Here is a 72089-nt window from a genome sequence, read left to right as displayed (position 1 = left end):
TTATCTAGGGAATTCACTGCCAAGATAGGTGGCTACCTATCTTTTGATTGGTCTCACATGTTGTTTAGGATAAGATATGGTGCCAAATAAACCATTAGGGTTGAACCTATTACCAATGATCATATAAATCCATATACCCCAAGTCCTATCAACATGAATTGTACCCTCTATGAGGTAAAAGAAGAAATTTAAGTAAGAAAGCTTGTAACTTAGTTGGATGAGATTCCCGACTGCCTACTTGATGAGTGAGAAAATACATTTCAGTTTTACCCCATTGATGAGGTCAATGATACCAGCCTAGGTACATATTATATACATGAAGAAGACACCCCCATTCCAAATATTTCAAAGGAAGACAATGATATGCAGGGGATATGGGACATTTTATTTGATGGTTCAAGGAACAAAAATGGTGTTGGGGTCAGTGTCTTGCTAATCTCTCCCAAGGGGGATAAATATTTCTTTTCTTTCAGGCTTCAATTTAGTTGCACTAACAATGTAGTTGAGTACGAAGCTTTGATATTGGGTCTCCAAATAGAACAAAGGAAAGGGATCAAATCTTTGAAGGTACATGGAGACAGTGATTTGGTTGTAAATCAAGCCAGAGCTCAAAAGACCACCAAGAACAACCTTCTCAAGTCCTACGAACATAGAGCATGGGACCTAATTGAGGGATTTGAGGCCTTCAATATTTCTAGTGTCCCTAGAAATCATAATAAACATGTTGATAGACTAGCAGTAGTAGGTTCCCAATATGACATTCCATCTCATATTGCAACAAAGAAAGAACAATAGATCGGGCTTGTGGTGAGACCTGAAGTGCCTGATAACCAAGTGAATTGGCAGGTCTTTGATTGTGATCAATAGATTGTGAACTTCCTATAAGATGAGGCATATTTCTCCCATAAGAAGCAGGGCATGCTACAGGACCTGTATGGATATCAAATCATGTAGCTCGGTTCTAACAAGTTTCCCAAGGGGTTGATCACCTTGGAGGGTATCTTCAACCATGATGATCAAATGAAAGGGAGAGAAATGAACTTGGTCGCCAAGAAAGGAGACAACAAATCAATAGCCATGGCAAAGATCTCAATTTGGGGAAGGTATGTTACCAATCAAATCAAAATATTTTTGTTAATCTATGTCAAGAGTATAATGATATTTTTACTTTTAACTATGAGGATCTAAAAGGGTTTGACCCTAGTTTAGCTCAACATACCATAGAGTTAGATCCTAATGCTAAACTAGTTAGAAAAAAGGAAATGCCTATAAATCCCAAATTGAGCCTTTGATGAGGAGAGAACTATCCAAGCTTAGAGAATCTAGCATTATTTTTCCAATTAAACATTCTCCTTGGGTAGCCAATCTTGTTCCAATTAGGAAGAAAAACGAGGAAATCAGAGTGTGTGTAGACTTTAGGGACCTCAACAGAGCCTCCCTTAAAGACCATTATCCCCTTCCTTTCATGGAACAAATTTTATCCAAGGTTAGTGGCTTTGAAATATTTTCATTCTTGGATGGATACTCAGGGTATAATCAAATTTTTGTCCAAGAATTTGACCAATACAAGAATGCATTCACTACCAAATGGGGCACTTATGCCTATTGTAAGATGCTTTTTGGACTAACAAATGTAGGTGCAACTTTTCAAAGAGCCATGGATATGGATTTTAAGGGAGTATTAGCATAATTTGTACTAGTATATCTTGATGATATTAATGTATACTCCAAGCATGCGACATACCACTTTGCTCATCTTGAGCAAGTTTTCAAAAAGTGTAGGGAATATGGCGTGTCCTTGAACCCCCATAAGTGTGTATTTTCCACTAATCAGGGAAAACTACTTGGAGACATTGTATCCAAAGATGGTCTAGCCATAGACCCAGAGAGAGTGGAATCCATTGTGTCTCTTCCACTTCCACATCATAAGAAGGGACTTCAGAGCTTTCTGGGTAGAATCAACTTTGTTAGAAGGTTTATCCCAAACCTTGCAACTTTGGTTAAGCCCCTCATAGCCATGCTAAAGAAAGATTTTCCCTTAAAATGGTCTAAGGAGGGGAAGGAGGGCTTTGATCAGATTAAGCAGGCCATTGCTTAGGCTCCTGCCCTAGTAAATCCAAACTATGAGAAGGATTTCATCCTTTACACCTTGAGAGGAGAATCAAGTATATCTGCTATCCTAACACAGTTAAATCGAGATGATTTGGAGAAGCCCATAGCTTTTCTTAGTGAAGGCCTAAAGGACTATGAACTCAGGCATAGCTATGTGGAAATGCAAGTCATCATAGTTATGAGAGCACTAAAAAAGTTCACACATGCTCTCAAACAACAAGATTCAACTCCTAGTCCCACATGCTAGTATTAAGGATTTCGTTCTCAACAAGGATATAGGTGAGAAGAGAGATGAATGGATGACTAAGGTCATAGAGTATGACCTTGACATCAAAATTACTAGGTTAGTGTGGGGAAGAGGATTCTGTGAGCAGTTCAATTCATCTTTTGGGAAAGAGTCAAAGATCTCCCTCTTGCCGCAGGAAGAAGAATGGTTTGATAACCAGGGAGATACACAAGTCAATTGGTTGTAAGTTATGTCTTCTTTCTTAAAGGATGGTAGCTAGCCTTCTCACTTTGATAGAACCAAGAAAAGGCATCTCAGATTGTAGTCCATGCCCTATGCCTTGGTGGATGGCATATTATTCAAAAGAATCTTGGATGGTGTCTTGCTCAGGTGCATCCATGGAGATCAGACCAACAGGCTATTAGAATAATTCCATAATGGGCCCTATGGTGGCCATTTCTTATCAAGAACTACACCTATGAAGATCATGAGAGTAGGCTATTACTAGCCTACTCTATTCAATGATTCTCACATATGGGTTAAACAGTGCAAAAAATGTTCACTTTTTGCAGGTAAGCAAGGGTTAGTTGCCCTTACTCTTCATCCCATTTCAATTGATCAACCCTTTGCACAATGGGGGATTGATTTCATTGGCCCTATCAATCCAATGTCAAGTGCAGGTCACAAGTAGATTTTGGCTGCCACAGACTATTTTACAAGGTGGACAGAGGTTGCTGCTTTTAAGGATGCAACCAAGAATTCAATGGTTCAATTCCTTGAGGGGATTGCAACCAAATTTGGAGCCCCTTCCACCATCATATAAGACAATGCCAAGGCCTTTGCAGGCTCTCAAATCAGCTTATGGGCAGTCCAACATAATGTGCTTCTAAAAACATCATCAAATTATTATCCTCAAGGCAATGGTTTGGTTGAGTCTTCCAACAAGAATCTAATCAGGATCATCAAAAGGACTCTTGAGGACAATCAAAGAGCATGGCACTTAAAGTTGGGAACAACCCTATGGGCTGATAGGATTACTCCCAAGAGAGTATTGGGTAATTCTCCTTTCATGCTAGTATATTGGAGGGAAGCTAGGCTCCCCCTATCCCTTGATTTGTCATCCCTGGACCTAGCACATCATTTGGAGCTCTTGGAAAATGATGTCTTGCTACCAAGGTATGTTGAACTTATAGAGCTTGAAGAGATCAGAGAGAGAGCCAAGCTAGCTTTAAATGTCTATCAAGGACAAGTAAAGAGATACTTTGACAAGAGGCCCAAGTTGAGGACCTTCCAGGTTGGATATTTTATCCTAAAATGGGATGCTGATAGAGCAAAATCTGGGAGGCACTCAAAATTTGACGCAATATGGAGTGGTCCCTATGTGATTACAAGCTGCACAGAGGATAATGCTTTCAAGTTAGCCAGGTTGAATGGGGAAGATCTCCCCATTGTGGTGAATGGGATTCACCTTAAGGTATGCACTTAAAGGGTTGTTGTTGCAGCTTCTGTTGTAAATATTGTAAGTTATGTTCGTAAGCTTTCCAACAAGTGTGTGTGCACAAGCTATTCTCCAGAATGGAAAAGTTTTGACTTTTGTAGGGGCAGAGATTTATCTTTTTGTTTCACGCCTTGACTTTGTGCCCAATGGAATTCAAGGCTACTATCAATGTGCCAAGAAGGCATGTTACCCCCCTTTGAGTTGACAGAAATGTTGGCAATTTTTGTGCCAACCTTAGCAAGTTTTGTCCACACAGGATAAGGAATTTAAAGAAAGGGTTTTTCTCTTATCCCGCGAAGTGAAACAGATGCGACAAAGGTCATGCGGGATAAGAAATAACGATAAGCTTTTTGCTTATCTCGCGAGGTTACAAGGACATCAATAGTAGCCCACGGGATAAGAGGTTAACTAAGGCAAGTGTTTTCTCTTATCCCGTAGGGTTAAAGGAGCAACAATGTGATGTCATGGGATAAGAAGCGAAGGAGAAAAAGTGACAAAAGCTTATCCCACATGGTAAAATGAAGATAATAAAATGCCCGTGGGATAAGAAAGCAAGGGTAAATTAAGAAAATACTTATCCCACGAGGTGAAGCCAGGTAAACAAAGATGTCGCGAGATAAGAAAATAAAGATGAATCAAAGGATCGCTTATCCCACGAGGTTGAAAATATAGTGAAGAAGTGTTGTAAGATAAGCGAAGCAACAAAGAACAAAGAGGTGGCTTATCTTGCAGGGTAAAAATTGACCCACTGTGAGCTCACGGGATAAGAACTCAATGTAGTCGATGGTCAAACACAACCAACAAAACATCGACCTAGGATACCAGGTCATCCATCTGTGGTCGTTGGATCTTCATAAGGGCCCGATCCGACGACCATGTTTTAATCTTATGTTGGGCCTGTTGGATGCTTGCATGGAGAGATCTTGCGCATCCATCTTCGCGTGAATCTCTCAGATCAACGATGAACATTTGAATTAATGATGGTTGTTGGGTTTTGAATGCTCTGTAGGAGGGTGGATGTCAACTCGGTGATCAAGGACGTATCAAGGTCTCAGTTACTGCCTCATTTCAGACCTGATCTCACTCCAACCACTAGATTTCAGCACCATAACTCTAGAGGTGACCCTTATAGCCCGATTTCAGATGTTGCCATGCCTTTTCAATGCAATACAAAAACTTTTGTCCCTACAAGTGTTCTTGGCCATGCTTGTCATCAGGGATTAATTCACCAAGGGGTGGTTATGCTCTTTTCTAGAGGCAGAGGACGTCTTCCAGAGGGTGTTCCAACACGTTATCAGATATGTTGATCCGATCTTCTCCCCCCTTAGACATTTTGTAACCTAACCCTGGTTAGGGTTAGGGTTTTCATCAGTTGTAACCATCTCAGTTATGCCTGAACTATAAAGGCAATTTTGTAACTTGTTTACAGGATCTTCCCCTCTTTTTCTTGTACAACAATCTATGACTTTTGCGATTGTAAAAATCACCTTGTCTTTGCATTAATAGAATTAGCTCTCCTTACCTAGTTTCAGTTTATGCAAACTTGTGTATCTCTTTTACCTATTTGTGTTAATGCATCCTTTCTTTCTTTCTCAGCATCTGTGATAGTGTTGACCCCTCTTAGGGTGGCATCTAAGAACATTGTTCATTCCTTTGCCATCGTTAAGAATTCCAACCTTGACTCAGTCTTAGAAAGTTAGACTTAGAAATCTGTGTAGATTTTGGACAATTTTATTGATGTCTAGTGCAATTATAGGTGGGGGTAGCTCAACTTTCAATCTAGGTGCAAACCTTATTTCCCTTCTATCATGCAACCCTTCTCTCTCCCTTTACCCTGTTGAGAACATAGGTTAGTTTTATCAGTATTGGGTTTGTCCAACACCTGCATCAGATTGGAAAGGAAGTTGGCCTTCTCTGGATACTCAACCTCATTTCTGCAAGTCCCACACTTGAGAGGTTGTTTCCATGTTTCACAAGGTTGGTGATCAAGCCTGATCACCAAGGATGCAAACTTTTGTGACAACAAGAACCTATGGACTCGATCAACTTGGTGGACCCGGAGGAGGTCATGAAGATGGTGGACTTGGAGGACATGGGAGCCCAGGTGGTTAGTGCCCCTGATGAGGATGCGACGAAGATGATGGACATTACGAAGGAGGACAAAGTGGATTTGGCTACGAAGACTGTGCATAACCATGAGCAAAACATGGAGGGTATTTCTGTCGAGATTGAAATCCCCAAGGGGATCCCCACCTTGGATCAGATCCAAAGTATCAACATAGAGGTCATGATGATCCTGAAGCGGATTGAAATCCTGGGGCCGCTCCTGGATGCGAAGGCTATCATTGATGAGGTCAAAGAGATGAAACATCGGATGGAGGTCTGTGATACTCAAATTTTCAGTATTAACAAATTTTTTCTATAAGTCTGATGCAAAGGAATGGAGGGAAGTGTGATGGTTATGGGCCTTTATGGGGTATAAGGGAAATACAAGGTATTAAGATCTCAAACCCTACTAGGTCTACTAGCACCTAAATGGCCTAGATAGGTCAAATGCAAACCTAAGCTTCTCCAAATGATTCCAAAGGTATGGAAGGTGTCCTTAATTCCAAAATGAAATGATTAACCAATTTTTTCCCTTTTGTGTGGTTGTTTACTAGCCAAACCCCAAATTCTGCCTTGTAGCCTATTTGCCCCTATTAGCCCTATAGTAATGGAATTTAATTGTTTCCACTCAACTTTTCCAAAGAACTAAACAAATAAATCATATATTATGGCACCCTTTTGGCTCTACTTTGACATCAAAAACTTACAGGCGGTTATTTTGGAAAGTATATGTTGTCTCGCAACTGTGCACTGTTTTGAGACCCCAAAATGACAAATTTACAAAAGGACGTATGTGATGTCTTGACTCTTTGACTCCTAGACTTTCAACAATCATCAAATATGGTGCAAAACCAAGGAATATGCAATTTGTTTCAAGGTTTGACCCCCCTAGATGCAAGATCCCTAATTTAGTCTTCCTCAAATCCTTAAAAGTAGGGTTTCACACATACCCCTCTTCCAAACACTATTCCACCCAACTGATGATGGATTCACATTTTCTTGGATATATCTTAACACTTCAAACCATAAAATATACCCCTCATTAAGTCATATTTGCTACTGCTACTCCTTAGCAAGCAATTTCTTCACTTTTCCACTCACTGTTTTTGGTGATCACCAGATCCTCCACCCAATATGCACATTAACCTATTAGAAATTTATTGTACATGTTAGAGGTATGATAACCCATGAATATTAGGCCTTTAACATTCATGTAATGACCATACTCATTGCAAACCAATCAAATCTTATGACAAACTACACAAATCTGTTAAAACAGTCAATACAACCGGTCTAAGGTCTGAGATAAATGAATTATCAGTGCATCCATGATATAAATAAGATGTTAAAAGTATCTTCAATGCACTATGAATTCAAATGTACACTTAAGACAAAGTTACCATGAGCAATGACACCAAAAAGTTGTAAAAACCAATGATTTGTTGTTATTGTTTGTCTCAGTCCGTACAAACCAGATTACATCCACTTCTCTCCCTCTAAAATGTTGCTTTGAACATATATATAACCTTCCCAAACTCCTTCAATCAATTGAGATTAGTTTCATAGAGTGGTTAAGGTATGAAACTACCAAAAACCAATTCCCACCAAAACCTACCTAGTCGTTAAACTTCAAATTTTCAAATTTGTCAAGTATGCAAACTTGACATTATTTGGTAAAATTCCTAAACTACTGACACTTAAGGTCATGAAATGACTTATTTAAATTTCCTAAACCCTTCTAGACTCTCTAAACCACAAACTCCTCTTACATCTTTATGTTGGTCCTAAGGTCCTTACCAGGACCTTTATGACAAATTACAAACTTATTACATTTTTCATCATTAAAGGCCATAATGGGCCTCAATACATCATAGTTGATTTTTTTTCACTCACATGACCTTCAAAGGTCTTTAATGGTTTCATTGAGTTCTTTGATCTTCTAGGTGCTCCTGTACCATGCTCCCCACCAATGAAGAAACTATTGTCCCAAGAGTTTGGCTTGAGTTTGCCTCCATCAACCGGCCAATGCCTCCTCATTTGTTGGTCTCTAACATAAGAAAAATAGTCTCCCAATGTGATATTTTTCCTTCCATAACCTGCACTCACTTTTCCAAGAATATTAGAATGAAAACAAAATTGATTAGGCCCTGTTTTAGGATTAGATTGCTGCCTTGCTATCCCATCTGACGTTGCTACTCTATTTTGGTTTGTTGTTTGTTGCAACACCTGAACCTGTTCTCCCTTCATCCAACCTTCTATTGGACACTTGATAGTGCCTATTTGAACATGTTTCAAGTCCCAATTGACTACTCTTTTAGGACTAATCTGCTGCTCTGTCATAACCAAATTTCTGTCACCTTGGGTTAACTGCTCCCAACTAGTATCATGCTCATCTCTACCCTGCACATTCAATGTAATGTTGCTTCCAAAACACATCACCATCTTGTCATTACTCTTGTAATCCAAAGGTTGTAACTTATATCTTTGTCCACCCTTATGCACAATGTAGGCATTTGAGTAACCATCATGAAGAGTTCTTCTTGCCCATTGCCATGGTCTACCCAAAATTATATGTCCACAACTCATAGGTATGATATCACACATTACCTGATCATGATAGGGACCAATTGAAAAATTAACAAGAGCTCTCTAACTAACCTCCACATTCAACAGTTGATCAACCCAAGTGGCCTTGTAAGGGTTAGGATGATCTACTATTGTCAATCCCAACTTAGTCACCAAATCAACTGAAACCAAATTGTTATGTGAACCAAAATCTATAATCAATTGACATAATCTACCCTTGCTCAAACAATATGTTCTGAAAATGTTTACCTTTGGTTCTTGTACTTGCTCACCTTGTCTTACCATGAGGAATTCTCCCTCTATCTCTGGATATGCTAGTACTGGTCCAATGTCTTCCTTCTTCTCTTCTTCTTGTGTCAAACCCACTCTTCTCTCTTTTCCTTTATCTGATTCAATCCACTTAGGAGAACTAAAGGATTTATGACCTACCTCATTACAATTAAAACACTTGCCTTGAAAGGTTCCACTTCCTCTTCCTCCTCCAAATCTTCCACCTCTATGGTTGTATCCTCCTCTTGGTTCTGAAGTAGTCCCCTTGTCTTTATCCTTTTCTTCCCAAGTCTTATTTGTTCTTCCTCCTCTTCCTCTCATGGATCCACCTCCTCTATTGTTTCCTTGTATTTCATTCTTCCTTTTCAACTTCTCTTCTGCTCTTACTGCTAACTGAAAACATTCTCCAAGGGTTCTTGGCATATTCAACCCTATCTCAACCTGAATATTGTACTTGAGGCCATTGCTGTATCTGGCCACCTTTTCATCTTCATCTTCTGCTCCCCCCCTAATGCTCAGGGTGTGAAATTGTTCAGTATAGGACATTACATCTAAGTCCCTTTGTCTCAAGTTGTTCCTCCTCATCTTTATCTGGATTGCCAAGTCTGACGGCAAAAATTGACTCCTCACCATAGTATTCATCCTCTCCCAATCTGAGATTTTATTCAATCCCCTGTCCTCTCTCTCATTTTTAATACTTGTCCACCATGTAAGGGTTGTTCCCCTTAGTCTTTCTTTTGCTATTTTCACCTTCTTGTCTCCATCTACATCTTCTAGATCAAAATAGTTCTCAAGTGCCTCTATCCAACTAAGCATCTCTTCACTTTCCATCTTGCCTTGGTAGATTGGTAAATCAACTTGTTTCTTTGCACCAGTACCTTGTACTACCTTAATCAACCTTATGAATCTCCTCTCCTCAGGATCTTCTTCATCCCTATGTCTCCCATGTGCTTGCCCTTCTCCTTCATTGTTTTCTTCATGATTTTCTTCTCCTCAAGGGTCTCTCCTCTCTTTATCTAAGGCTTCTATCCTCTCTAGCAATTGAAGGTTCTCCCTCCTCCATTGTCTTTCTTCCCTTTCCTTGGTTGCCTCTAACTCTCTATTCTCTCTTTCCTTCTGTTCTAGGGTTGCTTTCAACTCTTCAATCTCCCTTGCCATTTGGTTTTTAGGTGCCCTGTTCTAGTTTGTTTGTTTTCCTCCTTAAAGATCTACTAACTGAAGCTCTAATACCACCTGATGTAGAGGAATGCAAGGAAGTGTGATGGTTATGGGCCTTTATGAGGTATAAGGGAAATACAAGGTATTAAGATCTAAAACCCTACTAGGTCTACTAGCACCCAAATGGCCTAGATAGGTCAAATGCAAACCTAAGATTCTCCAAATGATTCCAAAGGTATGGAAGGTTTCCTTAAGTCCAAAATGAAAGGATTAACCAAGTTTTTCCCTTCTGTGTGGTTTTTTACTAGCCAAACCCAAAATTCTACCTTGTAGCCTATTCGCCCCTATTAGCCCTACAACGATGGAATTTAATTGTTTCCACTCAACTTTTCCAAATAACTAAAAAAGTTAATCATATATTTTGGCACCCTTTTGGCTCTAATTTAACATATCAAAAAATTATAGGTGGTTATTTTGGAAAGTATATGTTGTCCCGCAACTGTGCACTGTTTTGAGACCCCAAAATGACAAATTTACAAAAGGAGGTATGTGATGTATTAACTCCCTGACTCCTAGACTTTTAATAGTCATCAAATATGGTGCAAAACCAAGGAATATGTGATTGGTTTCAAGGTTTGACCCCCCTAGATGCAAGATCCCTAATTTAGTCTTCCTCAAACCCTTAAAAGTAGGGTTTCACACATACCCCTCTTCCAAACACTATTCCACCTAACTGATGATGATTTCACATTTTCTTGGACATATCTTAACACTTCAAACCATAAAATATACCCCTCATTAAGTCAGATTTGCTACTGCTACTCCTTAGCAAGCAATTTCTTCACTTTTCCACTCACTGTTTTTGGCGATCACCAGATCCTCCACCCAATCTGCAGATTAACCTGTTAGAACTTTATTGTACATGTTAGAGGTGTTCAATCCCATTAATATTAGTCCTTTTACATTCATGGAATGACCATACTCATTGCAAACCAATCAAATCTTATGACAAACTACGCAAATTTGTTAAAATAGTCAATACAGTTGGTCTAAGGTCTGAGACAAATGAATTATCAGTGCATCCACGATATAAATAAGATGTTAAAAGTATCTTCAATGCATTAGGAATTCAAATTTACTCTTAAGACAAAGTTACCATGAGCAATGACACCAACAAGTTGCAAAAACCAATGATTTGCTGTTATTGTTTGTCTGAGTCCGTGCAAACCAGATTACATCCACTTCTCTCCCTCCAAAATGTTGCTTTGAACATATATATAACCTTCCCAAACTCTTTCAATCAATTAAGATCAGTTTCATAGAGTGGTTAAGGTATGAAACTACCATAAACCAATTCCCACCAAAACCTACCTAGTCGTTAAACTTCAAATTTTCAAATTTGTCAAGTATGCAAACATGACATTATTTGGTAAAATTACTAAACTACTGACACTTAAGGTCATGAAATGACTTATTAAAATTTCCTAAACCCTTCTAGACTCTCTAAACCACAAACTCCTCTTATATCTTTATGTTGGTCCTAAGGTCCTTACCAAGACCTTTAGGACAAATTACAAACTTATTACATTTTTCATCATTAAAGGCCATAATGGGCCTCAATACATCATAGTTGATTGTTTTTTCACTCACATGACCTTCAAAGGTGTTTAATGGCTTCATTGAGTTCTTTGGTCTTCTAGGTGCTCTTGCACCAAAGTCCTTCACAGCTCACCTTTGACTCTCTCCCTCCTGAGAGAGTGCACTACGAACAATGATTCTTATAAGGAGAAGGCCAGAGAACTGTATAAGTTCCTCTTTAATGAATGTAACATGGTCATAGAAATGACAGGGGTTCGCAAGTCGACCCCTTAGGTCTTGTTTTGTTGGTCTTTGGTTGGGCTGGTGTCCCTCGTGTTTTGCTAGTTCGAACCTTAGCTGGTTTTTTGGTTTTCAAAGACTTTTAGCTTTTAACTATTTTGTGTTGTTTTAGTGTTGTAATGGTGTTGTTAATAGTTCATGCTATGTAAAGGGCCAGTGTCCTATTTCTCACTGCTTTCATAATAAAAAAACATTAATATAAAATCATTAATTAAATATAAATCCAAAGGATAAACATTAATGAATAGTAAATCCCAAATTTATATTAATGCCAACAATTAATTTAATTTATTATTATAAACTATATAAACCAATTAAATTATTAATAATTTAATTAACCAATAATCACAACTCCTCAAAACAACCCAACATAGGGTAACATAAGATACCACATGGCACCACAAGACAACTCTATCCACAAAACAAAGACTAACAACATACCAGCTTAGACCTAGAGTGTAGAATGGAATTTCATGTCACCTTCGATCAACTTGCCATTGGGATGAAGACACACTTAGACTTGTGAAGCCAGGTGGAGTCGATTGTCTAGTACCTGCAAACCTGTCACCACCAATACATGTACGAAAACATATACAATAATATATATTATAAATGATCAGGCAAATGAAGAGAATCGCAACATCATATCATGCTAGTAATGAGTGATATGACATCGTCTCTATCACGAATACAATAGTAAGACAATCATGACAATCATAGCATCAACTCATCCAATATGATCATGAAGTAGGGTTAGCACATAGTATGATACCATCATATCACCATAAGAAAATATGAACCTTGCATATGCATATAAATCAGAGTTTCGTGACTCATGACGAGTCACGCAAGTCAATGGGCCAGGTGACCCCTGCCAGGTCATGGTGACCCTGACCCAGGCTCAGACGGGTCAGGGGGCATGACTCGCCTGACTCACTGAGTCAGCGAGTCACTCCCTGACTCGCTGAGTTTGAGGGTCGTGACCCGGTCGATGTCACTTAAAAAAGTGCAGTCAAAAAAACAAAAAAAAAACATTAGATCTATATATGCTGGAGTTGAGGATAAGTATAGGCCCATTTGGGACATAATTGATAGAAGATGGCATAACCAGCTTCATAGGCCCATCCATGCAGCAGCTTATTACCTCAATCCATCATTTCATTTCCATGCTAATTTCAAAGAGGATGAGGAGGTTCTTAGCGGGCTATATTCAGTAGTACAACGGATGGGCACTGATACCACAACTACACTGCTCGAGATGGATGCATTTAATAATGCAGTAGGGGTGATCTTTGCCAGCCAATTGTGCAAAGAGGGTCAGACAAAATTGCAGCTAGGTAGAAAATTCTAAAGTTTATGACATGCATTTTAATTTTTCATTTTATAATCTACCTTTAAAGTTGGAAATGAGACTAATGTTTTTCTCTTTTCCTTATTTCAGATAGATGGTGGCAAATGTTTGGGCCTTCAACCCCAAACCTTCAAAAATTACCATCCGCATATTGAGCTAGCCATGCAACACTTCTGGATGTGAGCGCAACTAGAGCATGTTCGAGCACATCCACTCGAAGAGGCGAAATAGATTGTCTATGGAGAGGTTGAATGATCTAGTCTTTGTTCATTACAACCTTCATCTGAGGACCAGACAGATTTTGGACACTGACTCCTCTCCGATCACTCTAGAGGAAGTTGACCCCGAGTCTTATCAGCTCACTGAGTCCACCGATCCATTCTTCATTGATGAGGACCTTGAGTGGGTTGACTAGGCAGACAGAGACGCTGAGGCTGTGGCTATGGCAGAGGAGGAGGATAGAGCATGATCAGGCACAACACCTATGGCTACTCAGACTGGCACATCACAAGCAGAGACTATGGCTACTAAGTCATCTAGGACCTACCTTAGACACCTTTTTAGGAGGTAGATAGACGAGGTTGAGCCTGAGCCTGAGCCATAGACTTGTTTTTGTTTACACTTTACAGTTACATATATATTTGGGAACATTTGAAGTCATGGATTTTATATACATTGGACAACATTTATAACTCTATATATCTATGTTTTCTAATTCCTTCAGCTACAATTTACATTTCTACACATGTGATGGATGTATGTTTATGTATGTGATCAAATTAGCTTCTATTTGATGATGTTATAGTGTCTTTAAGCTTAATTCAATAATGGGTGTATGAAACAAGTTTTAAATCATTAAAAATCTCTAAATTTCAAGGGTTTTCTTATTTTGCCGAGTCATTGCCGAGTCCGAGCCGAGTCAGCCTTACCGAGTCAAAGTTGAGTCCGAGTCTGGGAACTTTGATATAAATCATCAAATAAGAGTCTATCATCATAATACTCCATGAATATCATCATCAAATATGAAACCATAATGTCAACTACACATATGATATATCTATCTTCAACCATAGGGTATCCACATCATAGATAAATCCATAAACATCTATCAAAAACATCATAAGATGGTCTAAGCTATATCAATACAGTCTATTGATGCACAAAAGGAAAAGATGAATTAGGGAGGAGCACTACACTGCAATCTGGAGCACCAAATCCTAAATCTAACATCTCTAAACACTGTTAACAACATATCCAAACCATATGAATAGATGTACAATATAGAAGAAATGTGAAACAAATATCTCAGAATGACTACACAAGAAACTCAACATCAACTATACTAACTAGTCACTAATGACAACCAAAGCATGTTGACATCAATGACAAAACACCAACAACTCATTCTAACCAAACTTGCAACGAATAATATGCCATAAAACTAATGTATGTAGATGAATTACCCTAAATCAAGGCATAACCATGAAAACCTATAGGATAGTGTAAAAGATGCATAGAAAATTGGAGAGAGATATTTTTTTGGAAATAAGGTGTTAATTCAATCCAAAAGGGTTTTGGAGATCCAAATAAGATGCACATAGTACTAGAAAACCATAAATCTAAAGCACCTAATTTGTGTTTGATATGGTAGTGGCTCACAACTCATAAAAATTTAAACCAAAGGCTTATTCACAAAGAGTTGGTGGAAATCACACAAAAATAGCAAAAAATGCTCATAATGGATTAAGGGTGATGAGGGTGGGATGAAGTCTACAAATTGAGGTATGTAGTTGGGTTGGTGGTGAATTTGGCAAAAAACAAGTCAAAATGGAAACACACTAAGGCAAAAACTTTAACAATGAAAATAGAGAGATGGGAAGATGGAAAAATAGATTAGAAAAAAGTGATGATAATGGATGTTGGTGGCTTGGAAGGGTGTTGTAGAGGGGTATGAAGAGGATCCTACAAACAAAATAAGATATAAATTGGTTTCAAATGAAAGCCATAAATGAAAATGTTTCATCTTGCTGAAATCCTTAGGAGTCAACCACTTATTGTCAAAGATCATGTTGTAACATTATCTAATGGAAACAAAATATATGAGACTTTGGGGAAAAGCTAGCTAACTTCTACAATTTTGAAGTAATATTGGGGTGTCCTCCATGAGCATAAATAGCTAAAACCATGTAAGCAACTCAATATTTCTCTTTTCTATCTAAAAATGGGGCAAAGTTGGGCTATTTTAAAGAGTTTTATTTAGGAAGTCAAAGATGGAAACCTAGTAGATGGGGAAAATCTAGCAATTAATTATCTTGAATTCAAAGATTGTAGTGGGACAATGAAAAGTCAAGGTCGCCTTATTTTGTGGCAAGTTGTGGTCATTCTTGGTAAATGAAATTTTAGCTTGATTTATGAGGGGACCTCAAACATGAATGGCATCATGTAGTGGTGGGGGGTTCCATCAATTTTACATTCATTAAGTCAAGATTCAAGATGGATAAAGTTAGAGTTTTCACATAGGATGGGGCAAGACAAATCATTTGATGGCTTGACAAGGGGGTGAAAAGAGGGGCAAGGGAAATTAAAGGGGAATTAAAGGAAAATTAAAAGTGGTGTTAAAACATGGGATATGGATAAAAATTCAATAAAAAAGAACACATAGGAACTCTAAAATAGACCATGAAGTAATAAAGGAACATGGATGTGTATGACTAAAGGTGATTAGCTAGGTAAAACGGCTAAAAAAATACAAGACACACAAACAAGCTAGAGCTAAAATGGACATAAAAGTGTACTAAGAAAGTTGTAAGGTATATAAATTTTGTTACTACAATTTTCAAGGGGCTTCTCCCAAAATGCAGTGGTCCTAACGACATTGGCCATGTAAATATGGAGCCCTACACTTGGGCAAATTCATGATAGTCTAAATTCCTCACTCTAGATTTACCTATTGCACTTAAAATATATAATATAGGAACAAAAAAATGACGGTATTAATAGTTGGGAGCCCATCATTAACTCTGAAGATTCAATAAAAAATTAAACTTGTAAATTAAACTAGACTATTCTTACCAGGCCTACTAAGTTATAAATTGGTGTCCCTATTTTTATGTTTGAATCACCCAAAAACCTTTCACCTATTTTTTTTTTTAATTATTGAAGAATATTTAGTTCGTGAACCTAAATAGCTTTCTTTTAAAGCTCTCTTATTTGATCTTTAGGATATTTAAAGGTAATTTTTTTGTTGTTGCTTTGAGCTTTGCTTTGAATGAATGAATGAATGTTTTTCAATAATGTCCACGAGGCCGAACAACCTATGGGACCCACAGATAGCTAGCAAAGCATGTGAAGCCAAAAGCAACCCAGACTGAAAACTAAAACTGCTACGCCTCTTTCTCCTTTTGCAACTTGGTTCTTCTATTGTGTATCTTGATTAGGAGATCCGCAACTCTTGTTATCTTTTCCTCAACAAATAGATTACTCAAGGTGTCTACATTTAATGTCTCAACGTAATTGGTCTGAATGTCATTGTAGGTTGGACACTCCATGATGTAATGCCATTCCGTCTCCACTACCCCTTGAGTGCAATATCTACATCTTCTATCTTCCCATTCCTCTTTGGGTATCATCCATCTCCCTGTTTCGCATCTAAGCTGATGTGAGCTGGTCCTTATCTGAGCAATTAACATTTTTGCCTTCCATTTTATGTCCATTCCTATATAGTTTTTTTGTGTATGGTCATGTGTAGGATTGAAAGGATTGAAATGTTTGATATAATATTCCTTTTTTCTCCCTAATTGACCTGTCCACATGTTTTCTTTGAATTTCTCTTGCACATATTTCTTTATTTCTCCATTGTTATTTGGGCAATCATTTAGATTAATGCCCCATTTATTCATCCACTTAATATTTTGTTTCATCCATGTGCTCTTCCTTCTATCTAGCCTTGCTCCTACTGCTATTTTTGGCCAGCGATGTACCTCCATGTTTTCTACCTTCCTTAAATAACTTAGCAATCAGAACATAGCTAATGCTTCAATAGGGAAAGCCCCCGCCTCCACTAGGACAATCTCATATGGGATAGATGACTTAATCTTGAGGCTACCCGTAATCAAATGCTTTTGTAATCTTTCTATTTGTTTCCATTTCCTTGTTGAAGTGTTGCTGCCCCATATTTCACATCCATATAATACCACCGAAACCACAAGAAGCCCAAAAAGAGTTTTCTTAGTTTTCTAATCCCATAACTTAGCTCTTCTACATCTATTTTGAAGTGAGTATAAGGCTTTCCAACCCCCTTGAATCCTTTTTGCCTTACATGTCTCCCAACTGAGTTTATTCTGAAAGTCTAGGCCAAGGTACTTGTATTCATTAACCATTTGTAAGAAGTTGCCCATAAAAACAAATTCTCTATGAGCCTTCTTTCTTTTCAAGGTGAAAATCATGACCTTGGTTTTGCTAGTGTTCACCTGCATCCCCACCTTAAGACAAAAATGTTCTAGAGCCTTCAAGTGTTCTTTCCAATCTTGTGTTGTTTTTGCCATTAAGATAAGATCATCAGCATATAAGAGCAACTGTATAAAGTAATTGGCCAAAAGAACTCCCCCACCACCAAACTTGTTTATCCATTCCTCTAACTTGTCAATGTATAACCCAAATAGGGTAGGGGATAATGGGCAACCCTGCTTGATTCCAATGTCACTTCTAAAGCATTCTGATAAGCCTTGTTTGGTCCATATCTTGGCCTAGACTTGGTCATATAATCTATGAACAACAACTCTATATTGAACTAGAATTCAACTCTTCCATTCTGCTCCACAATTTGCTTCTAGGTACTGTATCAAAAGCCTTTTTTAAATCAACAAAGCAGCAGAATACTTCTCCTCCCTGTTTATCCCATACCTTCTCAATCAAATGTCTGACTGTAATGCAAGGATCAATGGTAGAATACTTAGGCCTGAAGCCCGCTTGTCCTTTTGCTCTCTTACCCTCTTTTTCAGCCCACATGCTAATCGATCTTTCAATCATGCTCCCAAAAAGTCTATCGAAAAGAAGATTGATCATTATAGTGCGATAATTTGAGGGATTATTGATATCTCCACTTTTCAGCAAGGGACAACAACACTAGTTGACCAATTTGTGGAAATTCCATTAAATATTCTTTTGATGTTCTTATTTTTTTTTTTTCCAATGCGATCGAACTTCAACCACGTTTCTTTATGGAAAACGGTTTAAAAGAAAAATATCTTCTGATGCATCTTAGTCTCATCATTAGGTCCCAATTTCTCCTAAACTGGCCTCAAACTCTTCTTCTGATCGTCTTTCGGTCACAATCTCTCCTATCTTATCCTTTGGGAGCTTGTTCAAATTTGGTTCATGTTAGCTATGCCCACCTCATCACACTCATTTAATTCAGTTTGCAGGATGCTAGAATAGGGAGCACCTGTTCTTATTAGATTATTTGTGACTATTCTGTTGCAATGTGAGTTTGATAAGAAATCAATGATATTATGCGGCATGGGTTGCATATGCAATTCTAATGGTGGACTATTACAGTCGTTGATTCCGCCTCAAATAACTTCACACAAACAGAGCAACCTACAAGTAAACAGGTGCGGCAGCATTAATTGGGTATATGCAAATCCATGTTATAAATTAAGTACACAGAGGCCTTCATATTCCTATTCAGGATTGGGAATTAGAAGAATGGTTTCTACAAGACGAAGTAGAACAATAACAGCTGATGGAGGAAAAAATATGGCTGTTGTCGTGAGTGCTATTAGTGTTCCTGTCTTGCTAGTGCTGATAACAGTCATAGTTTCCATCATAATCTCCGAGAAACTCGACCGAGAGTTTGAGGAGGAGGTGAGCTTTATCTCTTATCTGTCCTGCACTGAATTTCTTGCATATGCTGTCGTCTTGTTACTTGTCAATTAGTTTTCTTTCTTCCTGTAACTGATGCCACTTCGTTTCTGTTAAATATTATTGATGGATGGTGGGATAAACATGAGGAACTTTTAAAATATTTGTAATCATCCCACAATTACTGCGCCATTACCTGGCCACATAAAGGTTAAAGATATAGTTCACTTTGTTAAGGTGGGGGGAATTTGAACTAGGGTCACACTCTTACTAGTGTCCTGATTGTTTGAAGAAAATGAGGCATGCCTCAAACCACAAAGAAGCACAGTAAGCTCCCAGGTGCAAGTCCTGAGCTGTTCCATGGAAACTCGTATCGATGTCCTTCCCATCATAGCATCATGGGCCTGAAGAGCTTACTTTGTAAGGCCTTATCCTTGTTACATGTCAAGGGCTGTACCGTTTTATCAGAATGTACCCATGGTGTATTGCATAGCAGCCAAGTCAACTTCACCAGTGAACAACAAACCAATTGACAATGCTACTTATTGAAAATTCTTCTACCGATTTTATTTATCTCATTTGTCGGGGGGATGGCTTTATATCATGCCAGATTGCAAGGATATGCTTACATTACATACCCATTCAATTTTTTTTCCTTTTGGGTTTTTTTTCTGTAGGATGGATGTGCATTTGCCTTCTTCAGATTGTTTCAGTAGTGTAAATGTTGCAAGGGCAATGTTAATTCAGACTTGGGCTGCATCACAGGGATTGCCATCTCCACGTGTTTTAAGACGAATTCATGTCTTGTAAAATGGTCTTTTTATATTTCTCTATTGACCTTCTGAGGACCGGGTACATTGGGCACTATAAAACTCAGTCTCAAAAACGCAGAACCTACTTAAGTTTCATCAACTTCATCCTTTAAAGATCTTGCTAATTTTTTAGTATATGACTTAAATTATGTGCAATTATGGAGCACTCCAGTGGCCCCAAATTCAGTTTAAAAGGGTCTTAAAACTTCAGCGTGTTTAAACTTTACTCCGAGCTATTCAAACTTGGGAGCAATACATCAAGATTTTACCTAAATGAGATTCTTTCAGTTGAACATTGGGTTGTCAAGTTTTCTCAATGTAAACCTTTACATGAGGCTGTTTCTGGTGCCTTCGTCACTGTTATGGATTCACTCCTATTGGAAATGTTTATTATGAAGAAATGCATTGTTGTACTTTCTCATGAGTGAAGAAATCTATCTTACAATCTTGTATTTGGATGCTCTGAGAGACTACTTGGGAAGGTTCATGCCAATTGCAATTGCTGGGGTTGCTAGTGTGTTCTATTGTGCAGTACAAGAAAATGAAAATAATCTAACTACCTATTGCAAAAAGTAGAGCTTTTTCCTTTCTTTTTCAGAAAAAATACAAAGCTAGGTTGATACATCATTTTCTTTCCTGTACAGTGAGTTGCAAACATTTTTAGACATAGATAATGAGGAATGACAGACCTGGATCTAGCAGACATGGGAAGCTCTTCATCCTCTAGGGACACCCAAATTCAGTTATTTGTCTCTAACAACAATCATGAGTATAAAAAGTAAAATAGTAATAGTGTTGGATTGAACAGACCCTTTTATTAGACAAATCAGTATGATAGGGCCCTGATATCCCCTTGTGTAGGAGAGCAGGGCCTGAAACTAGCTAAATTTTGGATATGATATATCATGGTGTGTGCAGGATGCCGAATAGCTGAGATTCACCTTTATGGACTCTCACTGGAGAACTCTCTGGATCACAGTAATGATTAACTGTTGACTGTTAGCTCAAAATCCTAATGGTATTCATTGAGAACAAGATCTGGTAGATTGGTAGTGTCTTTGCATTACTGGATCAAATCTATTGAAAGATTATCAGTCACAGCACTTAACAGTCACAATCAGTTGTGATCACTGTGTTTTCAAAAAGTACAAAGAACTCAAAAAAGATTGAAAAAATGAAAAATGATGCGGATTAAAAAGAGTGAATTGGGTGAAAAGACTATCGTTGTCATGTTTGATCTAAGAGGGGCAACTATAGACATGAAGTATTAGCAATATGCTGCAGTATATCTGGATCACCAATTGTCATCACTTTGGAGTTACGCCAATGGTTTCTCCAATATGTCATCAAACCACTATTCAAAATCGTTAAGCTGCCAATAGGACCTACCTACCTATGTATTTTGTCCTTAGATGCCTTCTACAATTTGACTTTGTAATAACAATTAGATCCTATTGGTCTTTGCATGGTGCATTATCCCTAAAGATCAAGAAATGACATCATGTCTGAGGAGTCCTTGCAAAAAAGAGAATCACTGCACATGGAACCTTAGGGAGGCAATTTGATCCAGAACAAAGGTCACCATGTGAGACAATACTAAAGATACAGAAATGTATCCCTAAACATACTACCTCATCATCCAGCTTGTGCCAAGGCCACAAATGTTTCACTATAGTGGCGTCTGGTCTAGTGTGTTCTGTTACATGCTCTTACCTTGACCTTGTTTATTATCTTTAAAGTCTAATGTTAAGTTATTTTTATTACCCTATGATTGAGAATAATTAGCTTCAGTACTGATTATTGATTATCATTAGGAATTTTTACAGGCAGATTGTCTGGGTGATATTTATTGGGAAATTTGTAAAAGCTCCAAATACCCCACATGCAAAAGACAAAGTAGCTAAAGTGACAACTTGAATAAACTCTTAGGTGTTAAGAGTAGGAGATGTTTCTGGGTAGCAGTTCTTTGTGTGCAGATGTGTTGAGTCTGTATGATAGCAAAGCGCCTCAACCATACTGCACTTGGAGACTTTCTTGACTGTTTGGTGAACATATCTCCTCAGCAAAGTTTCCCCTTTTGTGTATTGCTTGAAACTGATAAGTAATGCCGCAATTTTGTGTTTTTCTCCTTCCTAGAAAAAAGGTTGATATAGACATTTTAATATTTCTGGATTTAAATAGACAATGAGAAAAAATAAGTATTATTTTTCTACTGTTCAAATTCCTAGATTTATTTATTTTTGGTTAAGGGATTTTTATGTTTATATAGTTCAATTTCACATTTTTCCTATTTAAGACCTACAGCTTCTTCTCTATAGTTTACAGCAGATTTAAGAATATATATTTGTTCTCTTAAAAATATTGCGGACTTAGTTTTTGGGACCTGTAAGCATACATGCTCAACTGCGGAGATTATTTTTTGAAAATCAGGAATTGTAGTAATGGTGAAAGTCGTACAGTCTCCTTTCAATGCATTATAAGGACTCCTTGGAACAAATGAATCAAGATTTGTGTACACTGATTGTGACAATGGACAAAAGATAGGTAAATGTGAAAACGAGTAAAGAAGATAGTTGGCAAAGACCACAATATTGGAGGATGCTGGGCATCATGATCATCAGTAAAAATTAAAATTATAATAATTTTTTCATGGGAAAGTAATGCAGTAACTCTATTAATCAAGTAAATCAAGCAAACAAGGGTAGGGACTGTGTAAATCAGTGGCTAATGGAGGAGATTCCTATTTCTAAGTTTGATGGTCCTGTTGGTGTACATTTTATCATATACCGAACATTAGAATAAAGTACCCAAAGATAATTTATCCTCTCTTGAACAAAATCACCGCGTATGCTAAGATTGCTAGAAGATCATATGGCGATTCCAAGGTTTATTTTGTCAGGTCTTGACGTGTGGATAAGTTCAATGGGCGTTGTGATATGTTGGTAATACACAAAGGGACTTATGTTTGAATTATTCACAACTTTGGAATTTAGACAGGTTTATCAATTGATGCTCTTCTCTTTTTGGATTTTCGGATTAAGACTTTCAAAAAGGATAAAAAAGGATAAGGGTTTAGAAGTTTACTCTACTCCTATGAATTCAAGAGATGGTATTGATTTGGTGAACTCAATAAACCACACTTTGCTTCACCTCACTTAAGACAACCACACAAAGCGGATGCAATCTTCAAGGAATGTGCCTATGATTGGAAGTTTAAGCATACACAAAAGGGAAAGCTCAGACTAACTTTGCATAATGAATAAAAATCATCTATTCATCAAAAGTATGAGCGGAGATACACCATGAATCAATACTTATCAAATCTTTCATTCAATCTAACAACATGAAATAAAATCTAACTAAGGTGTTGAAGAAATTGAAAACCTTGCTAATCACTCAAATAATAGAGATTACAAAGCCTAAAAAGCACACAAGTAATATATTATTTGAAAATGACCTTCTTGCAACAATATTTCAAAAACCTCACACTCTCCAAATGAGAGGAGGCAACCTTATATAGTGTTGGCATTATACACTTAGATGAGAATAGGTGATGTTGTCATTGATGGCAACCAACTGGTAATATGGTTCACAAGTTACACCGGCAACAAACGTCATCTTCCGGCACCGACAGTTACAACAAGTTTATTCACACCGGCATCCAGTCTACACCAACAGAAGATCTTACCGGCACTCCTAGCCGACATGGAAATTATATTGTTTTGTATTGTAATATTATTTGTATAGCCGACATGACGTATTGTAAAGACTCATATATGTATGAGATCTTGTAGGTTATTTTGTAAGCAAAAAAATGTAATTAGGTAATGAATGCAAGCGGTATATGAGAGCGAATAACTGTATATGCATTATGATGTAATTATTTTATGAGCGAATAAGAGTAGAGAAGAGCGAAGCAAGGTTTATGGCAGAGGTATTTGACAGAGCTTAAACCGGTACTGAATTCAGCATTGGAGATGCTATTTTGAGCAGTACATTATCATTGGATTTAACCATCCAATTGTAGTCAGTGGGACTCCATTTTTGTATTGAACAGTGAGCTCTAGGCTGTTGGCCTTTCTGCATCTGTAGGCCCCTATTGTATAAGTAATATTTATTCATATTGGCCAGTGAGTAAATATTGTGGCTCACAAATCCCACCGAGGTTTTTCCCCTACCGGGTTTCCTCGCCAAAAATATCTGTGTTATGGTGTGCATTGATGCTTATTCTTTTGTTTCTCTTTACTGCATTATTATTTGTTTACCGGTATATTAATTTGGGTTATAAAGTTGCAAACAAGTTTAAATCTTTTGTTTACCGGTTAGACACTGGTTCAGCCCCCCCTCTCAGTGTCTTTGGGACTGATCAAGTATCTAACATATAGAAGTCCAAAATTTTTGAATGGCCGAGATCGAACAACGATCAAGGGCCCAGATTGAAAGATAAAACCCTAATTAGGGTTTCCCAAAACTCTAACAGTTTGAACAAAAGAGGAGACAAGTGGCGCAACTGCTAATTTCATTAAGGTGGGCATCTAGTTTCCTTTTCAGTAGATGCAATGTATCTGGACACTAATGGTCGAACCTCCTCCATGATGACACTTGGCAAGTTGTCAATTTGGTAGTCGATCATGTCCACGTCATCTGTACAGGTGGTGAGAGTATCCTCCCACCAGTCAGCTGCTTGTGTAAGGAATTTCTCATCGATGAGTAAGAAACTCGAAATCCTGGTGAGATCTTCCTTGAGAATCGGTCTCGAAACTTTGAAGTTTGCTTGGATCTTGGCCTTCAGATTCTTTGCACATAAATGTTTTTCTCTCACATCATCTCGCTGCCATATTTCTGTTGCAACCAGGAAAACCTTGTCTTGGATACCTCTGACAATCTTTTCAATCTCCAAACACTTAACCTCGGATTTCCTCAGAGATTCAACCCTGGTTATCAAAGCAAACTGCCAAGTGTTGAAGTTATATCTATCCCCTAACTGAATAACTTCTCCATCCAGCAAATCCTGCTGAGAAAGCCCTCTGATGGTCTTCAAGTGTGTGTTTATTCTATTTTGAATCTCCTCAACATCTTCCCAAGCTTCAGCTATGTCTTGGATTTTGCTCAACAAGGAAGAGGTGGAGTCATATGCTGATACTAGGTTTGTAACAAATATGTCAACATGCTCCGAGGCATCAGAAGTCCATCCTTTGGCCTCTCTGAATGTAGTCTTCATATCCTCATAATCCTTCATTGACTCTAGTGGAAAAGGTACGAGAGGAGCAATTGGTACTTCTCGATCAAGTGGGTCTCGACAACAAGGCTTGATGAAGTACCTAAGTTCAATTAAATCTTTGTAAAGTGGAGAAAAAGGAGAAAACCCCGTGGGAACAAAACTCCTCTCCAAGAAGAGATGAAAGCTCAAGTGAAGGACTAAGAAGCCTCCAAACAAGAATGTTTCAAAAAATAGGAACAAAAGAAGAGCATGAAGAATCACTGAAGCATGAAGAAGCTGCAAACTCTACCGTAGAAAGACTTCTATGATGCTGAAATAAGAACCTCCTCTGAAACAAAAGATGATCAGGATCAAGAAAACATGAATCTGCATGAGTTCCCTTAATGACATTACTCGAATCCGAATCAGATGGCAAACACAGGCAAAACATTTGGAACCCGAAGATACAGATGGCACAAGTACCAATAGTCTGAAGATCTGATCAAGTGAAAAAATGGAAGGTCGCCTCTGGAAATAAGAATGCAAGAATGTCCATATGTAAGTATTCCATCTCACCGAAATGCATGGGTAACCAGCCGCTGCATTTGCCTAGTACATAGGAACAAATACTGAATACATAGCTCACTCTAACGGGAAATTAAGGAAGCATTAGCACCAATAGTAGAAACCCCCCATAATGCTGACAAGAGAGAGGTATGACAGGTACACTGAATCTGAAAGCCATAATGTAGTGCATGAAGAAGAACCAAGAACATTTGACTGTGCAGACATGAAAGTACAAGACAATACAAAGGGTGTGCAAACCAAGGCACACATGCATGAGAAAGGTATGAAGGCAAAACAAAGACAAACATCAAACCCCCATGGCACTTTATATCATAGTGCGAGTACAATAAGGCACAAAACTGATGTACAAGATCCCATAATTCATGTGCAATACAGAGGCACCTCAGTGCGTTTACAAAATCATAAGTGCTTACAATGAAAGCTCAAAATGTCAAAAAAAGACATAAGACTGGAAATATATGAAGAACAACCAAAAACAAGTCATTCCACGCAAACGAGAAGTTTCCACGATGTCATATGTCCAAGTAATTCACCAGAGTGTGAAAACACAAAAAACTGAATAAAATGTACTTGGAGTAAAATCTGGAAAAAGTTCATGGATGGCTGTGAAGAGCTCTGAAACACTGTCCCAATGCCACCAAAATTGCAAAAAACGGAGAAACTAGTGAAAAGTTATGAGCTTTGGACTGAAAACAACACCTCTGACTTCAAATGGCTGTAGAATGTACCAGCAGCAAAAACAGGTGATGAAACCCACATATCTGGAAAGTAGACAAAACCAACTTTTCGACGATATCTCGTTTACCAAAAACTGACATCGTATGCCTAAGTTATGGCCAAAAGAAAAAAAAACACCTCTTTTAGGGCACAAAGAGGGTCAAAAGGGGGCCATGATGCAGTCCATACTGCTGACGTCAGTAGAATATTCTCAGAATATTCCTTTTTGCTGGAAAAAAAATCCTCCTGCTCAAAAAATAAATCAATCTCGGAAAAAACTAACCGAAAAAATTTCGGCCAGCAAAAATGTTTGGCTATGTCGGAAAAACTCGAGGGGCCAGAAAAAAAGGCTGATGGCTGCTGGGAGTGCCAGAAATGGAGGGCGGCGGCTGGTAAAACAACGCCGACGGTGGAGAGGGGGATGTCGGTGGCGGCAGTGGGTCCCGCTAGCTGCAGGGTCGTCGGCTGTAGTCCTACGGACTTGCAGTCCGTGGCCCACCGACCCCCTCGTATGAGGGTAAAAACTTTTTAAAAACTTTTTTTTTTAATTGCTTTTAAAAAATTTTTTTTTTGAAAAAAAATAAAAAATAAGGGCACCAAAAAAATACCTAATTTTTTTTCTAATTGCGTGCACAAACGATACGGCCATACAAGCAAAATTTTATTTGCCTCAGAGGTCAACGATGCCAAAATATATCGAATTATATATCAAAATTCGTGGAATCGACCTCCTGAAGCCAACCGCGAGGTCCTATTGGGACCAAATTGCTCCAAAAAACAGGTGCCCTCTAGAGCACAAAAAAAGCTGAATTTTCAAACCCTCACAGATCTGGCCCCATGAATAAAAAATTGACAAACAAAAGGTCAATCTTGACTATTTGACACGTTCCGGATTCAATGGTGAAGTCCAAATCAACCCAAATTGCACAGAAGAGCTACTACAAGTAGAATCTCCCAATCTGAAGAACATGAAAGCCTCAGGTCTGAAGCTCTGATACCATGTGAAAGTTGTGAAATACAACCTCACAAAACCCAGTTAACACTTGGATGCAAATAACTTGTCACAACAATGGAATATTCACACAAAACACAAAGATTGCTTTGAAAACCTAGAGCAAAAGAATGCAATAATAATAATCAGACTGTTAAGGATTACAAAGGGATCAATCCTTATAAAAGGAGATCAAAACTTAAAAACATAAACCCTAAAAGCAATTAATAATTAATAATGAATTAATTATTAATATTCCTAAGTTTAGCTTCCTAAATTTAGCTTAAGTGAAATAGAGAAAATGTGACTTAATTATTTAATTAATTAAGTAAACTAATACCTTTTACTCTAACATTTTCAACCTCTTTGTTTAGCCTCTCCTTCATGGATTTGCAGGTATCATCGAATTCCTGGACCTCCTAAATCTTGGCAGTCTTTCCCAAACTTATAGTAGTGACCTCATAGTCCTCAGGAGTAATGCTATCCTGAGTTTTTCCTGCCTTTGGTACTGCTACCTGTACTGATCTGAACCTTGCACTATTTCTTTGAATCAAAGAGAACTTCTTAGCTGGTTTAGGTGGTCTTATTTCAGCTGGTTTATTTAATTCAGCCAAGAGTGCTGCTGTGTTCTCTACCTGATGAACCTCCTCAGGAACCTTGGCTTTCATTCTTTCCCTCAACCAATCCGAGATGGTTGATTGTTCCATGCCACTCTCATCAAAATTATATTCAACTCCCTTAGGTGCAGTAACTATGCCATCCAAGAATTCTCTCTGAGGTTCCAGGTTCTCAACTTCTAGAACCCTGGTGAGAATAGGGGGTTGACTTGGTTCTTGAACCATTTCCTCCATGATTTCCTCAATTATGGGAGGAGTGACTTTTGTCTCATTAGCTCCCATTTTACTATTCTATTCTTGTTCATCAATTACAATTCTTACTGGAGCAGTAGATGTAGCGCTTATGGTCGAATGACCTTTGCCAGACTTGTGCATTCTGCTCACATCTGCATCTCCAATGATTTTCTTTCCTTTAGCCCTTATGGAATTCTCAGTGGGCTCTTTTCTCTTCCTTGACCCAACACTCTTTGGATTCTTTGGGTTACTCGATGTACTCCTGTGATTCGAAGGCATGGACTCATCGGTCCCCATGAGATCATAGGTGAGGGGGACATTCCTTGACTTAAGCTCCTTTGTTTTCTGAGATGTCCACCATTTTGTGTACTCAATCATGAGTCTCATAAGATCACCTAAGTCAGATCTTTTAGAATCTGCCCAATCAACCAGAGCAAGTAGCTCGTGCTTCAAATTATCAAAGTGTGGCTGCAAAAAACTCATTATCTTCTTCAATTTGGTCAGCCACTCAGAATACCTCGGATGCCCTGATCAAGCTCAGTGGGATCCTGGATCAAAATCTCTTTCTTATCTCGAAGTTATCAGTTGCACTAGCCCAATAATCTTCGAGGTTTGGTTATGCTCGAACCTCTCTCCATCAACTTGTTTCATCCGATGAAAAGGATTGAAATGCCCTCTTGCTTGATATTGAAAGAATGGGTACCATGAAATTTCCTTTTCAACATGCGTGGCAGCTTGGGTTGATGGACAGGTTTCTAGTCCATTTCCGATACTTAGAGGGAAAGACGCTCTTGTCTTTTGCTTCCCTCTCTGAACAATCATAAAATTCTCTAGCTGTCTAACTACCTCAAGTAGCACCACTCAGTTTGTAGGAAAAAAGGGCAGCTTATTTGGAGGTCCGGAGAATCCCTAGATCCTTAAGTAAGTGAACCTCGGATATTGGATATATCAATGTCCGAACCTGTTGATTAAATCCTTTGACTCTTGGGAGAGTCGTTGATGGAGACCTCCTTGAAGGGTTCTCGTAATGTGCATAAGAAATGCATCATTAACTCTTTTGAAATGAAACTTATCCTCTAGGTGTAGCTGTGGATAGCAGTCATAAACAACAAACTCATTTTTCTTGTTTCCAATAGCTCCTCTACATGTTAGACTTCTATATCTGAATGTTCGGGCCAAAGAATAGACCAAGCAAGAATTCATGTAAAATGTTCTATTCTTTTCCAGGTTTTTCAATTGATCATCCAAATTGTCGCTAATTATTTTTGCCCAATTTATCATTTTCACACCAGCAGTCACCTCATGGATAAAATAATAGATCCATGGTATGAAGGGTGCACCTTGCTGGCTGCCCATGACTTTGTTTAGTAAAACGATGAGGTCTCCGTAATCTTCTTTGAAATATGCTCTCACAAGGATCTTAGGTATCTTGGAAACACCTTTTCTAGGCTTCTCCAATCATGAATGATTGATATTAGCCTCATATTCCTCTACATTGTCTTTGTACAATTGGGTTGCCTTATCCTTGGTCATATAGACCATATTGTGATACTCAGGGATACGGAAAGCCTCCCTGATTGCCACTTCTCCAATATTTGCGAGAATCCTTCCATTAGGTGCTGCTATCTCTCTGTTTTTGGGGTCATAATGCTTGAAACACACTACTATCAATTCAGTACATTGCATTACTGGAAGGAAACCAGCAGCCTGCACTATACCATTCCGCATCATTCTCCTTGCTATCGCTGTAGGTAATTGAGTCTCTGTGCTGAGCATCCGTTTCTTGAACTCCCTAAGGTTTATGTGCCCTAGGTTTGGATCTCCCACTTGTTTCCACTTGGAGTTCATTTTTTATTCTGGAGGGGAATCTTTGTCAACTTGGAACTTCATCCTGACCTTGCATGATGTTCCAACCTCCGAGGTCATCCGAATCTGCAAAAGAAACAAATAAATTCAAGTTAGGATCTGCATTTTAGGTGTGATTTTGGAGTTTGGTAGCTAAGTATATCATGATTTTCACTCTTTCTCCAATACTTAGCCTTAAAATGGGGTTTTTCACACTTGGATATTCTGAAAATCTCAAGAAAAGCTCCTGAAAATAACCAAACTTAAGAATTTAATCAAAAATCAGAATCTGAGAAAAAGCTAAGTCCACGAAGATTCAATTAAACTCGCTTGCTTATAGGGCAGAAAATGAGAAAGAAAAGAAGGGAAATTAGTTGGATTTGTTCTTTCTCTTAAAAACTTTGAAAAGAATCAGGTAAGAAACCCAATAATCTGCCTATAAGATTCATTTTCACCTTCGAAAGAATGAGGAAGAAGGGAAAAGAAGCTGCTTAAAGGTAAAACTCAGAAGTCTATCTCAGAAAATCAGAGAATTTGTCCTTTAAATAGTCAAGGTTCTTCCAAAATCTGTGTATGACCTTGTGAAAAATTGTTGAAAAGCTCAGACTGATACTTGAAATCTCCTTTGAAATCACTTCCAACCTGCCAAATTCTTCAAAATGTCCTTCACCTGCACAAAATCTCTCTAAACACTCTCAACTTGCTCTCAACTTGCTCTTGAAAGTTCGAACTTCAAATGAAGAAATGAAAGAATGAAGAAGGTATGTATTGAAGTTCGAATTCTCAATTAGAAACTCAGAAATCTTCAAAAATTTGTTTCTATTTAGTCCTCAGTCCTTCGAATCTGCAAAGAAAGTTTCTAATTTGATCTTTAGTTGAACTATCATCTCTTATCTAGTTCAAACTCTCAATCTCAGTTCAAAAATAAAAGTTTCTAAATCAATTTTCAGTTATAGCTTGAACTTGATCTTTAATCTTTTTCTTTCAAAAACCTTCTAAATCTGTCTCAGTTTGAACTTGGAAGATAAATCTTGCTGACATCACCTTCTTTCCTTCCAAATTAGCAAGTATCTTATGAGGGCGGACTTCATTGATTTTGGCGGACTTGGTTGATTCTCTTCCCAAATAGGAAGGTGGACATTCATGCCTTTCATTCCCCAAACTTGGGCGGACTTTGCTTAGCTTGTTTCTACTTGCAATGAGGATAGGGCGGACTTTGCTAAACTTGTGCACCATTCAATATGATGCTGGGCGGACTTCCTTGAAGTCATGTACCTTGTATGCCTTCCTTAACACCCCCAAGAAGGACTTGACTTGATTCATGACCCATCACCTTCCAGATTGGGTGAACTTTGCTTAACTTAGGCACCAAAGTTCACCTCCTTGGGCGGACTTTGTTGAGTTCATGCCCCTCCCAACATGCCATTCTCCTTAGCTTGGGTGGACTTTGCCAAATATGAGACCCATTGAACTCCATTGCTGGGAGGACTTGGAGAAACTTGTGCACCATGAGATCAAAACTTAAAATCCTCATATCTTGAACAATTCTTCTCAGATCGCCTTGAAATTTGAAAACCACATCTATCATCCCTCGGAACCCTAAAATCTAGGAATTTGGCTTTTTTGAACAAAACTTGAATTTTGGAGGAATTTGTCGATCGTTTTCAATGTAACTCAGAATCAACAGTGCAAACCCTAGACCCCTTTCCAAAAATAGAAAAAGCAAGCATCCCTAAAAAATAAGAATTTTTTTTCTAAAAATAGCCATTTCAAGGATCGTGCTTAAAATGTCAAAAACGAAACTTCCTAAAAAATAGGAAAAAGCAAAAAGAAAAACTTTCCAAAAATAGAAAGTTGTCCAAATCTACTCAAATCAATTGGAATTTTTGTCCTTCGGGCTTTCTAGGCACATTGATGGTGTCTAGACTCTGTTATGACCTTAGCTTGCACAAATTGACTCGTGACTTCAAAACTCAAACCACTCAAAACTGACAAAACTTGGCAATACTGATGCCAAAAGGCCACAAGGCTCTAACAAAAACCCCATAAAGCAGGAAAAAGGGAGGGTCCCCATTCTCAATGGGGTGATGTGTGAAAAGGTCACAATAGGTCCTAGCATAGCTTTTAAGTTAAGCACTCTCACAGGCAAGTTGTCCCCTTTTTTCTATATTAAACTTTTTGGAAGATTACCAAAAAAATAGCTTTCCACTTTGAACCAAGTTGTGATTTCCTCTTGCCATAAGTTCAAAGCCTACACCCAAGAAGACTGTTTCGTGGTCCTCAAGGAGAAAATCAGGCATCAAGAAATATTATTGAAGCAAAGTTTTCCAAGTTAGTTTTTTGGTAGGAAATATTTACCTCTGGCATGTGCTTGCTATGTACATCAATAGCTGAAAAGAGCTCTTCAGTTGACATCAACTGCTGTTGAGACTGCCATTCAATTGTAGAAGGCTTTTTCAAAGATGGTTAAAGGTTTCCTCAAAGTATGATTGCCATCAAACTGTAAAACAACAACAAAAGGGAGACATGAAAGAGAATTGGATTAATTAAACACATCTTAATTCTATTGCTAGAAAATTTAAAGGAAAATGTAAAACCATTCTATATTTTCTGATTTATTCTTGGAAGAGCTTTGTTTTAGTTGCAAAGAAGAAGGAACACAAAGGGAATGGCCCCTGAAAGGATCCGTGTGATTTCTTTAGCCAAGAAGAATATATTGGAAGTGTTCACAAAGAATTACTAGAAATAGAGGAAAACACTCATATGGATGACCTATAACAACACAAAAATTCAACTCTCTCCCTTGTTACCATGGTAGGAATCACTTAATATCAGATCTTCAGACAGAAGAGCAACTCAAAGGGAATAATGGCAGCAGCAACTGCAGATTTTGACAACACTCAACTTACACGACTCAGAGCTGTGGATATCTGTGAGCCTAAAAGTTGATGTGTTACAAAATTTCCAGGTTTTAGTGGCCAGTGACACTATGATGTGTTGCAAGAAGATGATAAAAGGGCTGAGATTGCAGCTGGAGAAATATGGAAAGATTTGATGTATATGTTTCAGTACTAGCAGGAGTACAAGTAGTCATGACAGCTTAGTGGTTGAGGAACTTGGGGCACAATTGGAATGAATCTTTCTAATTTGCACTCAAAATCTGAAGGATAATTGATAATAGCCAATGATAATCAATTTTAATATACATCAAAGGAAAACAACTTGCGAATTGGCAAATTTTACTACATTTTTTCATTTTAATTATATGAGTGACTTACATGTCAAGATGAAAACATGGAAGCCCAACAAGATAAATAAATTATGGTGATCAATTGATGAGCATAGAGACTATGTTTAGGATCTACCAAGTGGATTGCTGCCAGGTAGGTAAAAAGAACACAACATGGAGTGGAAACCAGGATCCAAATTAGTCATAGTCCCTCGATACTGGTTTTTTTGAGTTGTTCAAGGATGATAATGCCTAGCAATAGCATTATTTGATTTCCAGTGGTTTTTGGGTAAGATTATAGGACGGTTCATTTTGTGTGCATTGAACACCTAGAACTAAATATGAGGACCATTGAAAGTAGATTTTCATTTGGAAGAATAGATGCACTAATTTTTTAATTGTGTGTTTCATTAGTATTTACAAACATTGATTTATAATCTAGTTAACATCAAATGGATTGGAGAAAGTGACAATTACAAGAGATCCTTTTGAACTCATTATTGCAACTATGAATTCAAGGTAATTCCTTTTGTGCTTAACCACTGCTTTGACCATCTGTCAAGGTTCAATATATGAACTGGAGAGGGTCATGAGGACCAATTGAAAAATATTTTGCAACTTTTGTGACAACTGTCTTTGTTAGAATGAAAATATAGTTTTTTAACGAATAAGCTTGTGTACATTGAACACATAATTAGTAAGGAGGGAGTCAAAGTTGATTCAGTTTAGATTCAAGTCATACTTGATCTGTCTATTTTGAAGAATGTGACTCGGTCAGGGATTTGCTAATCTATACAGTTTTACTTTTTATTGAAAATTTGAAATAGTGTTGTAGGCCTTATGGCACTTTTTGATCTTACAAAAAAGGAACATTTCAAATTGCACAGAGGTAGAAAAAGCTTCCTTTCAACGCATGGAAAGGGTAGGCTTGCAGCCATGTGTGGTTGAATCTGATGCATCAGGAAATAGTATAGGGGTAGCTATCATACAAAATCATTGGCGATTTGCTTCTGAAAGTAGGGACTTAAATGACAGAGAGCTTATAATGCATTTGTGATTAAGAAAATGTGGCTCATGCACACTGTAGAAAAAATAAAGCAGAATTTGTTAGGACAACCACTTCATCATTTGGATAGACCTCTAGAGCCTAATTAGTAAATTACCTTTTTAGTCAGAAAAGGCTGGAACTAGCAGCAAAGTGCATTAGTAAGCAATAAAGCTTTAGTTTTAAATTTCAGTCCAAGAAGGGCATAAATAATGTGTTTTGCAGGTTGTTTATATACCAACAGGTTTGTCTAGGAAACTTATTAGTTACTATATACCAATAGGCTTGTCTAAGAAGCTCATTTTACACAAGTTTTGGACAAACATGAAGACCTTGGATATAATAGTTGCTATAGTTATCAAGTTGAATCAACATAAAGAGATTACGATAAAGTTGTACCAGTGTATAATTGTTTACTAGAACATTAAAAATGACTGCATCTTTGTGGCCAATGAATCATTCTTGCTACCCTACCTGGTTGTATGTTAATTTTATGGATAAGTAGTACTACTGAATATATGGCTGTATTGAGTAACTAATAATTGGGTGTATTTTGTGGGGCACATTTGGTAATTTTCTTTGCAGCTATGGACATAAACTATAGTGGGTTTATAAGGCTGAGGATTAACTTGTGCCATAAATCAATGAACCAAAAGGCCAAAACCTAGGCCCCGAAAGGGTTTGGAGGCAAAAATTTCATAGAGACCTGTAAACAAGCATCTGTGGTGTGTATGCCCTAATGTTGTTTCTTATATTTATCAACCGGTTTTGTTCTTAGCATCTCAGTCAGAAGTTGCCTCTTTTAATTTTATGCAGTCAGGTATATTTCTGACAGTGTAAACCATTATAGAATAAAGTGCGTATTCGTTGAGATGACATCATCTTCAATGTATTCTGATTTTCTAGGTGTGAACCTGTTGTGACCATTTCACACATCGCCCCATTTGAAATGGGGACCCCCTCTTTTTGCTCCTTTTTTTTGCTCGCCTTTCGCTTCGTTTTTTAGGGTTTTGTTAGTCAGTCAGTTGTCTGGATTTAGGGTCAAGCCTTAGGGTTTTAATTGCCGTCTTTTCAGACCAGAATCCAGTCAGTTTTGAGAGCTTTTTGAGCTTCCTTTTGTAGGATGCAATTTTGAATGAAATGAATTCGCCAGAGTGGTCTATTTTCAATTGGAATTTTTGAGTGCTGAGCTTAAATTTGTCTAAGTGTTGATGATGAAATGTGAATTTTTGTCCAATTGAGTAATTTTGACCCAATTTTGACTTTTTTGATTTTTGATCCCGGGCATTGGGAATGATTTGTTTTTGCCTCGTGAAGTGATTAAATGTGCAAAATCATGATATTTTGACCTGTAGGAGCAAAATCGCTCCTGTCCTTCAGTGAAGGACCGGAGCTAGTTTTCAAATATCTTACTGTCCCTACAGAGTCAAGATGAATTTCGAATTGCAAGTGATGAAGAATGGCGTGATCTTTCCGTTGAATATAAATTGAAGAATTTCACGAACACGGAAATGCCTCCAGGAGTCAAAATCGCTCCTGTCCCTCAGTGAAGGACTGGAGCTACAAATCAAATATTACCTTGTCCTTGCAGGATTTTAATGATTTGACGATTTGAAGAGGTCCAAGGAGATATGTTTTATCAAATGAATATAACTTGAAGTGCCGTCATGAAGGAGAATGACCCAGAATGCCAAAATCGCTCCTGTCCCTCAGTCAGGGACCAGGGCGAAGTTCTTTGTAGCTCCCGTCCCTCTCCCAGGGACCAGAGCGAAGTTCTTCATAAGGCAAAATCCAGACGAAAATCAAGCAAGTTATAAGTTTGAAGGCAAGAAAGGAGATGAATTGAACCCATTGAAGACAAATTGAAGATTATCAAACATCAACATGGGACCTAAATACCAAAGTTCGCTCCTGTCCCTCAGGGAGGGACCAAAGCGATTTTTACTTTAGATGATTTTCTTGCTCAATTTGAATGGACCCCAAGGCATGGGTGAATGGAATGGAATATTACGAATCTGTTGAAGATATTTTTCGAAGATGATAAAGTGAAATGAAGCCCACAAGGCCAGGATCGCTCCTGTCCCTCTCCAAGGGACCAGGGCGATATAATGATTATACTATCGTTCCTCCAAATTCAAGACTTTCTAAGACGGAGAACAAGGTGGCAAGGACGTCTTAAGGCATCTCCATCAAGCACAAAGCATCAAGGGTCGTCAACGTTGAAAGATTTGTACAAAATACCCTAGTTCGCTCCTGTCCCTCAGGAAGGGACCAGAGCGAAATTTGCATAAAGGCATAGATTTCGAAAGTTAAACAAGCATCAAGTGACCAAGAAGGATCAAGGGACTACGTTTTACCCAAGGAAGACGATTGCAAGTTGGAGAACGCAAGCATGAACCCAAAAACTTGAAGTTCGCTCCTGTCCCTCAGGAAGGGACCAGAGCGATATTGAATATATTGACCAATTCATGCAAAAATCACGTTAAGTCAAGGCTTTACAAGGTCGTAAAAGGTTCAAGGCGTCTTTTGAAGGTCATATACCAAAGTGTTGCACGTTAAGATGTTACCAATTTGTACAAAAGGCCTATATCGCTCCTGTCCTTTGGACAAGGACCAAAGCGATTTTTACTAAAACACTCATGTCCCGTCAAAACCAAGACAAGGCAAGGATAGGCAATATCAAGGACGCTATTTCGAAGGCAATGAACAAAGAACCAAGATCAAAAGTTTGCAAATTTGAGCCAAGACACATGGATTGCTCCTGTCCCTCTCCAAGGGACAAGGGCGATGATCCTTCCAACGTTTAAATGTCTTGTGGAATTCAAGCGAAATGAGCATGGAATGAAAGAATAGCATTGTTTGTCCTTCACAAAGATGATTGAGGCTCGAATTTACAAAGGTCAAGGAGAAATTATGAGGATCGCTCCTGTCCCTCTCCAAGGGACCAGGGCGATATTTGCCAAAACACCTATTATCCTTCGAAGATCATAACAAAACAAGTTGCAAAGGGTCTAAAACGCCATTTGGAAGGCAATGAACGAAGAGTTAGAATCAAAAACGATGAATTTCAAGCTAGAAGACAAGGATCGCTCCTGTCCCTCTCCAAGGGACCAGGGCGATATCACATTTAAAGACATTCCTTCGCACAAACAAGTCAATCGAACTCGAAGGACCCAGCTAAAATGTCGATTTGAACGTGGAGATGAAGACTTTGGACGTCAAAAATGCAAAGATCAAGACCAAATTGATGGATCGCTCCTGTCCCTCAGTCAGGGACCAGGGTGATGAGGTATGTATATTTCATTTTCAAATTTTGGCGCCCAAAACAAATATTTTTGAATTTATTTTAAATGCTAAAATTCGATATGTTTTGAAAATTCAATTAAATGGCATTTAAATATTGCGCTTGGTATTAATTAATTATTTTGCCTTGTAAGGAAATCGAATTAATTAATTTAAAAACGTTGGCAAATAATTAATTAATTATTTTAATAAAAAATCAAAGGGAGCGCTTGGTATTTTATTGTTTTATGAAGGTCGGCTTCGTTATTTGTTTAAAAAGTCGTTTAAATTGCCTTATTATTTACCAAGTCGGCCTATATGGGGGTGAGAGGTAAGCGCTATGAAAGGAGGGTGAAAATCTTCATTTTCACATTATCATTTTTTGCCATTTCACATGCGATTTAGAAGACAAAGGGAGAAGTGCGAAATTGAGTTCAAGTGCGAATTTCATTTCAAGTTAGGGGGTGCGAATTCATATCCAAAGGAAGGCGCAAACATCATCCAAGGAGGTGCGAACTAGGTTTTCACTTGAGCGAATTGATAAAGGATCGATCATTTAAAGGAGGTCACGTCAAGGACATACCAAAGGCGGCGAATTTGCCAAGGCATTAGAGAGTGCGTCAAAGACTTGAAAGGTGGCGATATTGATAAGGAGGACATTTATTTGAAGATCACGTTAAAATATCAATTTTGCCTAGGCGAATTTTATTCATTTGCATTCTAGAGTTAGCTCTCTATTAAGGTATGGCGATTTTTGCTTTATTGTTTTAATTTTGATTGTTGATCGTCATAGCTTAAATTTTGAATTTTGAATTTTGAATTCCTAGCTCAATCGTTTTATTTTAGGAAATGATAACTCAAAGACTTATCATGAAGTTTCCTAAAATATTCTCTAATCTATGTTATTTATTGCAAAATCTAGCTTCTCATTATGAAATGTTGTGTAGGTATGGCAACCCCGAAGGCGGGAGCATCCACCAGTCGTTCAGCTCTCATGAAAGAAGATCAGAAGACCGAAGAAGTGGAGACTAAGATCGTGTCCAAGTGGAGCAACATTGGAGATACAAACTTAGGCAACTTTAGCACGAAGAAATTTCGAGAGGTCCCTTACATTGGCAAGCCATCACCTGTCGCTCGGAGAATAATCGAGAGTGGTATCATTAAGGCGGCCGGCTTTCCTCCAGCTATTCAGTGCCATGAGTTGATGATCGAGTGTGCTCGTCACTATGATCCACAGTCCAGAACGATCGTATCCAATGAGGGAAACACTTTGGCGTACCTTTCAGAGGAAGCTACAAGTGAAGCTTTCCATCTTCCAGAGCACAGGGACATGATATATAAGAGCTTAGAAGGAGCCAGGTCAATGTACGAAGATGATCCAGATGCTTGTCTAAGCATAATCAATAAGAACTGGTTACTCAAGAGTCGTCCCCGTCTAAGCAAGATCCCGAACACACTGCATAGGATTGATTTCCAGGAGGAGTACAGAGATTTGATTACCATGCTCAACCGAGTTACAGGAGCCCCTCATGCCTTCTATTTTGAGAAGTGGATGTTCTACTTCATCCAGGTGATCGTTCAAGGGAAAGGTACGATACATTGGGCTAGAATGATTAGCCATTGCTTGGACGTACAGTTGAGGAGACTCAAGGCTACTAAGTCCTTCCACATGAATTCATACGTCATCTATGCATTGATCAGGAGTTTTGAGTACGCAGGACTACCTCACAGAGGAGTGATTGGAAGAGGACCCGGCGAGGTCAGAGTTTGTGATTCCTATGCCTACTTGCATCATCCGCCAGGGAGCAACTACAAGCTAGTTAATGATACCTTCACGATGCACATCACAAGGACGTTGCAAGGTGGAATTCACAACAGGTTATCTCAGGATGCACAGGAATTCATAAAGAGGTACGGTGCTTGGTTCATTCAGTTTCCCAAGTTCACTTATATTAGGGTGCATGGATGTCCTTTACCTCCATACATGTTGCCGAGATATCCGACAGACAGAATTGTGTTACTTGAAGTAACAAGACAGTTGGCAGCATATGCGAGGGCATTCAGACACAGACATCAGAATGGAGTTCCAGTACCTATCATTTTGGGCAATTCAGTTGAGGTATGTCCTAATGCTTTAGCCATGGATGACGCAGAGAGGGAGTTAGCCTTGTATTCTTTTTCATCTTTTGCTTTGAGAGAAAGCTTTGATCCACATGGACATTTAGAGGAGACAGTCGGCAGAAAGTTTAGGCATGAGTACCAAATAGAAGATTTTATGATGAATCTCTTAGATGATCTTGAAGTGAAACGGAAAATGCATTCTAGATTGCCTTTGGATTTCATCAGGAAATGCAGGATTTACAGAGTGGCCGACCAAGCTCAGGACAGTGGCAGACATATCCAGTCTTCCTATGATCGAGAAAGCAAAACAATAAGGTTAGATTGGAATGAGCCCGAGGTCATGGATCTAGATACTTTGATGGCACCAGTCTTGTCTTGTACTCGTAGATGGGTTGACATACAACATCAGAAGTTGAGAGAACAAGGCATAGCTATGTCTTTCACTTTGGAAGAGAAACGAGCCGAAGGTGGAGCTAGTGTGAGTGAAGGCAATCCTAATCCTAGAAATTCAGGTGAAGGTAACCTTCGATGTGCCAGTGAGGGCAATCTCCATCCAAGAGGTTCGAAGAGGAAAGAGAGACCTGGAAAGAGAGAATCTTCCAAGAAGAAACAAGAGGCTAACAGAGATCGATCATCCGGTACTTCCTCTAGACCTGAGAAGAGAACAATTCAAGTGGAAGAATCCATGGAGTCGATGGTACAGAATGACAGGCAGGAAGGAGGACAGGCACAGCATGGTTCACTAGATGGGTCTCTCCAAGATTATGATTTAGATGAAGATAAATAAGACAATGAAATGACATCTCCTCCCAGACAAGAAGAAATAGTGCACAAAGAGATTCAAGTTCAAGAAACAAGATCGATTATCCCAGATTGGTTGAAGGAAAGATTAACTAAGGTGATCGTAGTAGAGGACGAGGACAGTGCAATTGATTTAGAGAGCCTTGTTGGACGTTCACACGAAGTAACAGAGAAGAGAAAGGCTACCAAGATGTCCAAGATGATTCGAGATGAGACTGGATCCAGAAAACTGCAGATAGCTACACCTGCAGTAGACAAATATGAAGGTGAGATCCTAGCAGAGGAATATGACATACAGACATTTGAGTTAGGACCATCTACAGCCGAGCAGACTTTAGATGATGCTACCGACTCATTTGAGGCATTGAAAGACAAGCTTAGAGAAGAAATGGAGAAGAATAGAAAGCTTGAGAGAGAGGTCGGTGCATGGAGAACATATTTCAGTCACATCAACGAACCTTTGGGACGTCAGGATCCAGCTAGATCACCAGTGCAAGCACTTCCACTTCAATCAATCAATGAAGCAGAAAGATTCAGGAACATGGTCCAACGTACAAGTAATTGGATGGATAGATCTCATACAGTGGCCATAGAATTTGTAACAAGGATGATGAAGATTATTCATCAAGCTATCCAAGTTCTTGAGATAATCCACAATTTGATGATAACAGTAGCTGCATTTGCCCATACCAAGGATGTCATCATTCCTGTCTTGAAGGTAATTAGACACACATCAAGGAAAGTTTTAGCGCAAGAGAAGATCTTGGATGGAGAATTTCACAGTTTGTTTCAGTGGTCAACCTTACTCCATATGAAGAGTGTTTTCTTCGAGGACATTAGTGTTAGATGTGGCCAAGTTGAAGAGGTGATCAATCCGATCTAGGACAGAGTATTTGAGGTACTTTGTACCATTCTTGGCAGAAGGATCGAGGTCGAGACAAATGTGGATATGCAGGAATTAGAGGATAGAATCAAGGTCATCTTTTGCAAGGACGCAAATGTTACAGATGAGCAATATGATCAGATGTTTGCCACCATGCTCCTGATTGAAAGAACGAAGGAACTTGAATCTACTTGGGACGCAGCTCTTCTAGATGCATTCGATCAGGTCATCCACTTGGAAGAGAGTATGAAGAATCTTCCCTAGATTCCAATTGCAGAAATCGAAGGAATCGTGACAAGATTCATTGCATATGCCAAAAAAGAACATTGGAAAGGGAATAAGATTCTAGATGAAAGGTTGTTATAGATGACATGGCATCTTATTTGTCATTGGTTTATGTCTCCTAGATTTTTGTGCCAAATTTAATATTTGGCTATGTATTTAATATTGTTCAGTAAAAAGGAGGCCATTTGTAACGAACCCTAATTAGGGTTTAGGTGTCATGATCTTGACCGTTGATCTACTTTCGGTCTGGACCTTTCATTGTAATTGGGGATGCTTTTTATACCCCCATTTTTCATTTCATTTGGTAATAGTCAATAGTTAGATTTCAGAGAGTTTGTTGTATTAGAGAGATTAGAGTTGGAAGCAATTTTATTGTGTAGCAAGATTGAGTTTTGAAGAGAGGAATTCAAGCAATTGTTGTACATGATGACTTGGAAATCAATAAGATATTGAAGTTATGGTGTTTTGTCGCAAGTTTCTTAGTTATCTTCATGGTTGTTTAATCTACTTGAATCATGCTCAATCAAGGTAGTGTGTTAATTTGAAGGACATAGTGTGAGACTTGATCTTTGGTAGGATTCGTAATCCAAACCACTAGCTTCTTGCTGATTGTAGGAACGCCTTGCGTGGTCGACTGGAGAATACTTTGAATCCCTTAATCTTCAATCATTATTGTATCTTGGATATGTACCTTCGTGGTAGTGTCCTTGACCTTTGATGTATTGAATATCATTTTATTACCTTAGAAGATCGCATCAATTTCAATCGAGTTGTTATCTTATGGCAAAATTGAAGTTGGTTGAATCTTGCCAAGTCTTGTCCATACTAAGTCATTCATAGGGTTAGACTAGATTAGACCTCTTGAAAACCCTACTCTTTTGTTATTTTTGAATAGTTTCTTAGTTTAGTAAATCTTTAGCTTTCGGAATATGTAAGACCCCTTGAAGGAAACAGCAAATCACATCATACCGCTGGAAGCTTGTCCACACGTAGAGACCCTACTAACCAGAACCTTGGAGTCTTCCTAACTGATCCTTTATGCGAATCTTCAGCAGTTAGAGGCTTTTTCTCAAGAGAGGATAAGATGCCTATTGGTATTTTATTCTGTGTATGATGGTGTATAAAATACATGTCAACAGAATTGGCGCTAGAAGGAGGGCTTTCTTTTTTTCGAATTCCCGAAAGCAAAGATTTTGAGGAGAAATAGATTGCAAACATGATCATGAAGTACGATGGTGTTGCCACATGAAGGATTGAATCAAGTAGTACAACCGAATTTGCAGATAGGTAACACTCAAGAAGATATCATTTCAGGATTGAATCAAGATTGAATCAAGTAGCGTGGAACGCAAGGAGAAGTCAAGTTGAGTACAACAGAGTCAGAATCATCTTGGAGCAAGAGGAAGATAGAGCCGAAGAACATCGAAGGGTCATAGCTAGAGAACTTCGCAACCAAAGGAACCCACAATAATCCTCGCAAGACTTCACGCTGGATCGCATTGGTTCTTTCTCGCCTGAGAAACATCAAAGGTTATTGAGGTCTACACCAGGCGTCAAGAATCTAAGTGAACTTCAGTTTACTTCTAAGGCAAAGCGAGCTAAAAGAGAGGACACTCCAAAAGAGTTCGAGCTAAGATTGGAAGGATCTCCTGAGTCATCACAAGTTCTTCAAGAGCAAGTGCAAGCGGCAATCCAATCCAGTATCCAGGCAATTTCTCAAACGAAGGGCCAAGCCAGTTCATCAAGTTTAGCTTCAAAAGGTACAATGGCTCAACGAGCTCCGCCGCCTCCTCCTCCTCCTCATATACTTAATGGTGCGACTTGGCTAGTCAACAATCCATCACCGTTGGAATTTGCAGTTTATCATGATATGCCGAAGAATCCAGAGCACTTTTGTTCCAAGTTCAATGTCAGTGATTTCCATCGCACGGCAGAAGATCATATCAAGATGTTCGAGGATCTTCTTCGTAACAGACAAATTGAATATGGAGATGTGGCATGTAGACTTTTTCCCTACTCGTTGGGAGAAGAGGCATATTTTTGGTTCATTCACTTGCCTACAGGGTCCATCAGGACTTGGGACGCGATGAAAGATGCATTCATTGCTAAATTTGGTATCCCAACTACACCAGCTGAGTTATATAGACAATTTGTAGAGGTCCGAAGGAGAGAACATGAACCCATTACTTCATTCAACAACAGGTTTCACCGCGCATACACAATGCTACATCCTCCTTATCTTATTGCAGATCCAAGAGAAATTTACTATGGAGCCTTAGATCATCTCACAGCTATGTTCGTAAGGACGCATCCGACTCCGAATGATCTAAATATGGCCTATGCAAAAGCTATTGAAGTAAGTAAGCACATGGGACAGAATATCACTGGGCCACTTCTTCACATGGGACCTGTCGCAGCACCGAACCAGATGCAGGCAGTTGGTACGGCCTTGGCCAACCAAACTCCAGTCATGAATCCAATTCCGCAAGCAACATATCCAACCGTACAGCCGGCAAATCAGTTGGTCCTTCACCCAGGAGCTCCAATTTCTCAAGCTCCACCCGCACAACCTGTGTACTTGCAAAACGCCACAAATTCGTCAAGGACACAAGAAGAGAAAGACGAAATGAAAGAGTTGATTGAGCAAGTCAAGAAGCTATCAACTGAGGTGACCCACCTGAGGAACCAGAATAATCAACTCCAAAGCATGCAAAGGATCAATCACAACCAAAATTTCCAAGGAAACAACAATCAAGGTTTCAGAAATAATTATCAAGGAAATAATAACCAAGGTTTCTAGAGGAGACCATGGAATACGGCTCCCAACAATGGAAATGTGGTGACGCCATTGGATAATCCACCAAATTCGCAGAATCAAGAGAATCCCTCTACAAGCAAAGTATTTTTAGCCGAAGCAGCCTTGTCCAGTTGGTGCAGACTCCACAATACGAATCAACATTCTGAGTTGCAGTGTCCTGAGTTTAAGATTGCGGCCGACATTTGCCAACAAGAGATGCGCACCACTAATGCACCTGAAAATCCTCCCACAACAGGATACGAAATTGTTCCAACCACGCAGTACGGTCAAGCCATGATTGTGGAAACCTGCAAGTATTCACAAGAAGAAATTAGTCAAGTACAAAATGGAAGATTTCCACCAGAATCAGCCAATGGACCGATGGTACCACCAGGATCCCAGTTTCCGCCAGCATCTGCGAATGGACCGATAGAAGATTCAGAGTATTATTTTCCACCATTGAATGACAGTGTCTTGGTAGAAGGCATAAAGGAGGTGTTTCACCAATCGTCAGGAGGTGTGAACCAGAGAGTTTATCATACAAATCAGAGGAATCAAGAACCTCTAACAACGTCGATCCCTCCAAATAATTTCTCTACTCCGCCGGATCCCCAAGCCAGCAACATTCCGGAGTACCCGCAGAACACACAAGAATACAGACAAAGAAATATTGCACCTCCCGCGGGTAATGAAATGAAAAGGTTGGCCGCGTTGGTGTTGGATGAACTTAAAAAAGTTAAAGTGAGTCTACCACTCTATGAGTTGCTCAAAGTTTCAGAAATCAAGGATGCAGTGATCAATAGCCTAAGTGAGTCTTGTACAGCTAGGTCAAATGTTCAAGCTACTATCAATGTGACCCAAGAGCAAGCTGATCCCCAAGGACAATCCGAACAGAATGAATGTATGGTCCAGACTATAACCTTCCCAGCTAAAAAGGAAGATATGTTGGAAGGAAAAGTATTACTCAAAAGGGGCGAGAATAAGAAGACCCAATCTACCGTCAAAGAGAACCTCACCACTAACCTGGTTCTTCCAGAAAAGGAAGTAGCAATCAAGAAGGATGTGGTCAAGAAAGGAAAATCCACAAACAAAGCCGATCACTCGAAAGTGGAGAGTCCAGCAAAGGACGATCATTCAAAGATTAATGAAGTCAAACATCAAGAACCAAGCGAGGAGACCGCAGTCCCTTCCCAAGGAAAGGACGAACCGGCCCCGTTCCTGTTGTCAGTTAGAATCTTTGGAAAATTACTGCACAATTGCCTTTATGATTCCGGAGCTTCCAGTAACGTGATACCCCTGGCTGTTTATCAAAGACTAGGTATAACTCCCGCTCCTACCAAGAGAAAAGTCACTCAGCTGGATAAGACAGAAGTTCCAGTCATGGGCGAGTTGAACAACATACATATGCAATTGGCGGCAGATCCAAGAGTCCAGAACTTCATAGATATTTCAGTGGTGGATATTCCAGATTCATACGGAATGCTCCTAAGTCGAGATTGGTCGCGAAAATTGAATGGGTATGTGTCAACTGATTTCGCACACATGTGGCTAACATGGAGAGGAGTCCCGAACCAGATCAAAATTGATAGTACTCCAAGGCTGAGATTGATGATAACTGAATATGGGGAAGACAACGAAGTCCTGTTTTTGGAATCCGACCTAGGGACATACAAGCCTAAAGTGGAGGAAGTTTTAATGATACAAAACATACAAGATGAAGATAGTCAACAAGAAGCAACAGAATCTACAGAAATTGTTATTGAAAGCGATCAAGAAGATGAAGGGATGTTTGAAAATTTTAGGAGATTCGTACATAGAAACATCCAACAAAGTGTGCAACTTGGCAATTTGAAGTCCGTCCGAGATTTGCTTCTTCCAAATTGGTGTAGAATTCACAATGCCGTCCACTCAGAATTATCTTGTGCTTTATGCCAGACCGCATTGGAGCAAGTATACAAAAGAGCCCCGTAGACACTAATCCTGGAAGAAATTCAAGATTCAGAGAATGAAAGCTCTACAGAGACCGAGAGTTCTACGGAAGATAAAGTTTTATCCGATACATCATCTGAAAGTCACGAAAGTTCAGAGACAGAAAATCAAGAAAATCAAATATGGACATTAAGGTTCGACGGATCTAAATCTAAACAAGGATCTGGAGTTGGTTACGAATTAATTAGTCCCACAGGAGAAACTTATCTTGCCGCTCACAGATTGCAGTTCCCTTGTACCAACAACGTAGCTGAATATGAGTCTTTGATTCATGGACTATTATTAGCCATCCAAAAAGGAGCGAAAATTTTACAAGTATATGGAGACTCAGAAATAGCAATAAGGCAAATCAGGAAGCAGTATGTTTGCCATGACAAAAGATTGACCAAGTACAGAAATCGAGTCTGGGATCTAATTGAGAGTTTTGAAGCTTTCAATATCAATTCAATTTATAGACATCGGAATCAAGTAGCGAATTCCCTTGCACAGGCCGCTAGTTCTTTGATACCATTAGCAATGGAAGGATTGAAGAAGTTCACAGTTGAATTAATATCAGTCCCTTCAGTCCCAGACAACATTACCAATTTTCAAGTTTTCGAAGATGACAAGCATATTTTGGACTTCCTAACCAACACGGACGTCTTCTTAACACAGATCATTGATGAAGATGAAGTGGGTGAAGCCGAATTCGATGCTGAAGGTGTCCTGAATTTAAAGACAAACACTATTCCAAAAGGAATGGTTGAATTAGAAAGGATTTTTGATCCTGACAAGTTGAAAGAAAAGAAGAACCACAGTTCGGAAGGAAACATGTGCGACACGATCAATCTAGGTGATGAGATACAAACCAAGAACGTATTCATTGGTAAGTCCTGCACAGCGACTGAAAGAGATGGAATCCTGAAAAATATGAGGGACTTCCCAGATGTCATCGCATGGAGCTATGAAGACCTCAAGACGTATGACACTGCAATTATTACTCACACAATCCCATTGAAACCAGGAAGCAAGCCATTCAGGCAGAGACAAAGACCGGTGAATCCTTTATTGGAACCACTAATATACCAAGAAGTGAAGAAGTTACTCACAGCCAAGATCATCTTCCCAGTAAGACACTCGACGTGGGTCGCCAACCTGGTACCTGTTAGAAAGAAAAGTGGAGAAATCAGATTGTGTGTTGATTTCAGAAATCTCAACCGAGCATCAGAGAAAGATAATTATCCGCTACCATCATTAGATGAAGTGTTGCAGATTGTCAATGGATCGCAGATGATGTCCTTTCTAGATGGATATTCAGGATACAACCAAGTTCTAGTCGAACCTGAAGACCGACTAAAGACCGCTTTCACCACCAAATGGGGGACGTTTGCTTACAAGAGGATGCCTTTTGGACTTATAAATGCCGGGGCCACATTCCAGAGAGCTATGGATATCGCTTTCAGAGATTTAATTGGTAAATGCATTATTATATATATGGATGACATCACAGTTTTCTCTAGGCAAAGAGAAGATCATGTGGACGACTTGAGAAGAGTCTTCCAAAGGTGCAAAAGATACGGTGTCTCCCTTAATCCAAAGAAATGCATATTTGGAGTCACAAAGGGAAAGCTTTTAGGACATGTCATTTCAGAAAAGGGAATATCCATTGATCCTGAAAGAGTGAAGGCTATATCCACTATCAATTTGCCAGCAAGCAAGAAAGAACTCAAGTCATTTTTTGGCAAGATCAACTTCGTCCGAAAGTTCATCACCGGATTTGCCGAGATTATCAGACCTTTGAATGAGATGTTGAAGAAGGACGCCAAAATTGAGTGGACTCCACAAGCCAAAAGGGCGTTTGAAGAAATAAAGACCGCCATCTCAGAAGCACCAGTATTGATCAGTCCAAATTATCTCAAGCCATTCTATCTATATTCCTTCGCCTCCGATTACACTTGTGCCGCTATTCTCACCCAGAGAAGTGAAGAAAGGGATGAAAATCCGATTGCATTCATGAGTACTCCGCTGAAAGATGCAGAACTCAGATATCCTAACATTGAGAAACAAGCATACGCCCTAGTAAAGGCCGTTAAGAAATTTAGACATTACCTACTAAGGGCCAAAATTTATGCAATAGTACCAGATGCAGCAGTCAAGACTCTTCTCATGCAAAATGAATTAGGAGAAAGAAGAGGTAAGTGGGTTGCCATTATCCAAGAATTTGATATTGAAATTCAGCCCATGAAACTTGTTTGAGGACAAGCTTTGGCGCAGACATTGGCAATTGATGGACCAGGATTAGTCCAGCAAGTTTATGAATTAGAAGACGTCACACATGATGAATGGTACAAAGATATTGTGACATACTTAATCACAGATGTCCTGCTCGCATGACACCCACACAGAAGAGAGCACTAAGAATGAAGTGTCAGCACTACATGCTTCAAGGATCTGTTTTATATCGCAGAAATCATGAAGGGGTATATTTGAGGTGTGTTGATAAAGATGAAGCAAAACAGATAATTGAACATTTCCATTCCAAGTTTGGAACCGGACATGGAGCCAACCTCGCTACAGCTCACCAGATCCTGAGAGCAGGATATTACTGGCCTATGCTTTTCAAAGATACATTTAATCATATCAGGACTTGCCATACATGTCAAGTCGCAGCTTTTAGAGAAAGGAATCCTGCCATGTCACTGAATCCAGTGATTGAAGCTAGACCATTTGCCAAATGGGGAATGGATTTTATTGGTGTCATTAACCCCGCATCTTCGGCACAACACAAGTACATCATTACAGCTACAGATTATTGTACCAGATGGTCAGAGGCACAAGCACTTAAAGTTTGCTCTACTGAAGTTGTAATCAAATTTCTGGAGGAAAATATAATTACAAGGTTTGGATGTCCCTATGCGTTGGTTTGCGACAATGGATCGGCATTCACATCATTGAGATTCTCAAATTGGGCTTTTGAATATGGAATAACCCTCAAGTTCTCATCAAATTATTATCCTCAGGGTAATGGGTTGGCTGAATCTACCAACAAAAATTTGCTCAGCGTTATTAAGAAATTGCTAGAGAGAAGTCCGAGAGAATGGCATACCCAATTGAGATTTGCTTTATGGGCGGACAGAATCAGAACAAAGAACGCATTAGGCATTTCGCCCTATTTTTTGGTTTATGGCCAAGACCCAGTCTTCCCCATGCAACTCAGGATCCCGACTTTAAGATTTATTCAGGAGTACATGGAAGATACTGATGCAGTGCAAGCCCGATTGACGCAGTTAATGAACCTGGAAGAAAAGAGAGATCAAGCATTAGAGAACTTTGCGAAACACCAAGGAGTGGTGAAGAGATGGTTTGATCGACAAGCAAGAGTTAAGGCATTCCGAATCTTAGATCTCGTCCTGTATTGGGACAAAGCACATGAGAAAAGAGGGGAACATGATAAGTTTGATAAGCTTTGGAAAGGCCCTTATCAAATTTCAGAGATATTGGGAGAAAATGCATTTAGGTTGCAAACTTTAACTGGAGAAGACATCCCGTTGCCTGTCAATGGGAGGTATCTCAAACATTATTTCCAGTCCTGAAATGCTCAAGGCCTTCCCTTGTACATAGTTAGTTTAGTTTGCTTTCGTTGTTTTCCGTTTGTTTGTTTTTCGTTTCGCTTTGGTTTGCCTTTTGTTTTCGTTCTTAGTTTAGGTGTTTTGTTTTAGGTTAGTTGTTTTGTCCTAAGGGGTATCCATTTGACATTGGGTGATTTTGTCATGTAACGCTCTGACTTCCCACTAGGTTGTTGGTTGCATTTGGAAAATCATGAGGTCTTTTGGAAATACAAAGAGAGTTTCTTTTAATAAAGTCTTGAGTCAGAACATACTTGCATTGAAGTAGATTAACTTATTGAACTCACGTATTTTGTTCTCCAGTTATTATATTTTCACACACTTATAATCTCCGAGTCATTATGGTTTCCAGGCGAAGCTGTGATCAGTGAAAAATCTAAAGTTTGACTTCAGCGCCACCGCAATCCTCAAACCCTAGTGAGTTTCACTACTCACGAGCCAAAGAATTGACAAAACTGAAAAGGAATATCAAAAGAAATGATGAAAAATGAGAAAAAAATCAAAAGAAAAAAAAGATGAGCTAAAAAGAAAATATCGAATTGGCTAAAGGGAATTTACGAACAACTCCATCGGGGCTATAGACGCTTGGCTGGCAATGGAGCAATATTCGTGAGCTTGCGGCGATAACCTCGTCGGGACTATGGACGTCTGACTGGCAGCGAGGCTCTATCCAGGATGCTTTTGGAGTTTAGACGAACTATGTAGCTTATCACAGGGGAACCTGAAGATCATGATTGTCTTGTTGAGGGGAATTAACGCATTTGCACACACATGGGTAACTGTGGACTTGATACTTTGTCTCAATATGATGGTCTCTTCTTGTAAGTGTTTCTTAACTCCTGGTTTTGTTAAGGGAGATTTTTTGAGTCTTCTTCTAGAAAGATTGATTCCCAAATGTTTTTTCAACATTTCTCAGTGGTGTCGCCAGATGTTGTGACCATTTCACACATCGCCCCATTTGAAATGGGGACCCCCTCTTTTTGCTCCTTTTTTTGCTCGCCTTTCGCTTCGTTTTTTAGGGTTTTGTTAGTCAGTCAGTTGTCTGGATTTAGGGTCAAGCCTTAGGGTTTTAATTGCCGTCTTTTCAGACCAGAATCCAGTCAGTTTTGAGAGCTTTTTGAGCTTCCTTTTGTAGGATGCAATTTTGAATGAAATGAATTCGCCAGAGTGGTCTATTTTCAATTGGAATTTTTGAGTGCTGAGCTTAAATTTGTCTAAGTGTTGATGATGAAATGTGAATTTTTGTCCAATTGAGTAATTTTGACCAAATTTTGACTTTTTTGATTTTTGATCCCGGGCATTGGGAACGATTTGTTTTTGCCTCGTGAAGTGATTAAATGTGCAAAATCATGATATTTTGACCTGTAGGAGCAAAATCGCTCCTGTCCCTCAGTGAAGGACCGGAGCTAGTTTTCAAATATCTTATTGTCCCTGCAGAGTCAAGATGAATTTCGAATTGCAAGTGATGAAGAATGGCGTGATCTTTCCGTTGAATATAAATTGAAGAATTTCACGAACACGGAAATGCCTCCAGGAGTCAAAATCGCTCCTGTCCCTCAGTGAAGGACTGGAGCTACAAATCAAATATTACCTTGTCCTTGCAGGATTTTAATGATTTGACGATTTGAAGAGGTCCAAGGAGATATGTTTTATCAAATGAATATAACTTGAAGTGCCGTCATGAAGGAGAATGACCCAGAATGCCAAAATCGCTCCTGTCCCTCAGTCAGGGACCAGGGCGAAGTTCATTGTAGCTCCCGTCCCTCTCCCAGGGACCAGAGCGAAGTTCTTCATAAGGCAAAATCCAGACGAAAATCAAGCAAGTTATAAGTTTGAAGGCAAGAAAGGAGATGAATTGAACCCATTGAAGACAAATTGAAGATTATCAAACATCAACATGGGACCTAAATACCAAAGTTCGCTCCTGTCCCTCAGGGAGGGACCAGAGCGATTTTTACTTTAGATGATTTTCTTGCTCAATTTGAATGGACCCCAAGGCATGGGTGAATGGAATGGAATATTACGAATCCGTTGAAGATATTTTTCGAAGATGATAAAGTGAAATGAAGCCCACAAGGCCAAGATCGCTCCTGTCCCTCTCCAAGGGACCAGGGCGATATAATGATTATACTATCGTTCCTCCAAATTCAAGACTTTCTAAGACGGAGAACAAGGTGGCAAGGACGTCTTAAGGCATCTCCATCAAGCACAAAGCATCAAGGGTCGTCAACGTTGAAAGATTTGTACAAAATACCCTAGTTCGCTCCTGTCCCTCAGGAAGGGACCAGAGCGAAATTTGCATAAAGGCATAGATTTCGAAAGTTAAACAAGCATCAAGTGACCAAGAAGGATCAAGGGACTACGTTTTACCCAAGGAAGACGATTGCAAGTTGGAGAACGCAAGCATGAACCCAAAAACTTGAAGTTCGCTCCTGTCCCTCAGGAAGGGACAAGAGCGATATTGAATATATTGACCAATTCATGCAAAAATCACGTTAAGTCAAGGCTTTACAAGGTCGTAAAAGGTTCAAGGCGTCTTTTGAAGGTCATATACCAAAGTGTTGCACGTTAAGATGTTACCAATTTGTACAAAAGGCCTATATCGCTCCTGTCCTTTGGACAAGGACCAAAGCGATTTTTACTAAAACACTCATGTCCCGTCAAAACCAAGACAAGGCAAGGATAGGCAATATCAAGGACGCTATTTCGAAGGCAATGAACAAAGAACCAAGATCAAAAGTTTGCAAATTTGAGCCAAGACACATGGATTGCTCCTGTCCCTCTCCAAGGGACAAGGGCGATGATCCTTCCAACGTTTAAATGTCTTGTGGAATTCAAGCGAAATGAGCATGGAATGAAAGAATAGCATTGTTTGTCCTTCACAAAGATGATTGAGGCTCGAATTTACAAAGGTCAAGGAGAAATTATGAGGATCGCTCCTGTCCCTCTCCAAGGGACCAGGGCGATATTTGCCAAAACACCTATTATCCTTCGAAGATCATAACAAAACAAGTTGCAAAGGGTCTAAAACGCCATTTGGAAGGCAATGAACGAAGAGTTAGAATCAAAAACGATGAATTTCAAGCTAGAAGACAAGGATCGCTCCTGTCCCTCTCCAAGGGACCAGGGCGATATCACATTTAAAGACATTCCTTCGCACAAACAAGTCAATCGAACTCGAAGGACCCAGCTAAAATGTCGATTTGAACGTGGAGATGAAGACTTTGGACGTCAAAAATGCAAAGATCAAGACCAAATTGATGGATCGCTCCTATCCCTCAGTCAGGGACCAGGGCGATGAGGTATGTATATTTCATTTTCAAATTTTGGCGCCCAAAACAAATATTTTTGAATTTATTTTAAATGCTAAAATTCGATATGTTTTGAAAATTCAATTAAATGGCATTTAAATATTGCGCTTGGTATTAATTAATTATTTTGCCTTGTAAGGAAATCGAATTAATTAATTTAAAAACGTTGGCAAATAATTAATTAATTATTTTAATAAAACATCAAAGGGAGCGCTTGGTATTTTATTGTTTTATGAAGGTCGGCTTCGTTATTTGTTTAAAAAGTCGTTTAAATTGCCTTATTATTTACCAAGTCGGCCTATATGGGGGTGAGAGGTAAGCGCTATAAAAGGAGGGTGAAAATCTTCATTTTCACATTATCATTTTTTGCCATTTCACATGCGATTTAGAAGACAAAGGGAGAAGTGCGAAATTGAGTTCAAGTGCGAATTTCATTTCAAGTTAGGGGGTGCGAATTCATATCCAAAGGAAGGCGCAAACATCATCCAAGGAGGTGCGAACTAGGTTTTCACTTGAGCGAATTGATAAAGGATCGATCATTTAAAGGAGGTCACGTCAAGGACATACCAAAGGCGGCGAATTTGCCAAGGCATTAGAGAGTGCGTCAAAGACTTGAAAGGTGGCGATATTGATAAGAAGGACATTTATTTGAAGATCACGTTAAAATATCAATTTTGCCTAGGCGAATTTTATTCATTTGCATTCTAGAGTTAGCTCTCTATTAAGGTATGGCGATTTTTGCTTTATTGTTTTAATTTTGATTGTTGATCGTCATAGCTTAAATTTTGAATTTTGAATTTTGAATTCCTAGCTCAATCGTTTTATTTTAGGAAATGATAACTCAAAGACTTATCATGAAGTTTCCTAAAATATTCTCTAATCTATGTTACTTATTGCAAAATCTAGCTTCTCATTATGAAATGTTGTGTAGGTATGGCAACCCCGAAGGCGGGAGCATCCACCAGTCGTTCAGCTCTCATGAAAGAAGATCAGAAGACCGAAGAAGTGGAGACTAAGATCGTGTCCAAGTGGAGCAACATTGGAGATACAAACTTAGGCAACTTTAGCACGAAGAAATTTCGAGAGGTCCCTTACATTGGCAAGCCATCACCTGTCGCTCGGAGAATAATCGAGAGTGGTATCATTAAGGCGGCCGGCTTTCCTCCAGCTATTCAGTGCCATGAGTTGATGATCGAGTGTGCTCGTCACTATGATCCACAGTCCAGAACGATCGTATCCAATGAGGGAAACACTTTGGCGTACCTTTCAGAGGAAGCTACAAGTGAAGCTTTCCATCTTCCAGAGCACAGGGACATGATATATAAGAGCTTAGAAGGAGCCAGGTCAATGTACGAAGATGATCCAGATGCTTGTCTAAGCATAATCAATAAGAACTGGTTACTCAAGAGTCGTCCCCGTCTAAGCAAGATCCCGAACACACTGCATAGGATTGATTTCCAGGAGGAGTATAGAGATTTGATTACCATGCTCAACCGAGTTACAGGAGCCCCTCATGCCTTCTATTTTGAGAAGTGGATGTTCTACTTCATCCAGGTGATCGTTCAAGGGAAAGGTACGATACATTGGGCTAGAATGATTAGCCATTGCTTGGACGTACAGTTGAGGAGACTCAAGGCTACTAAGTCCTTCCACATGAATTCATACGTCATCTATGCATTGATCAGGAGTTTTGAGTATGCAGGACTACCTCACAGAGGAGTGATTGGAAGAGGACTCGGCGAGGTCAGAGTTTGTGATTCCTATGCCTACTTGCATCATCCGCCAGGGAGCAACTACAAGCTAGTTAATGATACCTTCACGATGCACATCACAAGGACGTTGCAAGGTGGAATTCACAACAGGTTATCTCAGGATGCACAGGAATTCATAAAGAGGTACGGTGCTTGGTTCATTCAGTTTCCCAAGTTCACTTATATTAGGGTGCATGGATGTCCTCTACCTCCATACATGTTGCCGAGATATTCGACAGACAGAATTGTGTTACTTGAAGTAACAAGACAGTTGGCAGCATATGCGAGGGCATTCAGACACAGACATCAGAATGGAGTTCCAGTACCTATCATTTTGGGCAATTCAGTTGAGGTATGTCCTAATGCTTTAGCCATGGATGACGCAGAGAGGGAGTTAGCCTTGTATTCTTTTTCATCTTTTGCTTTGAGAGAAAGCTTTGATCCACATGGACATTTAGAGGAGACAGTCGGCAGAAAGTTTAGGCATGAGTACCAAATAGAAGATTTTATGATGAATCTCTTAGATGATCTTGAAGTGAAACGGAAAATGCATTCTAGATTGCCTTTGGATTTCATCAGGAAATGCAGGATTTACAGAGTGGCCGACCAAGCTCAGGACAGTGGTAGACATATCCAGTCTTCCTATGATCGAGAAAGCAAAACAATAAGGTTAGATTGGAATGAGCCCGAGGTCATGGATCTAGATACTTTGATGGCACCAGTCTTGTCTTGTACTCGCAGATGGGTTGACATACAACATCAGAAGTTGAGAGAACAAGGCATAGCTATGTCTTTCACTTTGGAAGAGAAACCAGCCGAAGGTGGAGCTAGTGTGAGTGAAGGCAATCCTAATCCTAGAAATTCAGGTGAAGGTAACCTTCGATGTGCCAGTGAGGGCAATCTCCATCCAAGAGGTTCGAAGAGGAAAGAGAGACCTGGAAAGAGAGAATCTTCCAAGAAGAAACAAGAGGCTAACAGAGATCGATCATCCGGTACTTCCTCTAGACCTGAGAAGAGAACAATTCAAGTGGAAGAATCCATGGAGTCGATGGTACAGAATGACAGGCAGGAAGGAGGACAGGCACAACATGGTTCACCAGATGGGTCTCTCCAAGATTATGATTTAGATGAAGATAAATAAGACAATGAAATGACATCTCCTCCCAGACAAGAAGAAATAGTGCACAAAGAGATTCAAGTTCAAGAAACAAGATCGATTATCCCAGATTGGTTGAAGGAAAGATTAACTAAGGTGATCGTAGTAGAGGACGAGGACAGTGCAATTGATTTAGAGAGCCTTGTTGGACGTTCACACGAAGTAACAGAGAAGAGAAAGGCTACCAAGATGTCCAAGATGATTCGAGATGAGACTGGATCCAGAAAACTGCAGATAGCTACACCAGCAGTAGACAAATATGAAGGTGAGATCCTAGCAGAGGAATATGACATACAGACATTTGAGTTAGGACCATCTACAGCCGAGCAGACTTTAGATGATGCTACCGACTCATTTGAGGCATTGAAAGACAAGCTTAGAGAAGAAATGGAGAAGAATAGAAAGCTTGAGAGAGAGGTCGGTGCATGGAGGACATATTTCAGTCACATCAACGAACCTTTGGGACGTCAGGATCCAGCTAGATCACCAGTGCAAGCACTTCCACTTCAATCAATCAATGAAGCAGAAAGATTCAGGAACATGGTCCAACGTACAAGTAATTGGATGGATAGATCTCATACAGTGGCCATAGAATTTGTAACAAGGATGATGAAGATTATTCATCAAGCTATCCAAGTTCTTGAGATAATCCACAATTTGATGATAACAGTAGCTGCATTTGCCCATACCAAGGATGTCATCATTCCTGTCTTGAAGGTAATTAGACACCCATCAAGGAAAGTTTTAGCGCAAGAGAAGATCTTGGATGGAGAATTTCACAGTTTGTTTCAGTGGTCAACCTTACTCCATATGAAGAGTGTTTTCTTCGAGGACATCAGTGTTAGATGTGGCCAAGTTGAAGAGGTGATCAATCCGATCCAGGACAGAGTATTTGAGGTACTTCGTACCATTCTTGGCAGAAGGATCGAGGTCGAGACAGATGTGGATATGCAGGAATTAGAGGATAGAATCAAGGTCATCTTTTGCAAGGACGCAAATGTTACAGATGAGCAATATGATCAGATGTTTGCCACCATGCTCCTGATTGAAAGAACGAAGGAACTTGAATCTACTTGGGATGCAGCTCTTCTAGATGCATTCGATCAGGTCATCCACTTGGAAGAGAGTATGAAGAATCTTCCCTAGATTCCAATTGCAGAAATCGAAGGAATCGTGACAAGATTCATTGCATATGCCAAAAAAGAACATTGGAAAGGGAATAAGATTCTAGATGAAAGGTTGTTATAGATGACATGGCATCTTATTTGTCATTGGTTTATGTCTCCTAGATTTTTGTGCCAAATTTAATATTTGGCTATGTATTTAATATTGTTCAGTAAAAAGGAGGCCATTTGTAACGAACCCTAATTAGGGTTTAGGTGTCATGATCTTGACCGTTGATCTACTTTCGATCTGGACCTTTCATTGTAATTGGGGATGCTTTTTATACCCCCATTTTTCATTTCATTTGGTAATAGTCAATAGTTAGATTTCAGAGAGTTTGTTGTATTAGAGAGATTAGAGTTGGAAGCAATTTTATTGTGTAGCAAGATTGAGTTTTGAAGAGAGGAATTCAAGCAATTGTTGTACATGATGACTTGGAAATCAATAAAATATTGAAGTTATGGTGTTTTGTTGCAACTTTCTTAGTTATCTTCATGGTTGTTTAATCTACTTGAATCATGCTCAATCAAGGTAGTGTGTTAATTTGAAGGACATAGTGTGAGACTTGATCTTTGGTAGGATTCGTAATCCAAACCACTAGCTTCTTGCTGATTGTAGGAACGCCTTGCATGGTCGACTGGAGAATACTTTGAATCCCTTAATCTTCAATCATTATTGTATCTTGGATATGTACCTTCGTGGTAGTGTCCTTGACCTTTGATGTATTGAATATCATTTTATTACCTTAGAAGATCGCATCAATTTCAATCGAGTTGTTATCTTATGGCAAAATTGAAGTTGGTTGAATCTTGCCAAGTCTTGTCCATACTAAGTCATTCATAGGGTTAGACTAGATTAGACCTCTTGATAACCCTACTCTTTTGTTATTTTTGAATAGTTTCTTAGTTTAGTAAATCTTTAGCTTTCAGAATATGTAAGACCCCTTGAAGGAAACAGCAAATCACATCATACCGCTGGAAGCTTGTCCACACGTAGAGACCCTACTAACCAGAACCTTGGAGTCTTCCTAACTGATCCTTTATGCGAATCTTCAGCAGTTAGAGGCTTTTTCTCAAGAGAGGATAAGATGCCTATTGGTATTTTATTCTGTGTATGATGGTGTATAAAATACACGTCAACAGAACCACACCTACAAATGTATGAAATAATTAACATGGCCTCAAGCTCGTTTGATGCAAACTAGATTGTTCCTTTCGAAAAAGAGTTGATCCCTTGTTCTCAGGTTACCCCTTTTGAAGATGAAGCCTATATAGTAATCTTATGCTATGCTAATTGTAGGATATGTACTTTGTTATACTTTTGAACAGCAGTGTATGGTTTCACCCCTCCATATCATCCTTTTTGGTCTTCAATGGACGGGGATTCAATTATGTTAGCTTAAATCTATTGCTAACTGTTTTGAACCGTGAACTGGAAATGTAGTTTTTTTTGCACCTTGTCTTTGCATTTGAGGACAAGGAACACAATCAAAATCATACAAAGTAGTAAAAGTTTTTGTCCCATAAAGCCTTATTTTCTTTTCTTTCATTAGCCAAAAGAATAATGATCTTAATAATGCCTGACATTCCATTTAGATTTGACCTTGTTTGAATTACCTTTCATAATGCATTCCTTTTGCAGTCAATTCACCTCATCACAACCGATTCCCAACTTCTAATTGATGGCTGGGTATATATATACACACACACATGTGGTATGGGATTATCTGTTTGACACTTGAACACAGGTTTGCCACTTGTTTATATGATGTTTACTTATGACCAATGACTAGCCACATTAAAGCTATTTATAAGCTCTATGCTTTGGTTATATGATTTTTGTCAAAACTGTAAATGTTATTCAAATTTATGTTCAAATCTAAGTTGTAGGAGGTTTGATATTCTTTTACTGTTATTGATTGTTGCTTCTTATATTTCAGATTGCTGTAGATGACATTGATTAATTTCTATATTTTATACAGCACTTCACACGGCATCTACTTATATGTGATGCCCATTGATCAAGGCATGCCTTGACCGGACATGTCTCTTGACATGCCCAATCAAGACATGTCTTGATCGGTTCATAGGCATCGCTTCAATGAAGTGCTTTACTGATAACTATCGGGTTTAAAACAAATGCTATTTAATGTTTAACAACCGATACCAAATCGGTTCATGTCAAATGCTGTTAACATTAACAACCGATAACAAATCGGTTCACGTCAAATGCTATTACATTAATCAACCAATAACAAATCGGTATGATGAGATTAATACGATAACTATTTATAGTTATCATATGATAACATCAATCGATGCTATCATAAGATAACTATGATAGTTATCATAAATTCGATTTGTTCTTTTGCAATCACAACATATGAAATATGGTCATGGCACGATCGATTACATTTGGTAATGATGTCCACATATCGAACTGTGCAATCCGATGTTTGGATTGTGGAATGCATATAATCATGAAGTCTACCATTAGCTTGTAGTTATATCGATAAGGTAGATGATTGAATGAGAGATAAATGAAGTCTCTCATTCAATCATTTATCTTACCGAAGCTACTTAGTTTCAACACTCCCTCTTAGCTAGGGAAGATAATTGGAGACTTATGTAAACATTGAAATAAGCATCACATTTCTCATAATAGAATGTATTACATGACCTCGTAATACAAAGGATCATACCACATATACTTGTGACATGATGTATCACATAATAAGTGACACAAGAATATATCACATCATCTTGTGATATAGATATCACATAACACGTGATATCAGTATCGCATAACACGCGATACCTTGGATATACAATACTTGAGAATGTTGAATTCCCTTATATCCAGGTTATGGTATGTGCACTAACATTACGTCACATAATGTCTACCATAACATATCATGGCACATCCATGAGTCAGAATGATATCAAGTCAGCATGATATCAACATTACAAGACCGTCACCTTAATGTTTAATACAAGTGCTCATTGTCTAAAAGATCGTCACCTTTTAGAAATGTACACAGGGGGTGGAGCCCTTAAAGTCATAACACGACAAAAGAAGTTTACACATTAAACATCTCATATATTAGTACAAATTACAAAACTAATTATAACTCAATCATACCAAGACCTTTCCTGAAGTGTTCAACTTTCACTTTGGATATAGGCTTGGTCAGTATGTCTGTTGTCTGGTCTCTTGTACTGATATACTGCAACTGAATCACATTCCTATCCACCATATCTCTCACATAGTGATAAGGAATCTCTATGTGTTTGGATCTATCATGAAATACAGGGTTCACGAAGAGTTTTATACAACTCTGATTATCACAATGAATTATAGTAGGCTTAAGTGGTTCTCCGAATAATCCCACAAGTAGTTTCCGTAGCCATACAACTTCTCGTGCAGCCATGGAAGCTACGATATATTCGGCCTCTGTAGAACTCTGAGCTACTGAAGACTGTTTCTTGCTAATCCAAGATATCATGGTTGAACCCAAGCTGAAGCAGCACCCTGAGGTGCTTTTCCCGTTAGTCACACTTCCAGCCCAATCTGAATCAGTGAACCCGTGAAGATCCAAACCAATATTCTCATACTTGAGTCCATAGTTAAGAGTGCCTTGAAGGTATCTCTTGATATGTTTTACAACCATAAGATGAGTCTCCTTAGGTTCACACATGAACTGACTCAAGGCATTTACTGGATAACAGATATCAGGTCTAGTATTGACCAGGTACATTGATGATCCAATCATTTGTTTGAAGAGAGTAGGATCTACCAATGAGGAATCTGTTGCTGCCTCCTTCAGTTTGTGAAGATTAGTTTCCATAGGAGAAGTCATGGGTCTGCAGTTCATCATACCAAATCTGTTCAATATGTCTAAGGTGTATTTTCCTTGATTAAGTATAATACTGTTAGAGTTTTGCCAAACTTCCAATCCAAGAATGTAATGTAGAAGGCCTAAATCCTTCATATCAAACTCTTTTTCAAGGTCTTTCTTACATTGACCAATAAGGTGATCTTCTCCTATAATCAGAATATCATCAACATATAAGATCAATATCGGCATATCACCTTTGACTTTCTTGAAGTAAAGATTCGGATCTGCATCATTCTTTGAGAATCCCAATCCTAGGAGATAGCTGTCAATTCTTTCATACCAGGCCTTGGGAGCTTGTTTTAGACCATATAGAGATTTCTTTAATCTGCACACATGTGTCTCTGCATTGTGGATCTCAAACCCTTCTGGTTGTTCTAAGTAGACTTCCTCCTCAATTTTACCATTCAAGAAGGCAGTTTTCACATCCATCTGATGGACTTTCCAACCTTTGGCTGCTGCAATGGCCAGTACTGTTCTGACAGAGGTGTATCTAGCAACTGGAGCAAATGTCTCATCATAGTCTATTCCTTCTTTCTGTGAGAACCCCCGGGCAACAAATCTAGCTTTATGTTTCTCTATGCTACCATCTGCAACATGTTTGATTTTGAATAGCCACTTGGATGAGACAACGGATTTCCCTTTTGGCCTAGGAACAATTTCCCACACATCATTGTTTAGGATGGATTTATATTCTTCCGACATGGCATCTTTCCAAACTTGATGTTTAAGAGCTTTTGGTACACTAGAGGGTTTTGATTTGGAGAGATCATTCATTAGGGCTACATAGCTAGTGAGTCTTCGGGGCCTCTTACTTTCTCTAAAAGTCCTTGAAGGAGCTGCAAAGTCCCTTGCATCTTCCATTGTTTGTGAACCCATAGAGGTCTTTTCTTAGGGATTTCTTGGGGAGGAATTTGTACTTCATTTTCTTCTTAACACTCCCTTTGAATCTCAGGAGTGGGATCCTCTTCTATGTCTGAAGACGGAGCATAGATTTCTGACTCAATAGAGTATTTGGCCCTTTTGAAGGCTATGTCTTCTTCAAATATTACATCTCTACTAAGTTCAATATTGCTATGTCTAGGCAAAAATATTCTATAGGCTTTAGAGGCTTCACTATATCCAACAAAGATTCCTTTTCTTCCAGAGGGTTCTAGTTTTGTTCTTTTCTCTTTAGGTATATGAAAGTAGATAGGGCATCCAAATATCCTAAAGTGAGTGATATCGGGTTTTATCCCTGTGAAAACTTCTTCGGGAGTTTTATCTTCAATGTGGGAGTGAGGACATCTATTTTGTATGTATACAACAGTGTTGGAGGCTTCTGCCCAAAGATGAGTTTCTAAGTTTTGATCAAGAAGCATGGCTTTGGCTGCTTCTACAATGGTTCTATTTTTCCTCTTAGCAACCCCATTTTGTTGGGGGTTGTAAGGGATAGTGAACTCCCTCTTAATCCCATCTTCTTTACAAATTTCCCTAAATATGTCTGAGGTATATTCCCTCCCATTATCAGTCCTTAGGATTTTTATTTTCTTTCCGGAAGAGTTTTTAGAGAGAGACTTGAATTCCTTAAATCTCTTGAGGATCTCTTCAGATTCTTTACGTTTAAGAAAGTAGATCCAGGTCTTCCTGGAGAAATCATCAATGAATATTACATAATAAACGAACCCTCCTAATGATGGTATAGACATTGGCCCACATAGGTTAGAGTGAACTAGTTCTAAAACATTGCTTGTTTTCCTAGAACTATTCTGAAAGGAACTCTTAGTATTTTTGCCTAGGGCACACCCCTTACATGTATCAAAGTGGTATTGTTTTAACTTAGGCAAACCAATTACTAATTTTTCCATTGAACATAAAGCACGGAAATTTAAATGACCTAATCTTCTATGCCAAATTTCATTAGAATCTACAATCTCATGAAGTAGGGCTAGGTTAGATTTAGTACATACCTCGTACAAATAGCCTTTTCTATGTCCTAGGGTTATAGCCTTCTTGATGGAAGATTTTTGTGGCCATACTAGAACTTTACCATTCATGAAGGTTATTGTGTACCCATCATCTTCAAGTGCAGATATGGAGATTAAGTTCCTCTTGATGCCAGGAATGAATAGGACTCCGGTGAGTTGGAGAGACATGCCCGTCTTTAGCTTAATGGTGCAGGTACCGATGCCTTTCATAGGATGTGCAGAATCATCACCAATGGTTACTTCTTCATCAATTTCTTCTAACATGGAATCCAATAATTCTCTATACCCAGTGATGTGTCTTGAAGACCCACTGTCAATGATCCAGGTGTTAGATTTATTGGATACTTGGCTAGAGAGGGTAGAGTAGAATACATGCTTCTCAGAGTCATATTCTTCCCTTTTCACTTTTGCAAATGTAGCTGCTTGTTTGATTCGATCCGGACATTTTGCTGCATAGTGTCCATATTGATCACACCTAAAGCACTGAATGTGAGAGTTGTCTTTCTTAGATGACCTTTTCTCATGTTGGTTCTTTCTCTTCTTGAAATGTTTCTTCTTGCTTTTCTTGTTGGAGTTGGTATTTAGAACATGGAGATCTTCATCTATGTTCCTTTGCTTGATCCCCTTCTTATTTAACCTTGACTCCTCTTGAAGACAATCTGCTCTTAGCCTATCAAATTTAGGATATTTAGCCCTTGCACTAATGCCTTGGAAGAATGTTTCCCATGTACTAGGCAACCCATCTAGAGCAATGAGCGTTAGCTCTTTGCTTTGGATCTCATATCCAAGCGTTGCCAGTTCATCCCTTAGGGCTGATATCCGCATAAAGTATGCATTGATTGACTCTCTTTTGTTCATACTTATATGATTTATTTAGAGCCAGGGTTCTACTTGCGTTGTTTATCTCGAATGCACTTTCGAGTGCTTTGAACATATGGTAGGCAATCTCATGCTTTGTTATTATTGGCATAATGTGATTTCTCACTCCATCGACTATGATCTTCATGGCTTTTTCATTTCCCTCAATCCATGTTGATTTGTCAGGTTCATTCTCTGGTTCTTTAGATTCAACTCTTACAAATGATTCAACTTTATTCTCTTTTAGAATCATCTTAATTCTGAATTTCCATGCTGAGAAATTATCGCCTCCTTCAAGTCTGTCCTCAAATCTGATAGCATTAGCCATGAAAATGTGATGTTTATATCTTCGATTTGAACTTCTCAAATTTGGATGCCTTAGGCTCGATCAGCGTGGCTCTGATACCATGTAAATGTTATTCAAATTTATGTTCAAATCTAAGTTGTAGGAGGTTTGATATTCTTTTACTGTTATTGACTGTTGCTTCTTATATTTCAGATTGTTGTAGATGACATTGATTAATTTCTATATTTTCTACAGCACTTCACACGGCATCTACTTATATGTGATGCCCATCGATCAAGGCATGCCTTGACCGGACATGTCTCTTGACATGCCCGATCAAGACATGTCTTGATCGGTTCATAGGCATCGCTTCAATGAAGCGCTTTACCGATAACTATCGGGTTTAAAACAAATGCTATTTAATGTTTAACAATCGATACCAAATCGGTTCACATCAAATGCTGTTAACAATAACAACTGATAACAAATCGGTTCACGTCAAATGCTATTACATTAATCAACCGATAACAAATCGGTATAATGAGATAAATACGATAACTATTTATAGTTATCATATGATAACATTAATCGATGCTATCATATGATAACTATGATAGTTATCATAAATTCGATCTGTTCTATTGCAATCACAGCATATGAAATATGGTCATGGCACGATCGATTACATTTGGTAATGATATCCACATATCGAACTGTGCAATCCGATGTTTGGATTGTGGAATGCATATAATCATGAAATCTACCATTAGCTTGTAGTTATATCGATAAGGTAGATGATTGAATGAGAGATAAATGAAGTCTCTCATTCAATCATTTATCTTACCGAAGCTACTTAGTTTCAACAAAAACATTGACATTTAAGATAGATATATGATCTATTTATATGCAAGCTGATTGTCTATATTCTCTAGGTTCGATAATGTTGTATGATTTACGTGAACATGTTAAATATGCATTTTGTGAGGATTATCTATTTACTATACTAGATATGCGAGTAAGGTTAATTCTGCATATCAATCATTTTCTAATTCTTTATAGCTTAAGAAGGCTTTGTTCTGGTTCCTTGAAATCTATGTGAAGCATTGACAACAATTATAACATCAGTTCTTATCCATTTATAATTTGTCAGTCTAAAAGGATAATTAGGCAGGAAGATACAGACTATTTCAATTATATGTTGTCAGGTTATTGGACAGAGAAGCATACATGATATTGCAAGGAATATCTTATCATCTATTAAAGTTTGGGAATACCCTCTACAGGGCTTTGAAGGATTTGAAGTATCGTGTGTAGAAAATTGAGCATTCTTACATTAAGAGTAGTAGGAAACTTTTTTTGATACCATCATCATAATTATTTAGCTCTAGCTTTCACAAGCTATTTTCCAAATGGCTAGATTTTAGTGTAAAGAAATATATAATATACTCAGATTCTGTGACAAGCTTCATCACCAACATTTTAGGTATTTCAAAGAAATACAGTTTAGACCCAAGAATCATCCAAGTTGATAGCATCTGCTATGGGATGAATATCTTGGAGTCCTTGTGGATGTAGAAACTGATGTCTGCAGGAATGCTGTAGATCTAGACAACTAATGTAACACTTAAGAAAGTGTTAGGATAAAGGAAATATAGCAGATAGAAGTAGGTTCTTTTTTTCTATCCCGTTTTCCTCCCCGCATTAATTTCGTAAGGATCAAAGTTTCTCTTGTTAATTTTCTTAAGAGTTTATTAAAACTCATTATGATATTGTGGTTAGTTTCTTTTAGGCAAGTGCTCTTGTGTGAGGGTGGGTGTTCTATATTTTCAGAACTTCAAGATTTGAGCTTTGTTTTCTTCTGATTATTCAAAGAAAAAGTCTCCTGTGTAATCAAGTCTCAATCATCTAGAGATAGAGTCGAGGGAATGGCAAGGAAAGGAGTGCTGGCTATTGCCAATAAAGAAATACAAGGCCTAAGAAGGAGATTAGTAGAACTAGAGGATGAAAGGCTGCAAGAAGCATTGTTTTTAGTGAATCAAAACATGAAGACAAGAAAGAAGATCAACGGCACTTGATGGCACAAGTTATTGCTGGACTAAGATGAAAGAAATGCACAGAAAGGATAGAAGTCTCAAAAAGAGATAGGTATTTTGAATGGGAGGAATTTGAAGACCCAAAAGAATGAAATGAAATTGCAAAGATATGGGATAATTTAAGAGGGGACAAGGGAAAGATAGGATAAGGTTCTGGAACGAAATGGCAATCAAGCCTAAGAGGGAAGCCATGTGTTTGCACTAGTATTAAAGCTTTTCCAAGTATTTAAAACTGAGACAAAAGGAACATAATGTAGAAGGATAAACTAATGAATTCTATGAGCATTTCATAAGACTAGATTATGAGGAGAATAAAGATCAGTTGGTGGCAAAGAATGTTAATGGTTTCAAGTTTTCTTTTTGAGATGACAAAAATTTAAATGATGGGTTGAATCAAAATTTCATCTTGACTATTTTATCACTAGAGTCTGTTTGCTTATGACTATGTTTAAGTTGAAGTTCCTAAATAGCTTGTGGTGAGATCTATAGCACTCTGTATTTTTCCTTGTTTATCAGTAACTCCAAACCTCTGGATATAGGAAGGGCTCTATATCGTCCAATGCCTTCCACTTGGATCTTGCATTGTCCAAAAATTGCCATCTACGCATGTTAGCATAGAGTCACTATAGACTACCAGTAGAGGATAATATTCAATATAGCAAATGAAGAGGCTAAGCTTATGCACAAAATTGTGAGGATCTCATATTTGGGACATCTGGTCGCTGGTTAGCGTGTAAGTCTTCCAGTTATTTGCTACCATGTATAGCTAATAAATTGAATCTGCCATAGAAAATCATCCATATTTAAGAACCCTTAATGTAGAAACATAAGAGCACTGAGTAGTTGGTGCCCTTTTCCATATGAGCTACTTCTTTTACTCAAGTGTAAAATACTAAAATGTAAACTTGGAAGAAAGAATTCAAATTCTTTTCTGAGAACATTGAATGAAATGAAGAAATAACTTAATTCAAAACTGTAGCATCATTTGTGTATTGCAGTAAGTTGCTTGCATATTAGACATCTTTGAAAATGTGTTAAACACAGCTTTTGTCTGGACCATTATTTGATGGAAGACTATAAGTTCTTATGCTTATTGTTATAATTTCATGGTTGATATCATCAAGGCAGTTTATACACAAACAAGGCATATGTTGGGTTTGCAAATGTTATTCATATGAATAATGACATGTATCATTGTTTTGATTGGAAGTCAAAAAGCTAAATATCACTCATGGTACTAGTGTCACGTTTGTATAATTTAGTTTGTTCTGTGGAAATTTGAAAAACACAGACTGCTAGAAGGCATTCATGGATGAAGAGACGTGGAATAGAAGAAGATGGTTTGGATGGCACTAAAGAAGAAGCAGAACGTATTCTTTCACCTGCACGCAACCGTCCCAGGCGTGAAGAGTAATCTTTTAGTCAGGCATATGTCATTGAATCAAAAAACACCATCATAATTGTTCTATTGGCTGCAGGAAACTAACCTGTACAAATAATTTATATTAGTTAATAAATTATCAGCTGATAGATTAGATTTAGTTCTTGTGACCATATTGAGCAGGAGCAATCATGTCAAGTGACATTTTCTTTACAGCTATAGCGGTGTGCAAACTAATGCTTTTTTGGCTAAAGATATCTTCTTGAATTATTGTGGAAGAGCTTGTTATCTTAATAAACACTTACCATCAATTTGAGATTTATATGCTGTCAACAATATGGGTGATCTATATGCATGACATCATAAATACTTACATAAATTGTTTAATGCAGCATAGCAGGCATGAATGCATTGCCAAAAGAGTATTTCTTTGTTGCAAAATTTCTCAAGTTTTTTCATGTGCTTTTAATGACCATAGTGATAGGTTGCATGCCTGAGAAGGAATTACAACAAAGCAATGTGACATACGAAATGCAATCCATTTAGAAGAAGGTTTAGTCTTGGGGGAAACCATGTTAAAAGAGTTTTTATGTTATGAGAAAATAAGATTGTCTATGTTGAATTATAATTTATCCGATAATCTTGGAGTGCCAAATAAAGTATCATCAGTTCAAGGATATGAATGTGATACCATCAGTCAGAATTCTGATTTTTAAGTTATAGAATTGTTCTTCATACAAGGACCCATCCACAACTCTTAACAAGAACAATCCCTTTTTGCTATATATTTTTAGATCCATGTGAGTTATGCACTTACGTAATGACTAGAATGATCCATAATTCTGGTTCATTCTTCTTCTTTATTTTGTGTGCTAGTGGATTTGTCAACACCTGGAGTGAGGTCCAAGGAAATCTACTAAAACTGGTGGTTCATAGAAGTTGTAGATTGTATTGGCTGCAGACATTTTTGTGTCTGATATTATTGTTGCAATAAAATTACGAAGGAATAAATATTTTCCTTTAATTGCATGTAATTTAAATGTTGTCATTGCAGAAATGTGAATTCTGCTAGAATTGATTAACAATTAAATTGTTGAGATCTTGGATCAGGTCTTGTCATTGTCGAGCAAAGTTTGATAGATCCACCTAATTTTTGTTCAGGTGTGTTAATTGCTTAATCCTCTAATATTGGAGGACGAATTGCTAGGAATGTCTTGACATATTGTCTGTCATATTCAGCATGTTATAAATTAAAATATATTATAAGTAACATAACCCTAATTAGGCATAGATGGCATGTAGGATATAACCTAGGTACTCCGCTACTGGATCAACTTCACCAGGGAGATCCCTCAGGTTGGTCAGGGTCTCCCAGTTTCTATTGCTCTTTGTCTGGTGACCATTTAATTATGCATTGGACCCTTCATCTACACCACCCTAGTAGGTAAAGAATTATGACCGTAGATCCCCCACTCGGCTACACCATTTCTTCCTCTATATAACAATAATGTGTGCATGAGTGTCCTTGTTATCATTAAAAATGCCAATTGTTTTGGTAAACAATATCATAATTTATAAGCTGAAAAATATTTATTCAGCTATGCAATAAATAGAATCAATAAATATCAAACTACATTGTAGTGGTGTCTATGCTAATCCAAGTTTGAGATTATCATTAGTCTCTAGGTAATGGTTTCAAACTCATGAAGTACCTTCAGCCTTCTATACATAAAAACAAGAATAAACTTACACTAACGGTGTAATATAATTTAATGTTCCCTTTTTAAGCATTGACTTCTCGTTGACAGTTAACCTATTCAACGAGTTCTTGTAGGCTAATGAGTTAGGGTTAGGGAACTCTTGGGGGTTTGGTGATCGATTAGTCCAGTTTATTTGGCATTATCAGGTGTTGTCTTGAGTTCAGTTGGTTAAGATTTGCATTATGACAATTTTTGGAGGGATTTTGTTCAATTTGTCTGTTTTTACTAATTTTTAGTAAGTGACAGTCTAGACACTAGCTTGGTCAATTGGCAGTGATACTATTCTGGGTTGGTCAATTATTGCAATTAATGATGCTCATTTGGTCCAGTGATATTATTTTATATAACTTTAATGTATTAAAGTTAAATTAAATATTTAACGTAACGTTATTTGATTTTTATAAAGTGACTTTTCGTGGGCACCTATAGAGACATAAGTTGTATTTCAAAATGTTAATTAAAGTGATTCCTAGCGGTGGGCATCTACATGGGAGACATAAGGGGATATTAAAATTAAAATAAAATATTGTAAACCCTAAAGAGGGCGTGGGACTTGAGGAGAATATATAGCCATTTTGAGCTCATTTCTCTCAGTGATGTTATGAGATTTTGATATCAATATTTTGCTGGTTTGGACTTTGCTCAACCAAAGGGCTTTGTGAGGACAAAAATCTTCACAGAGTGCATCTTCTTCGAAAGTCAGGTCTTTCTTGATAGATTTGCTAGTTCTATATAGGGACTACATTTGGGCTTTATCTATGAGATTTTGGTAGTATTATTAGAAAATTCATTGTGCAAATTGAAGGAGCAAGAAGAGAAAATTTAATTGAGGAAGAACTGATAAATGTATCTCTCATTGATGGTCGCTCCTCTTCCATAGTTGGTCGTACACATTCTAACAAGGGTTTGGACTTCCTAGGCTTAGGCGCCTAGGGTTTGGGAGCTGTTGGAAGCAACAAAGGAGACACCTGGGGCTATGATTTGTTGGTGTTAGCCTTTGGAGGCATTGAAGGTGATGATTATGTGTTCTGAAATCGTATTGGGAGAGTTGTTTGCTGATTCGAGGCCAATATTGAGCTCATTTTATAATTACAGCAAATGGGTATGTTTGTGGTGGCATTTTAATGTATTTTGGCTTTTTGAGTATTGGTGATATTGTTTATATATTGCTGTCCGTAAACTCTAGTAGATTGATAAACATTTCTAGTTGTGGATTTATTTATTATTAAGCATATTCTCTTATATCTTTGATGCGAACTATATTTGTATTTTCTATTTTGTATTGTTGTTTATCTTGATACTATACATCCAACATTCAAAAAACTTCAAAAAGAAGTAAGGGTGTATATTACAGTGGTATTAGAGTAGTGCATCTTGCCATTCTAAAGGGTTCAATGTGAATGAACAATGGTATGACTAGGGTTTGCGGAATGCAACCTTATATGTATCATTACAACACCAAAAGAAACCGATATAACCCAATTATTGAACAACCAAAAATAAGCTTTGCAGGAGGTGAATAGGGAAGTAAATATGGGTGATAGAGATGCTGGAGAAGATCTTGCAGTGAACATTCTAAATAACTTGGTTAGGTCAAATAGGAAGCAAATAAGCTTGTGTAAGAAGCAAATCAACATGTGTAATAAAAAAATCAACACATTGTTTAGTTGATAGATATGATGGCTCAACAATTTAGGGGCAACAACAACAAAAATAAGAATAATAATGGAGGCAATAATGGTCAAGGAGATTACTCAATGAATAACAAGACTACAAATCAACTTATGGGAACCACTCATTGTAGACCTCTCATGCTGGTCTTTCTTCCTATTATACAACCTCAGGTTGATAGCAAGCCTCCAATGATTTGCAAGATTGGGTGGATGCAGGTTCGTATGTTCAAGGTGCAATAACTTTCAAGGATTACATGGACCTTAGATTGAAGCATAGGCCTTGTGTGGGTGGAAGAATGCATAATAATGATTTGTAGAAAAAGGTTGGGAAACCAACTCTTCCTTACTATGATGGATCCTAGAAGACAACAATGAGAGCTTGGGTGTAGAAAATGGATACCTATTTTCAGCTTAATTCGATGTCCAAAGATGAGGCCATTAAATGTATTTCTATCCATTTAGATGGTATCGCTCATGAATGGTGGCATCATGGGATGATCAAAATGGGACATGACCAAATTACTTCATATGTAGAGTTCACTACAAGGCTTATTGTCAGAGTTGACACAATTAAAACAACGGGGTTAAGTAGATACCTATGTTGCTGATTTTCAAAGATTATTAGTGTGGCGATAGATATTTCAAAAATAAGGCTTGTTCTATTTGTGGATGGTTTAGCATATCTTTTGAGGGCTTGGATTAAGGC

The 72089-nt window shown here is 38.4% G+C and overlaps 1 protein-coding gene and 1 long non-coding RNA gene across 2 annotated transcripts in view; both read left to right on the top strand.

The window, feature by feature from the left end:
* Window positions 1–18451: 18451 nt before the first annotated feature.
* On the top strand, window positions 18452–68272 carry LOC131075628 (uncharacterized). Its single transcript, XM_058012458.2, has 2 exons — window positions 18452–19050; window positions 67861–68272. The coding sequence occupies exons 1-2, from the start codon at window positions 18688–18690 to the stop codon at window positions 67981–67983; spliced, it is 486 nt and encodes a 161-aa protein (XP_057868441.1). The 5' UTR covers window positions 18452–18687; the 3' UTR covers window positions 67984–68272.
* A 1917-nt stretch (window positions 68273–70189) lies between these two features.
* LOC131075620 (uncharacterized) overlaps window positions 70190–72089 on the top strand; it is a 12340-nt gene continuing 10440 nt past the window's right edge. The window contains exon 1 of the long non-coding RNA XR_009113236.1: window positions 70190–70812. This is a non-coding gene — a long non-coding RNA (uncharacterized LOC131075620). The remainder of the gene's footprint in view (window positions 70813–72089) is intronic.

This window comes from Cryptomeria japonica, chromosome 8 (assembly GCF_030272615.1).
Source record: "Cryptomeria japonica chromosome 8, Sugi_1.0, whole genome shotgun sequence".
Taxonomy (NCBI): Eukaryota; Viridiplantae; Streptophyta; class Pinopsida; order Cupressales; family Cupressaceae; genus Cryptomeria; species Cryptomeria japonica.
Note: the sequence above shows the minus strand (reverse complement) of the source record. Positions and strands in the feature narration are given on the sequence as shown.

What these genes read in the sequence shown, in the direction of transcription:
- LOC131075628 (XM_058012458.2), top strand. Translation starts at nt 18,688, where the DNA reads ATGATATTATGCGGCATGGGTTGCATATGCAATTCTAATGGTGGACTA. An exon ending in ACCGAGAGTTTGAGGAGGAG is followed by an intron (nt 19,051 to 67,860) that starts GTGAGCTTTATC and finishes TGAAAAACACAG; the next exon opens with ACTGCTAGAAGGCATTCATG.